The 71,129-nt window shown below is 48.0% G+C and overlaps 1 protein-coding gene across 4 annotated transcripts; it reads right to left on the bottom strand.

The window, feature by feature from the left end:
- Positions 1-14,194: 14,194 nt before the first annotated feature.
- Positions 14,195-68,643, bottom strand: EBF4 (EBF family member 4). Of its 4 annotated transcripts, none has more exons than XR_013961405.1 (18): positions 68,242-68,643; positions 67,612-67,733; positions 57,131-57,287; positions 56,846-56,909; positions 56,640-56,695; positions 54,984-55,057; positions 53,849-53,917; positions 26,155-26,236; positions 25,218-25,335; positions 24,985-25,118; positions 24,766-24,892; positions 23,238-23,326; positions 23,043-23,108; positions 22,767-22,944; positions 22,502-22,690; positions 18,087-18,168; positions 16,650-16,725; positions 14,195-16,421 (listed from the first exon to the last, which is right to left on the bottom strand). XR_013961405.1 is itself a non-coding variant. In XM_080684071.1 (18 exons), exons 1-17 carry the CDS (start codon positions 68,554-68,556, stop codon positions 16,655-16,657), a joined length of 2,109 nt encoding a protein of 702 aa, XP_080540197.1. In that variant the 5' UTR covers positions 68,557-68,643; the 3' UTR covers positions 14,195-16,421; positions 16,650-16,654. The 4 variants fall into 4 exon arrangements, 3 of the variants coding, with proteins under 3 accessions (XP_080540197.1, XP_080540196.1, XP_080540198.1); XM_080684071.1 differs by having other exon boundaries at positions 18,087-18,284; XM_080684070.1 differs by having other exon boundaries at positions 18,087-18,284; positions 23,043-23,326.
- Between the last annotated feature and the right edge of the window lie 2,486 nt (positions 68,644-71,129).

Raw genomic sequence — 71,129 nt, 5'->3', positions numbered from 1 at the left:
TGAGCATCTGAATTTCCTTCACCAGCCATTTTTGGAAAGTGGTGGTACAAATGGTGGGATTTGATTAGTTTCAGACTGAAGGGAAAGTTGTGTGTCAGCCTGTTTTTGGCCAGGAAAACAGCCCACTCTAGGTATTTGAAGCAGAGGAAAATGTAGTGCTGGAAACTGGATATCAAGGTGTTGGAAGAATTGGATGGGGTAAAAAGGGGGGGGAAAGGGAATGTTCCCTAGAATTCAGGAAGCTGAGGACACACATGTTCTGGCGCCTAGAAGCCTGTGTTTTGCTGATGTTGGTGCTCTGGCTCACAATGACCTGGGGCCACCTCTGATCACTGAGGTCACCTGCCATGGCTACAGCTACAAGCAGAATAAGTTCTTCCTTCCACTTTCTAATCTCCAACCTCGGAAGTCCACTGGCAACTATAACTGTAACCTAGCTTACAAGGAGGCCCACAAAATGTATTTTCCAGGCTCCCTGCACCTCTGCGATTTCGAGGCGAGCAAATACTAACAGGTAACATGGTGTGAAGACAGCCATGTAGTCTTTTGTGATGTAAGCTCTGCCTAGTGCTGGGCTGTTGTACTGTTTCTGTTTCTTGAGGTCTCTCTGTCTCTGCCTCTCATATTTTCAATCTGAGATCACCACAGGGATATAGTGCCACATCTCCCTGCTCCCTGTTCCTCCCACCACCCCACCCCCACCTCCAACTCCTCTTATACAGCACCAACTAAAAAAAAATTTTTGTTTTTATTCATCGGAGTTTAATATACATAATGAAAATACACATAAGTGCACAGCTTTTTGGCAGAGTGGATTAAAAGACATGGCCTGACTATATATTGCAATAAACTCACTTCAAATATAAACATCTAAAGGCATCTGAAAGGAAGAGAATGAAAAAAGATGTATCGTGCAAACAATCAAAGGAAAGCAGGAGTGATTATCTTAATATCAGATAAAGTTGACTTCAGGACAAAGACAATTATCAGAGACAGAAAGGGACATCGTTATATAATAACTGAACACACCCAGGATTGTCCCTTGGGTAGCCTAGAAGCAGCTAGTTCAGCACAACTGAAATGGCATGTGAACTCCCCCAGCTGATGTTCAAGCTTCGGATTTTCCCCCATTTCTAGCAAGACATGTCCCTGGCCAGAAAGCTCCCTCTGTTGCATAGCTGCCAAGAGGTTCCCAGATCTCTCCTACTTCCTCATAAATATGTTCAGTTAATGGGAATGGGGCCCTCCTCCTGGAGCTCTTTTAACAGTGAGATCAGCCCTGTCTGGCTTAGCAACCCACCTTTTGGATAAAGGGAATTTGGGGCAATATATGCATTCTCCCAACGCTTTGCCTGAAAGTTCCCTCAGATACACTCCGAACAATTGTGTCCGTACCATGTGTCATTAGAGGCATTTGCCTTTGCTGTCCACTTCACATATAGATAAGATGAAGAACACTGCAGCATAATCTAGTAAAACTGAAGGCACAGATGTCCCTGTGTACATGTGCAAAAAGGTACATCTATATAAATGCTTATAGCAGCCTTATTTGTAGTAGACCCAAATTGGAATCAGCCCAAATGTCCATCAAGAGTAGGATGTAGCCCTAGCCGGTTTTGCTCAGTGGATGGAGCATCGGCCTGCGGACTCAAGGGTCCCAGGTTCGATTCCGGTCAAGGGCATGTACCTTGGTTGCAGGTACATACCCGGTGGGAAGTGTGCAGGAGGCAGCTGATCGATGTTTCTCTCTCATCGATGTTTCTAGCTCTCTATCTCTCTCCCTTCCTCTCTGTGAAAAATCAATAAAATATATATTTAAAAAAAAAAAAAGAAAAGAAAGAGTAGGATGTAGCCCAGACGGCGTGGCTCAATGGTTGAGCGTTGACATATGAGCCAGGAGGGTCACGGTTTGATTCCTGGTCAGGGTACATGCCTGGGTTGCAGGCTCACTCTCCAGTGTGGGGCATGCAGGAGACAACTACTCAATGATTCTCTCTCATCATTGATGTTTCTATCTCTCTCTCCCTCTCCCTTCCTCTCTATAATCAATAAAAAAATTCTTTAAAAAGAGTAGAACGTAGAATAAAACATGGTACATTTATGTAATGGAATTGTATAGAGGAATGAAAGTAATCACTATACACACACAACATGGATGACTCGCAGAAACACTTTTGAGTGAAATAAGCAAAACACAACAGGAAAACTGATTTATATTGTTTATGGATGTATGAGTGATAAAATGATAAAGAAAATCAAGAACATAATTATGATAAAATTCAGGATAGTGATTGATTCTGGGGGAGCCATAGGACGACAATCAGGGAGGAGGACATGGGGGTTTCTGGAGTACTAGCAATGTACTTTTCCACCCAAGGATATGTTTTTCCATTGCTTTTTAGAGAGAGTAGAAGGAAGAGAGAGAGAGATAGAGAGAGATCAATTGATTGCCTCCCACACTCACCCCGGGGCTGGGGATAGAACCCATGACCCTTTGGTGTAGCAGTAGCCAACCTTTCAGACCTCGCGAACCACGAGTGGTCCGAGGACCACCGGTTGGCGACTGCTGCTTTGGTGCATAGGCCAGTGTTCTAACCACTGAGACACCCGGCAGGGCTGAAATCCAGTTGGGTTTTTTGTTGTTGTTAATCCTCACCCAAGGATATTTTCCCATTGATTTTTAGGGAGAGTGGAAGAGAGAGGGAAAGACAGAGAGAAACATTGATGTGAGAGAAACACATCAATTGGTTGCCTCCTGCAAGAGCCCTGACCAGGGCCCAGGCCCAGGAGGACCCTGCAACCAAGATATGTTCCCTTGACCGGAATCCAACCTAGGACTCTTTGGTCCACAGGCCGAGGCTCTATTCACTGAGCCAAACCGGCTAGGGCTAAAATCCAGTTTTTTGATGTCCATTTCAGGGAGTCACATGTATATATTCATAGGCGCAGACATATGAATTCCCTTGTGCTGTCCCTTTGTATTCAGATTCCCCTCCCATTCCAACTTTAGGCAAACACGAATCACTTGTCTGTTCCTATATTTTTGCACTAATTCAATGAACTCTTAGCAAGATAAACTCCAAGAAATCTATATCTAGACATGGAATTAAATTGTCAAAAGCCAAAGACAGAGAGAACCCCGACAGCAAGGGAGTGAAGTGACACGTCATGTACAAGGGACAAAACAGAGTGTTTTTTGTCCATTAGAAAAATTGGGTAGTTTGCTTTCTTAGTTTTGAGTTTTGAGAGTTGGATACATGTCCTTTGTCTGATATGTGATTTGCAAATATTTTCTCCCAATCGGTGACTTGTCTTTTTATTCTCTTAAATAGTGTTCTTTGCAGAGCAGAAGTTTTAAATTTTGATAAAGTTCAATTTGTTATTTTTTATTTTGTAGATATTTTTGTGTCCTATTTGAGAAATCTTTGATTAACCATAAATCATGAAGATTTTTCCTATGTTCTCCTCTGAGAATTTTACATATTACATTTAGATTTATAATCCCTTTTGAGTTAGTGTTTATATATGTGAGATGTAAGTCAAGGTTTCTTGTTTTTGCATACGAAGGTCCAGTTTTCCCAACACCTTTTGTTGAAAAACTGTTCTTTCTCCATTGGAATGCCATTCATGTGGGTTTATTTCTGGAATTTATAGTCTGTTGCATTGGTATGTATCTATCCTTTCACCATACCATACTGTCTTATGACTGTAGTTTTATGACACATCATAAAGTTGGCTAGTATTCGTGCAAAAGAATGAAATTGGACCCTTATACAAAAATTAGCTCAAAAACAGGTCAGGTCGGCCAGTGTGGCTCAGTTGGTTGAACGTTATCCCATGCACCAAAAGGTCACTAGTTTGATTCCCAGTCAGGGCACATCCCTGGGTTGCAGGCTTGATCCCCAGTAGAGGGCCTGCAGGAGGCAGCCGATCCATGGTTCTCTGTCATTGATGTTTCTCTCTCTTCCTCCTCTTCTTTTCTCTCTCTAAAAAAAAACACAACAACAAACAAAAACAAAATCAATGAAAACATATTTTTTAAAAAGTCAAAACTTAAGGGGATCCCTGTTTTCTTCTAGGAATTTTATAGTTTTTGATAACTTCTTGGATATAACCCCAAAAGCACAGGTAACAAAAAAAAATAGATACATTAGACTTCATCAAAATTAAAAACTTTTGTGCATCACAGAATACTATAAGAGAGTGAAAATACTATAGGAGAGTGAAAAGAGAATACACAGAATGGGAGAAAATATTTATAAAAATTTAAGTATTCAAAATATATAAAAACACCTACAACTCAACAACAACAAAACAAACCAATTCAAAAATGGGCAAAGGACTTGAACACATTTCTTCAAAGAAGATATACAAATGGCCAGTACACAGGAAGATAGATGCTCAACATCATTAGTCATTAGCAAAACGCACATCAAAACCACAACGAGATAACATTTCACATCCGTTAGGATGGCTATTATCAATAAAATGGAAAATAAGTGTTGGCAATAACGTGGAGAAATTGGAACCCTTGCATGTTGCTAGTGAGAATGTATTGTTACAGGTGCTGTTGAAAAGATTTTAGTGATTCCTCAAAAAGTTAGATATAGAATTAACAAATGACCCAGCAATTTCACACCTAGATATATACACTAAAAATTGTAAGCAGGAATTCAAACAGATACTTGTATGCCAATGTTCATAGAACTATTATTCACAATAGCCAAATTTATATTTAATGCAATACTGGAAGTCCTAGCAAGTTCAATAAGGCAAGAAAAACAAATAAAAGGCTTAATATTGTAAAGGAATAAATAAAACTGTCCCTATTCACAGATGACATAATCATCTATGCAGAAAAATCCTACAGAATCCATTTTTTAAAAAGTGTCTAGATCTAATAAGCAAGTTTAGCAAGGTCACTAAGGGTCTCAGCTTTGGGGGGACCAAGTGCTTTGATATGTTTGTCCTAATTATTATTGTTAAGAAATACATAATACTTGAGGAAGGGACTTCTCTTTCTAATTTGTACAGAGATACTGTATGTACTAGCATATGCTTGGGATGAAAGCTATTTGATGTCCATGGAAAGAAAGACAAAGATGGTTTCAGCCAGTGAGAGATAAATCTCAAGATAAATGTCCCCAATTTTGTGAAAGCAGTGTGGAGGAAATAAAGGCCACAGGCTCACAATTTATTTATTTTTTAAAAAAATATATTTTATTGATTTTTTACAGAGAGGAAGGGAGAGGGAAAGAGAGTTAGAAACATCAATGAGAGAAACACCGGATCAGCTGCCTCCTACAAACCCCACTGGGGATGTGCCCGCAACCAAGGTACATGCCCTTGATCAGAATCAAACCTGGGACCCCTCAGTCTGCAGGCCAATGCTCTATCCACTGAGCCAAACCGGTTAGGGCCACAGGCTCACAAATTAATGTCAAATTGTCACTTACTAAAATCTGTGTGCAGAAAGAATGAGGGGAGCACACCCTGTATAGTGACCCAACTCCACTGGCTTCTTAGAACTTTGAGGTTAGTCTTTTTCCTTGTAGGACATGTGATCCTGTCCAAAACATCCACAGAGACATTTGGTCCACTCTAAAACACCCTTGAAAGTTGGTCCTTTGGTGGGACCAGGGATGGAGGGGATGCATGTGGGGGTGGTTCCTTTTTGCTGATGGGCAGAGGTGGGAGGTCTGGCTCCAAGTGTGATCTCCACTGATTTCATGGGTTGGGTATAGCCTTTCACCTCTGGGCCGTGGTGTAAGTCCTGACTCTCTGTTAGGTTTGCTGTGATACAGTTGCAGCAGGGAGGGCAAGAGTCACTTGGTTACTGATGAGTGTGGTGGAAATCCAACTTCCTTACATGGTTTCCACTGAGGAGCCAGTGTGAACACATGGGTGGGGTGGGGAAATCTCATTACCAGCTGGCGGGGATGAAAGTCTCAGCTTTCTATTGGTCTTCTCGAACATCACTCTGGAGGGGGTGTTGGGGTACCACTGCAGCCTGGAAGGGTAAAAGTTGAGGCTCCTCACTGGGCCTTTGTTGGTGTGGGTGTAGTACATGAACATTTTATAAGAATTTTGTATTCAGGCTCCCCTCCCATCCCAACTTTAGGCAAACACGAATCTCTTGTCTGTTCCTATTCTTTTGCACAAATTAGTTAGTGCGGAGGTTTGGCCAGAGTAGGAACATTTTGTCTCAGAGTTTCTGTCTCACTGAGTTGCTCCTTTCTTGGTCCCTTGGCTGGAAAGAGCACGTTTGGGTGGCGGTGCTTTTTGTTGTTGCTTGCATGACACGTGCATTTCTGAATTTCTGGCCTCTACAGTTCCAAATCTAGGATATATGAGTCAAAAAGAAAACCCAAAGAACTCACTATTGAGTCTTTCCTCAGTACTGAGGTCCCCAGATAATCCTTCTCCTTTTTCCATCTTTGAGAGTCTTTTTTACGTTTGTTTTATATGTAATGTTCAGGGTTTTAAGATATACTCAGCGAAGGGATAGAGATACACATCTACCCCATTCTTTCAGAAGTGGAAGTCTCTACTGCTCTTCTGTTGGGTTGTTTTTTTGTTTTTGGTGCATAAAGTGCTTTCTGCCTATTCTTTATTTTGTCCTAGTGCTCCCTCCCGTGAGCTTCCTGCTGAGTGCTCCCTTCCCAGAGCTGACCCTCCCACACCCACTGCTATCTTTACTCTCTGGACACTATGTCACCTCCCCTTGAACTTCCCTCCTCCTGTCTTTTCTCATTTCTGTGCTCTTCCCTCTAGACAGTCAGTAGTGTTCACATAGCCCAGAGTAGAATTAGGATGGCTGCCCCAGAAATTCAGAGGGAGAAACAGAGCAGGCTCAGTATTTTTTGTTTTGCTTTGGAAATTGGCTCTTGAGTATCAAAAGGAAAAGCCAGAGGAAAGCAGGAGCTGATGCCAAGATAATATCTTGGAAAGAGACTAGAGGGACAGCAAGACTGCCACCCTTCCCCCACCTAGGGAACTGGCTGAGGGTCACCTGATCTGGGAGGTAGAAAAGAAGGGAAATGGGGACCAACTTGTGTAGTGGGGTTGAAGAGGAGGAAAAGGACAAGCAAAAGAGGCTGTGTCAGCGTTCAGAGGCATCTGTGGCAATGGCTGCAGAGCCCCAGGTCAGCAGAGCCAATGTAGACACCACTACCCTTCTACCAGTGACCACTATTGAGTCAAATGTCCCACTGGCTGTATGTATCCACCTCTGCTGCAGAGTTCCGCTGAACCTCATCTCATCTCCCTGGGTGGCTTCCTGCCCTTGGTATGTCAATGGCCCAAGACACTCCCCAAAATGGCAGTGAAATATACAGAAGGAGAGTCCTTGCCACCCAAGAGGTTGTGATGTCATTAAAAAAGGCCTAGCCCCTGCTCTTGGAGGTACTAGGTAGATGGGTATACTGGAGGCCCATGGTGTCCCACCCAGATTATCCTTACCAGCCAGTGCACCCATCCCCTAACTGTGGAGAGTGTTGACTGCTAACAGCTCACAACTGCCCTCTTCCCCCAAGGACTACTGTTGGCCGAATGGGAGCTGCTTGACCCAGAGGTTACATGCTCCACCCCACTGTGGCAGTCTGCAGCCAAGGACTGGAACAGGGGTGGTATAGCCATTTCCTTGCCACAAAGAAGGTCCAACTGTGGTGCCCTTCATATTCCAGACCCTGGTGTGGTCGTGGGTAGAAAATCATGCTAGATTCCTGCTGAGAGCACATTTTTGTTTTGTTTTGTCTTGTTAATCCTCACTTGAGGATATTTTCTCCATTGATTTCTAGAGAGAGTGGAAGGGAGGGAGACACAGAGACACATGATTGGTTGCCTCCCACACATGCCCTGACCAGGGCCGGGGATTGAGCCTGCAACCGAGGTACGTGTTCTTGATGGGAATCGAACCTGGAACCCTGCAGTCCATGGGCCGACGCTCCAACCATTGAGCCAAACCAGCTAGGGCTGAGAGCACATTCTTGCTTTGCTCTTTCTCCTGCCTTATCCTGCCTCTCTCACCCCTTTTCTTCCAGAGAGCACACAAATTCCCATTTCCGGTTCTGCATTCAGGGAATCCCAGCTAATGGAGTGGGATTATGGCAAGTGCTGAAGAAATGGGGGAGCTAATGGCAATGGAGCCCCCTCATACTGCACTGTTGAGGAAAGAAGAAACCTTGCTGGGGCTCTTTCTTCTGCTCTGGCAGCCCCTGACTCCCAACCCCACACGTGCATGTGTACACACACCTCCCGCAACCCCTCTCCCTGGCTTTCTGCTACTGAACTGCACCCGCGGTCCCCCCACCCCCCCGGCCCAAGGAAGGGGTTTGGAGGAATTCTTTGAGCTTTGAGGCTTGATTAGGGGGTTTTGATTTTCAGGTGCGATCAAGAGGTGATGTTTCTGCCTCGCTCAACAGGAGCAGAGAGATGTCCAGTGGTCTCTTGGCACCCGCTCCTGGCCTGGCTTGACCCTGGGGGCCCCGTGGGACCCGTGCTGTGGAAACCGCAGCGGGGACACCATTGACAGGTCTGCCAGGTTTGGGCCTCAGCAGCCGCTCCACCACATTCCACCCGGCAGCCACAGTTTGTCTTGGCAAGGTGGCCCTCTGGGCCCAGCTCCAAGAAGGGCCCAGGGGCAGCCCAGACAAACCAGCTTTCACCACAGAAGCCAAAGCTGGCTGGGCTTGACTTGGTGCCAGCCCAAAAGTGGTTGGACCCTCCCCCACTCCCCTAAAAGTGGACTCATGCTCTGGGAGGGTGGCGAGGGGGAGGACGAATGGAGGGGAGCCAGACCCCCAGGTGGGTGAAACCCAAGAAAGGAAGCAGAAGCAGGGACCCAGGCCAGAGGGCTTTCCTGATGACACTCCATCCCGAGACAGGCCATCAGGAACTGGACCCACAGGGTCGCTGCCCAGCTCTGGAGTGGCCCTTGGCCACAGTGCCAGATACACAGCCCTTTCAACCCTGCCATGGGGAGACATCCCCCCCTCTCCTCTCCCAACAGCTCAGCAGCTTCCCCAACTCAGCCATGGAGCCCTGGCAGCCTAGCCTGAGGGGCCCACTCACAGCCAGGGGCACATCAGGAGCAGCTTTCATTCCCAGGCAGGTGATAGGGAAGGAAGGGCTTTAGAGAACCAAGATGCCAGGATGCTGGGCCCCAAGGAGCAGCAGACCTGTTACTTTACAGCATTTTTCCTTCCCCCTTTAAACACTTGGCTCCTTTTCTCTCAAGGAATAAAATAAAAATGTACTTGTTTCTATTACTGCCCTGCTGGAAAGCCTCTTCTACATCTTTAGAGCCATGAAGTCTCTTCTGTTCTGTCGCCAGTGGAAGGGGAGAGAGGGTCTGTGTACTCAGAATCCTCCCACTTACTCTCATTGGCAGTCCCTGCAGCTCTAAACCCAGAAGCTCCAAGGCTGAGGCAAGGGGAGAGGTTTGCATACCTTCTCCTTTGGAGAGTGGAAGCAGGGGCTCCTGGACAGACTACCCAGGAGTGCTATTCTAGAACTCCAATGGGGGACCCAGAGCTAAGAGTCCAGCTGGGAAGAGGCAGGTTATGGAGGCAGAATGACTTAGTGAGAGATTAACGTGTGCTTGTTCTTATGTTTTCCCTCCTCTACTTCAAGAAGTTATCTGAAGATGGCATGGCAGGGTGAAGTTCTGAGATGGTCTGTAGATCTCTACATTTTGTTTCCCAAAAGCCTAGCTTCTTGAGGAGAAGTGGGAAAGAAAAGAGCCAATGGGTGCCTTCTGGGAGAGTAGTGCAAAGACAGAGAAAGAGGGGTTTAGGGAGTGGGGTAAAAAATAGACTGGAGTTTACCATTAAAACATGTAATTAGACAGTTGATACAATGGCTTAACATTAGACATATGAGTGTAATTTAGCACATTAGCAAAATATTGGAGAAAGTCACACAATTATCTCAATACATGCAGAAGAGAAGTTCATAAAATTTGCATCTATTCATAATTTAAAAAATTTTTAAATAAAATTAAGAATAGCCCTTGCTGGTTTTGCTCAGTGGATAGAGCTTCGGCCTGCGGACTGAAGTGTTCCAGGTTTAATTCCAGTCAAGGGCACATGCACGGGTTGCGGGTTGTGGGTTGCGGGCTCGATCCCCAGTAGGGGGCGTGCAGGAGGCAGCCGATCAATGATTCTCTTATCATTGATGTTTCTCTCTCTCTCTCCCTCTCCCTTCCTCTCTGAAATCAATAAAAAAAATGTTTTTAAAAATTAAGAATAAAAGGCTATCTATAAAGCCAAAGTTGATTCTTAATGGTGAAATGTTAAAAGTTTGCCTCCCATCATTAGGAATAAACAAAGATGTTCACGAGCACTACTTTTATTCCACATATAGTGAATGTTTCAGTGTATTTAGGCAAGAAAATGAAGTAACAGAAATAGACTAGAAATGAAGAAATAAAACTGTCCTTTGCAGGTGATATAATTATCTATTTAAGAAAATTCAAGATAATCTGTGGGTAGTATTACTATAAGGTTTCTGGATACAAGGTTATTGTACAAAAATCAATTGTAACTCTATATGCCCAGAACAAACAAAAATTGAGATTAAAAAAATGATATATTTGTAATAGCATAAAAATTCAAATACTGAGGAATAAATGAAAGATGTGTAAGACTTCCATACAGAGGCTTATAAAATCCTATTAAGAAAACTTTTAGCCCTGACTGGTTTGGCTCGGTGGATAGAGCGTCAGCCTGGGGACTGAAGGGTCCCAGGTTCGATTCCAGTCAAGGGCATGTACCTTGGTTGCGGGCACATCCCCAGTAGGGGGTGTGCAGGAGGCAGCTGATTGATATTTCTCTCTCATCGATATTTCTAACTCTCTATCCCTCTCCCTTCCTCTCTGTAAAAAATCAATAAAACATATTTAAAAAAAAAAAAAGAAAACTTTTAAAAATTCTAAATATCCATAGATTGAAATACTGAATATATCAAAGGTGTCAATTCTCCATTAGTTGATTGACAAATTTAATGCAATCTCAAAGAAAATTCAGCAAGTTTTTAAAAAATAGGAGTTAATAAACTGATTATAAAATTTATATGTAAATACTAAGGACCAAGTATAGCCAAATAATCATGAAGAACGAAGTTGGATGACTTGCTGCATTGGATATCAGAACTTACTAATTTGCCCAGCTGGTGTAGCTCAGTGTTTGGGGGTTGACCCATGAACCTGGTTCAATTCCAGTTCAGGGCACATACCCAGGTTTGTAGGCTCAGTCCCCAGTAGGGGGCATGCAGAAGGCAGCTGATGGATGTTTCTCTTTCATCGATGTTTCCATCTCTCTATCTCTCTCCCTTCCTCTCTCTCTAAAAAATCATTAAAAACATATTTTTAAAAACTTACTAATTTAACATCTATAGTAAAAAAACATAATATGCTAGTTAGACCGGAGGTCCTTCCAGACAACCTTCCAGACGAAGCTGGGGCTGCAGCCACGGGATCAAGGAAGCCACCGCAGATGTGAGGGAGGGATCCAGGCAGCCACTGTGGCTGCAAAGGCCTACTCTTTCACAAATTTTGTGCACTGAGCCTCTAGTCTATAATAATCTTATATAATAAAAGCCTAATATGCAAATTGACCGAACGGTGGAATGACCGGTGGAATGACCAGTTGCTATGATGCACACTGCCCACCAGGGGCAGATGCTCAACGCAGGAGCTGCCTCCGGCCCGCAGGCCCCAGGCCAACCAAGGCGGGTGCCAGCAGGGGGCCCCCAATTGCCCTGCTGGTTGCCCCGCAGAAGGAGATGAGAAGCGGCGGCGGGTGTTGGGGCTGGCTGGCGAGCGGGCTGGCGTCACCCCCCGATCACCCCGCCGGTCACCTCCTGCAGAGAGAGGCGACTGGTAGTGGTGGCAGGGCGATCGGGAGGGCAGGGCTGGCTGGTGAGTGGGCGGTGCCATTCTTCGATCACCCTGCCGGTCACCTCCAAAATGGGTGCCAGCAGGGGCCCCCCAACTGCCCCACCAGTCACCACACAGATTGGCCCTGATCACTGGCCATGCCTAGGGACCCTACCCATGCATGAATTTGTGCACCTGGCCTCTAGTAAAAGCATAATATGCTAATTAGACCAGACGTCCTTCCTTCCAGACAAAGCTGCAGTGGGCAGGGGCCGCGGTGGCAGCAGGCGGCGGCCAAGGCCCTTGCACAAATTTCATGCATCGGACCTCTAGTAATTCTAATAGTGTGGTATTGGTATAAAGATAGACAAAAAGATCAATGGGTCAGAATAGGGAATCCAGAACATTTACGGATACTTGTTTTATGATAAAGTTGCCACTGCAGTGCAGTGAGGAAAAGATGGTCATTTCAATAAATAGTGTTGAGCCAACTGGTTATCCATACAAAAAATATGAAACTGATTTTTGTCTTATTGTATACACAATCGTAAAAATATCTTCTTGATTTTGGGATACATAAAGATTTTTTTAAAAGGACAAACAGCACTAACCATAAAGAAAACATTGATAAGTTAGATGACATTCAATTAACAAGTTCTAGTCATCAAAAATCCCATGACAGTGAAGAGAGGAGAGTTTGAAAGAAGTGATAGGAGGACCTGCATCCACAGAAGTGGTCAATGCCCTACACCTATCAGGACCCTCACGGTGGGGTTCTTGTGAACAACAGACTTCAAGCTGGTGACTTCAAGGAGGTGGCTCACTCCCTTCTATCATCCAATGACTGTTACTGGCACTGAGGTGGTAGTAGAGGAAGATTCAGGGTGTATGTGCAAAGGTGTGGATGGGGAGAAGGTAGGGGGCCACCCTAGGCTCAGGTGTTAGAAACCTCAGAGTATCACTAATTATGAAAAGTAAGTCTCATCTAGGGGAGAAAGACACTGTGATCTGTAAACTTTTTCCTATTTGGAGAAGTTATCTTAAGGAAGAGGAAAGAAATTTTGGGGTCCATTTGAACCACCTTAAACATGTTCAATGATTGCTTCATTCTGTGTGGTGGTGAAATAGTTTGTAGACTATCTTCAAGGGCATGAAACTTTGTTTTAGTCTTCACATTGAGATCCAAAATTTCCCTAGAATTGATTTTGGTGTATGATGTGAGGTAGAGGTCAAATTTAATTTTTTTCATTTGAATATCCAATTGATCCAATGCCATTGATTAAAAAACAATCCTTTCCCCACTGCATGGCAGTTTCCATTTTTCTGGGAGACTTTTGTTTTTGGAAGAGGCTAAGGGGCCCACCAATATGGGTGGCATGGGGAGAAGGATGTTTTGCAGAATGGTCAGCAGGTAGGTCTGGTCTCAGCTGCTACCTGGCTTCCCTTGAATCATTGAGTCCAGTTCCCAGTGGATCCTGTCTGAGCAAAATGCAGCTTCAGAGGCTGTCTGATCCCCAGGTAGGATGCAGAACACAGCAACCTAGTTTTGCTGGGAAATATATGGAAAGAAAGCAGAGGATTTCTGGGAGATGTTGTCTCTCTGAAGATTGAGTAACCAACTGTCTTATCTTTATCCTGATTGGGAAAAAAGCCTGTGGGTGGGCTGATGTTGAGAAGGGTCTCTTTGTCACCCGGCATCTATAGAAACAACCTGGGCAGTTTCTGTCACGTGGTCTCAGGAGAATTGGGACTTGCAGATAAAAGAACATTCACGCCCATTCTGAACTTATCTCAAGTACAAAAACCAACTTCCTTTTCCACAGGTTGACTGCCAGGGACTATCTCCATAGTAGACACTTTTGTGTCCCACCCACATCTCCTCATCTTTATCTCTTCAGTGCCGACCTGTCTGACTCCATCTGCCAGCACCTGCATTTTTTTGCGTGAGGATTTTCTTTAGCTTTCAGGACCTGTTTTACCACCCCTAGGCTGACTGGAAGTGCCAGGAAGTTAATGTTCCCCTTCCCCCCAGAAGTCCTCAACCACTGACTGATGGAAGTTGGTGTATAAATACTCCAGCTCCCTTGCTCCTCAGGTGGAAAAACTCTGAGGTGTGTTCTACATTGTCTACCCCAGTTCTCCAGCAGGAAGATTGTCTCAGATTCTGCTTCTAGGGGAACTCAAACTAAGACATGTGAAAAAGAAAATTATATTAGTCACCTTGGGCTACCATAACAAAATGCCATAGACAAGGTGGCCGAAACAATAGAAATTTATTTTCTCATTGTTCTGGAAACTACAAGTACCAGCGATCAAGGTGCCAGCTGATTTGGTTCCTGGCGAGAACTCTCTTCCTCGCTTGTAGACAGTCACCTTCTCACCGTGTCCTCACATAGTGAAGAGAGAGCTCTGGGATCTCTTCTTACAAGCACACCAATTCTATCAGATTAGGGCACGACTCTCATGACCTTATTTAACCTTAATCACCTCCTTAAAGGCCCTATCTCTAAATATAGTCATATAGGGGGAAAGGGTTAGGGCTTGAATGTATGAATTTGGGGAGGACACAATTCAGTCCATCAAATTGATAGCAAACATAATTGATTAGCTCTGCCTACTCTGGACCAGGGAGTGGGCAGTGCTGACTCAAATGGTGGCTTGAGCACAGTTGAGATTTTTGAAGACAGATATCACATCTCATTCCTATAAACCATGGCATCTGACCCATCTCAGGAACCAGAATATGACCATTGTCCAGCTACCATCTGCATCCAGTCCAGTGGACTGCAGTGGAGAGCCCCAGGCAGTAGGAACTGCTCAGAATCTGAATGGAGCAGGGTGTGGGATGGCAGGCTTCAGGGCTCTGCAACACAGACTGGAAACAGGAACTGAGGGGGGAGACCAGACAAGCACTAAAAATAGGGGAGGATGACCAGAAGGCTACCTGTTATGGTCCCAGATGTTGGCCAGGTACACTAGAGAAGGAAGTGGCAGGACCAGCCCATCTGCCTTGGCAAGTGTCTTTGCCCAGAGGGCTGCAAGGCATGGGCACACGGAAGAATAGGATTTCCACAGGTGAGAGCCAAAGAGTGCCGCCAGGCTGGACACTGGGATCCCTGGACAATGGGTCAAAAAAGTGGCTCCCAGGGACCGAGGTCTAGGGCACATGTCTCAGGGGGACAACAGGGATTCACCCTGGAGAGGGGGTAAATGAGTTCAGGAATCTTTACTATCCTTCCTCTAAAACTCTGAGACAGGAGAGCCAGAAAGTGGCTAGGCCTGGGGTCAGACCTCGCTCAGATAGCAACTTTGGGAGCCAAAAGCTACCCCACCCAGCCCAAGTGAAGCCCTGCAGCCTCTAGTCAGGAAGGATCTTACTTCTGGCCTGTGTACACCTAGGTAATGTTTAATTTGCTCTGTTCTGGTTCCTAGCAACCCCTACCCTGAGGGATGACAATCCCTACTTTGGTCCTGGCCAGACAGCTAGGGGACGGAGTCCTCAGTGGCCAGAATGTGCTCTCAGCCAAGGATCTCAGGGCTGAGCCCATGTCCTGGGTCCTCAAGCCTGTACACCCTCTCCCCACACCTGAAAGCAGACCTGGGTAGGGAATAGTTGCTCAATTGAACTCTGGGGCTGTTGAAAAGCCCAACGTGCAAGAAGGCTGCCAGGGGCATGTTTTGGACGGGCTTCATGAGAAGCCTAGAAAAGCAGACCCACGCCAAGGAAGCAGGCAGGAGAGGCGGGTGGCCACCTGCATCTGTGTTTATTGTTCTGTTTTCTCCAACCCCAACAGAGCAGAGTGTGAGTCCAGGGCAGCTGGGCCCGTTCCATGGTTCTATGGGACCAGCAGAGTCATGTGTGTGTGGGGGGGGGTCAGAGTCCATGGGACATCTATTGGGAAGAAGACCCATAATTCAGGGGGCCTAGCACCCCCTCTTCTGCACTGCCATGCCTGAAGCCCCCACTGGGAATCACGATGTGGCAAGCGTGAGAGTGCAGGCTGCGATGGGAGTGGGGCAGCCATGGGGTCAAGCGGCCATTGGAAGCTCCATGGGAGCCTGGGCAGGCCTTCTGAGACTGCTGGACATCTCCCTTGCCCTAAAGAGAAGTGGGTTGCTGGGCCAGCGAGATGGGCCAGACACAAATGGGATCTTCCCAGGTCACTTCTCCCTGAGCTATCCTCTTTCCCACAGTCCACTTCCTGTGCTCCTGTCACCTGATGCCTCAGGTCTGCACAAAGTCCATCTCTTCCACAGGAACCGGTCCAGAGTGTGAAGTCCTACATCCCGCACCTCCCTGGGATGCTCTCCGGCTAAAAGCATCAGCACAGTGCTGGGGCTTAGACCAGCCCCAAGAAAGGGAGGTGAAAGAAGCCTGTGGAGGGCCTTGAGCATGGGGAGGAAGTCCTCTCCCCATTCAGGCCCATGTGTTGAGGTCTGTCCACAGCCCTGGCCCTGCATCTGTCTGTGCTGCCATCCAGGGCATGGGTGTGAATCCTGGTGGGACCTCCAGTCCGGGCCAGCAGGGGCCAGACCTGCAGACCTGGTTGGGAGATGGAGAGAAGGTCTTGAATGAAGGCTGGCTGCAGGGGACAGGAAGCCACTTCTTGACACTTGTTCAGTTTGGGCCACTGCATGGGCTACGTGGCCCTGACAGTTGTCTAGATGGGCCCTGGAGAGGAAGACCTAGACCCCAACTCCCCATACTTGCTAAGGTCTTTTGGAGGGAGAGCCCATCTAAAGGCTGGGAAAGGACCAGCCAGAGACTTACCGTAATTAGGAGTATGCCAGGCCCTGAAGCCCCCGGGCTGGAGAATGGAACTTCTCAGAATCCTCAAAAGGCTGGTCTGTAGTAACCAAGGGGAGGGGCTATAAGCCAAGTGTAGCCTGGGGATCTAATCTGCCTGCCCTCTCTGGGCTGGGGACAGTATACAGGGCATATAACATGTCCTGAGTACAGCGCTATCAAGAGCCTTGGAGGTAGTCAGCCAACCCTAGCTCTGGTCTGGAACCAGCATTGCAGAGAGTTAGGTGAGGCGTGCCAGAGGGCCTGGCTCAAGGTGAGGAAGCAGATGGCCAGGTACCAGGACAGAAAAAAAAAGAGGTCAGCCTCCTGGAGCACTGATATCCAATGCAGCGGCAGCAGCAGCATGGCTTCCTCCCCTATCTCCATGACATTCATCACACCCATCACCCTTGCCCCTGCCTAACCCCCTCCCATGGTTGGTATCGGTGGCCCTCTGTCCTCCCCGCCCCTCACATTTTAAACTCTCTTGGGTTAAAAAAACAAAGCAAAAAAAGGATTGCCCTTTCAAATCATCCTAGAGCATTATCTAACAAGCCCATCCTAACAGTCATCTTCTAGGGCCATGGTTGGCAAACTGCGGCTCGCGAGCCACATGTGGCTCTTTGGCTCCTTGAGTGTGGCTCTTCCACAAAATACCACGGCCTGGGCGAGTCTATTTTGAAGAAGTGGCGTTAGAAGAAGTTTAAGTTTAAAAAATTTGGCTCTCAAAAGAAATTTCAATCGTTACACTGTTGATATTTGGCTCTGTTGACTAATGAGTTTGCCGACCACTGTTCTAGGGGATGTGACTTCTTTTGACTTGCTATACACTATTGGTTAGGGCTCAGACTGTTAAATTGGATGTTGAGTTGGAGGAGTGATAAATGAAGTGGCAAATGACAACCATTTCACAATTGGGATGTGGAGGGATGATGTGGTCTCAATTTCTTATCTGTAAAATGGGGGAGAGGAAACTGGGCTAAACTTTGTCCAAGGCCAGTCCCCTTCCATCAGCAAGTGACCCAGTCCCTCACAGTGGTGAGTGCTACCCTCCAGTGGACGCACAGGTAAAAAGCATGCAGTCCACGTGGGGTTCCTCCAGCTGAGTATTAGATCTCTGCCCTGGGTTCAACTGGATGGGGGTGGGGCCTTGGGATGTTTTTCAGACCTTCTCCAACTGGAATTTGAGTCTCCTTTCCCTTGGTCAAGTGGCCAGTGAATAACATCCAAAGTGGTGACCATCCCAAGCTATGAGGACAGGAAGTGGGGTCCCCTTGGACTCCTACAAAGCTCCTTGCTCTGTACCCTACAGGGAGAACTGGTCAACTGGCATGAGGCTTTGGTGAGATGTGGATGGCATGGGCCCCTCAAGCCCAGCTGCTCCACCAGGCCACAATGGGGCAGAATGAACCACTCACTCACCTGGAAGCCCCTCTCCGTGGGCTCGGGGGCAGGCCTGGGTTGGGGAGCTTGGTGGGCGCAGCACGGGGGCAAAGGCGCTCCTCTGTTTGACAGCGGAGATCATGTTGACAGGTGAGAAGGAGAAGACGCTGGTGGTGGGGGCAGCCGCCGGGAGGGACATGGAGGAGGCAGCAGCCAGCGGGGGGCTAGAGGGCATGACTCCGGGGCGGGGCGGGGAGGAGCAGGTGCAGCAGGGAAGGCAGTGGGAGACACAACAGGGAGACAGCACCATAGTGAGTAGCATGGGCTGCTAACCCCAGGCCCAGACCTCACTGGGGGCTGTGAGGGTTCTGGGGGACCCGTTCAGGGCAGGGTCTGGAGGCAGGCTGGGAGCCTCTGAGGTCCTGGGCCAACACTCATCTTTTTGGGGGCTCTGGAGACCCTTTCTCAGGGCTGGAAGTGACAGAGTCAGACTAGGTAAAAACAAAAGCAAAACCAGAATATCCAACAAAATCAAATACTGGGAGGTGGCCCCAAAGATGAGAGATGAGCAAGAGATAGAACAGCCTAGGATTCCTGCTGAAAACCACTGGAAGTCTGAGAAACAAAAATATTTATGGGCCCTAGAGTACCAAAGTTCTCAGAGTCAAAGGTGGGGGTTCGTGGCGGAGCTGGGGCAAGTGGTCAGGGATAAAGTTTGGGGGTAGATGAAGGCTCCTATTACAAGGCCTCTCTGTCCAGGACCAGAGCTCACACAACAAGCACTTGAACTTCCTCCACAAATATGCTCCCCTTATCAATCACCTCTCACCCTGGGTATTTTGTTCTCTCCCAGTTTAATGTAGGTCCTTGTCATCTCCAGCTCAGGTCCTATATCACCCTCTTCCAGCTGGTCAATTTTAAAGAAAAGCATAGGGCCCAACTGGCATGGCTCAGTGGTTGAGCATCGACCTATGAAACAAGAGGTCATGGTTCAATTCCTGGTCAGGGCACGTATCTGGATTGTAGGCTCCATATCCAGTAGGGGGCATGTAGGAGGCAGCCAAGAAATGATTCTCATCATTGATAATGCTGTCTCTTTCTCTCTTCCTCTATGAAATCAATAAAATAAATAAATGAATATCTATCTATCTATATATATATCTATATCTATCTATCTATCTATCTATCTATCTATCTATCTATCTATATCTATATCTATCTATCTATCTATCTATCTATCTATCTATCTATCTATAGTGGATGAAAGGGGCTACATGCTGACCTGACAAGCAGCTCAGGGGAGGCCTGCATGACAGTCTTGCAAACTCAGAGACCTAAAGTAACCACAAAGGATGGTCTGAAATTAAACTTTAACTAAACGCAGTTATGGTGGGCAGTTACATCCTAGGCCAGTATCTTCACTGACAAGGTCAACCTTTATCTTAACTGAGCCTATCTATCTTTTTGCATCTATGATAACATACCCTTGAAATGTCTGGGTAACTTGTAACTTCCCTTTTTCTGGAGCCTCTGGGGCATAACCAAATGCCAAATGTGGTGGGCACCAGGACAGATACCACAAATTCCTTCATTATCATGTTAATTGTTCCTGCACCCACCTAAGTATGTGTCCATCATTTTACTTTTTATCCAATCCCATTGCTTTATCCCACCTCCTTAATCTATCACCAATGGATTTCATGTAACCCACCTATGTCCCTCCTTTGATTGCAATGTATAAATACAAATGTAACCCGCCATTCTCTCAATTCGTTGAGGTTCTGCTTCCTGGCATATGTCGACAGTTTGGCTCAGATAAACTCACAGAAATTCTTTACAGGTTTCAATGTTTTTTTTTTTTTACGTTAAATATATATATATATATATATATATATATATATATATCCTCACCCGAGGATATTTTTCCTTTGATTTTTAGAGAGAGTGGGAGAGGTAAAGACAGAGAGAAATATCAATGTGAGAGAAACACATCAATTAGTTGCCTCCTGCACATGCCCCGACCAGGGCCCAGGACAGGGAGAAGCCTGCAACCAAGGTACGTGCCCTTGACTGGAATCGAACCCGGGACCCTTTGGTCCACAGGCCAATGCTCTATACACTGAGCCAAACCAGCTAGGGCTAAAATATATATTTTTAAAAATAAAATAAAGTGTAGGGATCACATCCTCAGATTTTCTTGTCCAACCCCCTAGTCACCCAGAGCTGTGGCTTGCAGCCCTGCATAGAGGCTTTGTCCCTCCTCCCTGCAGCCTCCTCTCCTGGGGGCTTCTGCCCAGTGTATCTCTGAATCCCTCTTTCTATATCCTCATCTGAACCCAGTTCCCTGCCTTTCCTAAAGACCAATCCGGCTGTGATTTCAGTGTTGTCTGAGCAGCTGCAGAGGCTTTCTGGAAGAAACCAACAGCCTGAGAAGGCTAGCTGCCTTTGGCATCAAAGCATCCCTCCCCCTCCCATTGGTTCATTGCTGCCCTTGTCCCAAATGTCCTCAGGCCATGGATGGTCTTCTCCTTTAAGACAATGCTCACTGCTAGCTGATGAGGCCATGAGCTCCACGGAGGGCTTGAGACAAATGTACTCTATCTCTCAAGGCCAGGGGCTCAAAGCCACATTTTGTAGTTTGAGTAGGATGGGGGTTGTGGGTCAGTCCAGGGCTGCTGGTGGCCAAAGTAAAGACCAAGGGGCAGTCCACACAGATAGCCCAGACCCTCTGGCTGGGACAGTTCTGGATGTCATTCCAGGCACATCCTGGCATTCAATGAAAACGACAGTTCCTGAAGCTATACCACAATGTCTTCTGCACACGAGGAGTGGAGGGGGACCTGGGTAAGCACTACAATATTACGAGACAAGACTGGCACTTGGGCGAGTCCAGGGTGTCCCCAGCTGATGCTGGAAGTGGAATATAAGCAGCTCTAGAATTCTCGATCCTCTGGCTGAATGGGGAGATCCCAGGTGGCCTGGCTTCTGCCCACTGTGTCAGGGAGTGCCTCCACTGCTGATGGCACAGTGTTATAGTGGAGGAGGGAGGTTGGTGCTCCAGACTCCAGCAGCTCCAAATCCGAGGGGCACCCAGAGAGAGGTTTGAGAGTGCTCTCCCAAAACTGAAGGGAAGAGCAATGGAGCCTGGCCTGAGCAAATGGCCAGGAGAGACAGAGGCTACAGGAAGGATACCAGAGGGTCATCGCCTGTGTGGATGCTGGAATATGGGGCTTAGGGTTCCAGAAGTTGAGCCTGGGAAGGGAGTAGAGTGCCAGACTCAAACCCATAGCTAGAAAGAGCAGTAGCCAGGGTGCAGCCACTGGTAAGGAAGGCTAGGCAGGTGGCCAGAGACTTTGATCCTCAGCAATAGCAAACATAAGATGGGGGACAGGTGAGGAAACCACAGGAAAAGCCATGACCAGCTTCTCACGCAGCCTTCCTCACTCCTCTGGCTCAGCAGTGTCCCCCAGGACTTGAGGCACAATCTCTCTTACAACTGATAGGGAGGTGCTTTGCAGCACACAGTAGGACCTTTATAAATGTCAGCTTTATAAATGTCAGCTTAATAGCTAAGCTATAAGAAGCTGAAAACAGGCTGCTCTGGAACTTGGTGTTGGAGAGAGGGACTTGAGGGCAGTGCAAATGGTAAAAGCCTAAATGTCCTGCTGCCCATCCACCTACCTTTGAAATGCCCCACCCTAAGAAGCCAGACAGAGAATGATTAGTGCCCAGTGACACATTCAGATCTGAGAACAACCCTAGGCAGTGGTGACAATGATCCCATTTTACAGCAAAGAAACTGACGTTCAAAGTAAATAACTTGCTGAATGTCAGACAGCTCTTGATTTGGACACTCAAACTTTGAATCCAGCTGTCTGACCACACAGAATTTGCTCGCTCTGCATGACCCCATTGCAGGGAGCCATGGCTCCCCTGACTCTCAGACCCACGCTCCAGGAGAGTGTGGGGCCAGGTGGAAGCCCCCTTTTCTTGATCCCTGAGTTCCCTCAGGCTTCCGGCAGGGGGCGCCATCCTCCTCCCGAAGTTCTAGTTTAAGACGAAAAGGTGGCGGTCCGCCAGGTTCAGAGGGACGCTCCCTAGTTAAACGCCAGTTTCAGGAGGACGGAAAGGCTAAAAGCGATAAAGTCAGCAAAGAGAGCTAACAGTGCAAGAACTGTCCCGGGCCCAGGGCCCGGGGTGTGTGTGTGTGTGTGTGTGTGTGTGTGTGTGTGTGTGTGTGAGAGAGAGAGAGAGAGAGAGAGAGAGAGAGAGAGAGAGAGAGAGAGTAGTCGCACGCTGAGGGCTGGCCTGGCTCCCAATGGCAAGGCCAGTGGTCGATGCTCAAGGGACAGGTGCCGGAAGCTTTTCCCCCCAAGGGCTGGGAGGCGCAGGGCTGAGCCCCACGCTGTTCCAGAGAGTCCCGGTCCCTCCCTCCGCGGGCAGGGGACACTCACTGGTGAAGGGTGAGGTGGCCGTGGAGCCATTGAGGAAGCTCGGGGAGCCGGGCACGCCGAGGCCAGCCACTCCCGGCGCCCCGTAGCCGCCGAGGCCAGCTCCGAGGCCGCTGCCGTAGCTGCTCTGCTGCGAGCTGGGGCTGGGCGCGAACCCGCGGGGGGACGCGCTGCTGCAGCTGCGCGCATAGCCTGCGAGAGAGCGGCGGTCAGGGGTACAGCGCCGCCGGGAAGGGGGCGTCAGCGCGCTGGGGACTGCGGGACGCACCCGGCTCCGGGCCCGGCGTGGCTTCCCCGACGGCGATGGCCAGCGGGCTGCTGAAGGCGTTGATGCCCACGACGGCGGGGTGGGGGTGGCTGGGGGCCAGGGGTCCGAGGGGCGCGGGCGCTCGGGGGGCGCTGTACAGAGCCTCGGCCACGTCCGCCGCGCGCTTCAGGAGGAGCTCCTGCGGAGACAAGAGCAGGGCACGGCCGGGCAGCCGCGGGCGCCGGGGCGGAGACAGCCCGCGCTGGGCGGCGCTGGGAGGTGGCGGAGGCGCCGTACCTGGTTACTGCTGGGCACTCCGTACAGGGCCTCCGCCAAGTCGGCCGCCCGCTTCAACAGCACTTCCTGGGGGCAGGGGAGAAAACAGCGGGACCAAGGAGCAGTCCCGGGGGCAACGGAGGGGCCGGGAGCCGCCGACTCCCCCCTTCGCCATAGGACACCCTCATCCCCGCCCCGCCGCGCCCCTCGGAGTACCTTGGGCAGCCTCTCGGGATCTCCGGGGTGTCTGGGAATGACTTTCTGTAGCCTCTGGAACCCGTAGTCAATGGTGGGTTCATTCAGGGCTGGGGAGAGCGACAGCGATTGGAGGACGCCCCCTCCCAGAGCCAGGCGCAGGGCCCAGCCGGCGGCAACCAGTCCAGAAGCCTCGCACCAGACCCCGCCACCCAGCCCAGCCCCAATCTCTCACAAAGTCCCGGGTCGGTGATCTTAGACGTTTTTTGAGTTCCTTTCTTATTACAAAAATGGACACTGTATATATATGTTAGCTTCTGCAGGACTGGAGGGAAAGTTTTTTTTATCATCTGCATTTGGTCTTATCAGGAGTAAATTATTTGCCATAAAAAGACACCTCCCCCCAACAATCTCCATTTATCACAGCTCAGGTGCACTCTCTGCAGCACCTCACCCCAACCTAACTCACCAGCGGAAGCCTTACCTACCTTCACCTTCCACGTCAGATTTAGAGAATTTCCTTTCTCGTTTACCTAGCCCAGTGGTCGGCAAACTGCGGCTCGTGAGCCGTGGTTTGCCGCTCTGTTGACTAATGAGTTTGCCGACCACTGCTCTAGTAGACTCTCGATTCCAATAATTACAGGCTGTTGTTCCTTGTGATTAAGCCCTAAACTTTACCCCAAAGTGTAGAACACTCACTCCAGGTGCTTGCACTTGCATTCCTTCTCCCTTCTCCCTGGATGACTTTCCTTCCACATCTATCTCCTACCTCCTCCCCCACACACACCACTCTGCAGGAGGAATCCCCTTGCTGACAACCCCTCCACGGTGTATCTCCACAGCGGAACACGTGTTCACTGCTCAGCTCCCCAGCCAGGCTGGAACTCCCTGACAGTAAGTAGGGTCACTACCCAGTGGTGGGAGCCCCACGAAGGGCTCCGTGAATATCTGTTGGATGGGGTAGGGTTGAGGGCGGGGGGGTGGTGGAGAAGTGCGTGGCTTGGGCTTAGGTGGGAATTTCTGGCCAGTGGCCAAATAGAGCCGGGATGGAGGATTCTGCCCCTCATCTTCAGTGAGTGGCTTTCACTCAGGTCGCGTGTGTGTGTGCGTGTGTGCGTGCGTGTGTGTGTGTGTGTGTGTGTGTACACGCATGCAGAGTGAGGCTTGGAGGAGGAACCAAGAGACCCAGGGAGGATGCAGAGAGCAGCGAGCCTACTGGGGCACCTTTGAAATAAACATTCCCGCTCTAGACCCTGAGGAGTGGGATGCTCTGGACACCCTGGCGAGAAGGCCCGAGGCGGAGAGAATGCCGAGTAGCGCTGGGACTCCGCGCCTGGGAGGGGACTGAGGAGCCAGAGGCCAGGGAGAGAGAAACGCAAGGAAAGAAAGTAGCGCAAGGTGGGAGGCGTGGATAGGGAGGAAAGCAGCCGCGAGGGGGCGCGGCCACAGGTAGATTTGACTAACCGGGAGGAGGGGGCTCCAGAGCGGTACCAAGGACCGGGGTCCTTCCCGGGACCCTAGGCCTCCCCTCTCCCGCCTGACTCCTTACCTGTGTAGACAAAGCGGCCGGGGGCTCCCTTGCAAAATTGCTTGGACTTGTAGGACAGGGTCACCTCCACCACCCCGGGAATGTGCCGTGGGGGCGTCTGCACCCGAATGGCGTGGGGCGTGATGAGCTGCGAGGGGAAAGAGGAGGTCTGCGAGTGAAGACCTCGGGAGAGAAAGGCCCAGCCCCGAGCCTGGAGGGAGTCTGACGCGGGTGGCCCACCTCACTCCACACGAGCACGTTCCCGAACACGACCTGCAATCCATCGAAGAAGTTGTCGCCGATGACAATGACGGTGGCGCCGCCTGTGGTCCAGCCCTCCCCCGGGCTGATGGCCTTTATGCAGGGGGTGGCAGCTGGGAGGCGGGAGAGGAGCCAGGTCAGGGGCTGGCCCCAGGTGGGGCGGGAGACTGGCTGGGCCTGCGGGCAGCGGGGGCTGAACCGGGAGTCCTGACCTTCGGAGGGGTCCAGGCGGCGCGCCCTGCGGCCGTGCTTGGAGTTGTTGTGCACAAACATGTTGTCAGACACGGCCAGCACGTGTCCGTCCACGCTCACGGTCGTGGACACCACCACCTGCGGGGAGAGCAGCCGAAGCCAGCCTGGCTGGAGCCCTGGGGAGTGGGGAAGCTCCCAGGAGGAAACTTGTGAGGCACCAGCAACTTGAGGCTGGCGGCTGGATGCTGGAATTCAGGGTCACTGACATGGAGAATAGCTTCAGCTCCTCAGGGTTGGTGGAAGGGGAGCCAGCTGGGTCAGGTGACATTCCCAGAAGCCCAATCTCTGACTGCCCAGGGAAACTGACCCCTGGAGCTGGAACAGTCAAGGGTCTGGGGGTTCTGGAAACAGATGAAGATCCAGCTGCTCCCTGACCGTCTCCTTGGGTGGAGTGGCTACGGTTTTTGCAGACACACAGTAGCCCAGGCTCTGTTCCTGGGGCTCCAAGGCAGGAATGGGTCGTAGGCAAGTGAAGTGAGAGTTTTGACTAGGGGGTCAGCATCAGCTTGAGAACCCATCAGTAGGAGCCCCCACCCTTGGGAAGAAATTGGGGCTGCCTTCTTCCCCCCTCCTTCCCTAGGACGGGTGTGCAGGTTGGGGATGTGCTAAGGGCAGCTGCTCGCTGCTTCACGCTATGCAAATTAGCTGGGTCGTTAATCATGTAAAAATGTCACAATTAGCATCTCCTTAAGTGGGGCTCTAATGAAGCCTCCCTTGGCAGCCAGCATAAGTTGAGATGGAGCCACCCCACCCCCAGCAGGCATCAGAAGCACAGGGCTGGGCTGGGTTGGGCAGGGATCTGCCCTGGAGGCCTTTCCCAGGGTGGCAGGGGTACCCCTAACTCCCACTATCAGGAAAGGGCAGGTTTGCAGGGGTGAACCCTCTCCCCAGACCCACCTGGAAGCGACGCATGTCTCGGGGATTCCCTGCGTTCTTTAGGCAGTTCTGGTTGCATTTGAGGAAGAACTTGAGGAAGAACCTGAAACAATATGGGGGTGGGCTCAAGGGTCTGGGGGTTCTGGAAACAGATGAAGATCCAGCTGCTCCCTGCTATGCCCCCTCCCAGCAGAGTGACTGCATTCTGTCTGCTCACATGCAGACACACACCCAATATTCCTATCACAAGCGACACACACACAGGATGCCTGATATCCACGCAGTAGACCCATCCCAACAACTATTTCATACACAGAATACTTCACAGTGTAGGAATCACACAGTGCCTATTTGTCCCACAAAGTGTATTCTTAAGTAATATGTCCATTATGTATACCATATATACCTATTACTCATGATTATACCCACCACACAATGTATACATATGCAGCAGGTACTCACACTTATCTGTAAACTTATCCCACTTCATGTATATGTCATAGTATATGCCCATCACACATACAGTGCGTCCATATCACATAGCATGTCCCTCCCCAAAGTGTATCCATCATCCACACAGTGTATACTTGTCATAAAAGTATATCCATTCTTGCACTGTAGATGCCTTATATACTGTTACTCACAAAACATAGCCATCACAAAGTGTATACTCACCACACTCAGGGTATATCCTTCATATAAGCCTATTCAATACGTACTCCACACACAGTCTGTACTTATCACATACATATGGTACACTAATCACATGCAGAGTCTTTCCATTATGCACAGTGTGTGACCATCCTACATAGTATATGCACAGAAAGAATATGACAGTATATGCATTAATATACCATTTTATGTTATATATGATCACCCTAATTACAGCCATTGCAGGTACTGTATAGTCATCGCATATAGTAAGCGGATCTCCCCAACAAATCCCCCTCACACACAGATCTTGCTCACACATAGACCCCTCTAGAACTCTGAGGTGCAGACATGTCATGTGACACCAAATAGTGCACACCCATCATGTATACACTCCATCCACCTCTACAAGATACCCTGCAGGAGAGACAGCCTTTATGTCCCCATAAGGTCGTCACCACTGTGTAGATGCCATATATAATCCAATAGGTCCTCCCCAAGGTGCAGGCAACTCAAATGCTCCCAAATAGTACATCTGCACAGTGTAGATACTCCATTTATATCATATTATATGCAAAGACTCCCTATACCCCTATAAGACACCCCATGGTACACTTCTTTGCCCACAGTAGTCACCATGCATGCCCATGTTTGTGACAGAGTGTTGACACCCTAATCACACACAGTGTAGACCAGTTTATTTAAATTCCATGTTAATATACTCAGTCCTTGCCCTGACCAGTTTGGCTCAGTGGATAGAGCATCGGTCTGTGTACTGAAGGGTCCCAGGTTCGATTCTGGTCAAGGGCATGTACCTCGGTTGCGGGCACATCCCCAGTAGGGGGTGTGCAGGAGGCAGCTGATCAATGTTTCTCTCTCATTGATGTTTCTAGCTCTCTATCCCTCTCCCTTCCTCTCTGTAAAAAATCAATAAAATATATTAAAAAATATATATACTCAGTCCTTTATAAGGTGCTAAACTGAGGAGGGCAAAATAGCGTGATAGGACATAGCCCCTGTCCTGAAGGGGATTAATGCTAACCCTGGAATGTCACTGATGATTCAACTTCAAAGAGAAAACCACTTCCCTTACATGTTCACATGTGCCCATTGCATGCAAATGCACTCCCAAACCTACAGAATCCAGAGGAAGGGTCCCTGGATGGGGCTGGAGAGCTAGGCTCTGGCCCAGGCAGACTCATTGTGTGGTCTGGAGTAAATCCTGCATCTGTGGCATCCACTTTCAGCCATAAACCAGGAGAGTAGTAACTGATGGCTGCTGAGGCTCCTTCCAGTTCTGCCTCTGGGACATCCTTTATTTCCTACTTCCCCAGTGCCTCAGGCTGCTGTTTTCTGCAGGGTCCTGGCTCCCCCTGGGGGAACCCCCCTCTTGGCCTCTTCCACAGCCCTTGCTCACAGGTCTTCCCACCCTTTCCCTTTCCAGTACAGGTTGCTTTTGTCCTTTGGGTCCACACCAATTCCCACTTCCTGTCTGGCCTTTGGGGACCACGCCTCCCTGAGAGCCCCAGGGCCCTTCTGCACCTCCACTTGTGCAGACCTGCCCCAGGACATCTCAGTTTTGAGCCTGGTTGGCATTATTTGCAGAGTGGTGTTGAACAAAAGCAGCCACACAAGGCCTGAGCCCTCCATGGGGGTGATGAGAGTCGGTTCCCTTTTCCCTTCCCTCTGAGCCTGCAGTTCAGAACTGCACACAGTTGCCCTGGCCGGTTTAGCTCAGCAGATAGTGTCGGCCTTCAAACTAAGGGTCCCGGGTTTGATTCCAGTCAAGGGCACATAGCTGGTTGCAAGTTCCTTCCCGGCCCAGGCCATGGTCAGGGTTCATACAGGAGGCAACCGATCAATGTGCTTCTATCACATTGATATTTCTCTCTGTCTTTCCCTCTCTCTTCCACTCTCTCTCAAAGCAATGAAAAATATCCTCAGGTGAGGAAAAAAAAAAAAAAAAAAAAAAGAACTGCACACAGTTGCTGCCATCAATGATGGAACTGCTGAAATCTCATCCACTGCCAGCTGGTAGTCTATGGACTGCTCCCACCCAGTCGGAGGCCCAGCCAATGCACCCATTCTCCAGAGAGCCTGTTGCTGCAGCAGTGCATGCCCGCCCCCTGCCAGCCTCAGAGCTGTTAAGAAAAGTTATCCACAATTTGCAATTAAGGCAAAAAGATGCCTGTGAGCCCTTTCAAACACTTTCTGGAACAGTGGTTTTCAAGTGTGGCACCCACACCACCAGTAGCCGCATCACCTGGGAACTTGCTAGAAATGCAGACTCTTGGGACTCACCTCAGACACACTGACCCAGAACCTCTTGGGGGTGGGGCCTAGCCATCTGTGTGTTCATAAGCCCTCAGGCGATTCTTTTTTCTTTTTAATATATTTTTATTGATTTCAGAAAGGAAGGGAGAAGGAGAGAGAGAGATAGAAACATCAATGATGAGAGAGAATCATTGATCAGCTCCCTCCTGCACGCCCCCCACTGGGGACCAAGCCCACAACCTGGGCATATGCCCTGATCAGGAATTGAACCGTGACCTCCTGGTTCATAGGTTGATGCTCAACCACTGAGCAACACCAGCCGGGTAGCCTTCAGGTGATTTTGATGCTCCCTAAAGTTTGAGAAGCACTGCTCCAGAACTGCACTACCCCACACAGCAGCCACAAGCTCTGTGTGGCATTGAGCACTTCAAATGCAGTTTGTCTGAGCTGAGATGTGCTGTAAGTATAAAATACCTATCATATTTCAGTCACTTAGAAAAAATGTAAAATACCTCATTATAATATATATATATGTATGTATATATATGTATATATGTATATATATATGTGTGTATATATATCACTTTTTTAAAAATACTCATTGGAGGATATTTTTTCCATTGATTTTTTTTGTTTTGTTAGAGAGAGTAGAGGGAAGGGAGGTGAGGGGAGGGGAAGAGAGAGAGAGAAACATCAATGTGACAGAGACACATTGATTGGTTGCCTCACACACACACCTCAACTAGGGTTGGGGATCAAACCTGCAACCAGGGTACGTGTCCTTGACCAGGAATCAAACCTGAGACCCTTCAGACCATGAGCTAACACTCTAGCCACTGAGCCAAACCAGCCAGAGCTCATTAGTAAATTATTTGGTATTGATTACATGTTGCAATGATAATAATTTTGGATATACTAAATAAAATATATTTTCATAATTAATATTACCACTTCTTTTTAAAAATGTGGCTACTAGAAAATGTAAAAATTATATATGTGGCTTGCATTATATTTATATTGACTATGTTGCTATAGAGTATTATGTTAACAAAGCCATTTAAGAGTTAGCTGATTATCCAGGGGAAAGTAACTTTGACTCATATTTGCTACTGATGGGGCCCAGATGTCATAAAGTTAGGTGCTAATCTACAGAAAACTGAGAAGATGCAAATGATTTTTGTTGGGAGAAGTAAATATTTCTGTTTGGGAGAGAAATGAACCCTAAAGGTTACAATTTTATTTATTGCCCTATGGACATTAACTAGCTTCATATCTAACTTGGCAATCTCATTCCAGTATTTTTCACATATCCCATTTCTTCTCCAGGTCTCCCTCCTTCCCTATCCCCCTTTCCATAACTCTATACTCTCCTGGAAGGAGAAGAGCTGGCAGGGTCTGGGTAAGTGAGGACAGAGCCATCGTGTTCCTGAGCCAGGGACATCCTACAGGAAGGGATGTGAATTGTGTTGAGGGGTTGTGAAGCTCTGATGACCCCTCAAGTCTGTATGATTCCAGGGATGGGGAAGAATGAGGAGATGGGAGAAGAGGGGGTGTTTCTGAAAAGCCCCACTACACCCATGGGGCTGGAAGTCTGGGGAAGCTACCTTAACCTGGCTGGGCAGAGTCAAGCCCACAGCTGTGGTTGAACTGAGTACCCCTAGGGAGGGTGAGCATTTTACTATGCCCCTGGGGCAGACAGAACCTGTGCCCAGTGCTTTCCCCATTGTGGCCAGGAGGCTCTTTAGGGGCATGATCCCACAGAAAGGATGGTAAGAGAAAGGTCAAGTCCCAGGAGCTGCCATTGGAATTACTAGAAGAAAACACCATAATTACAAGCATGAGTTACAAATAAATTATAAAACTGCAAAAATAAATTTAAAAAACATCCATCCAGGCCGGTGTGTCTCAGGAGTTGAGGGTCGACCTATGAACCAGGAAGTCATGGTTCGATTCCTGGTCAGGGCACATGCCCAGGTTTCGGGCTCGATCCCCAGTAGGGGGAATGCAGGAGGCAGCCGACCAATGATGTTTCTATCTCTCACACCCTCTCCCTTCCTTTCTGAAATAATAAAAAGAAAAAAGGTCATCCAGGTCTAATTTACAAGTATAGTACTTAGCAAGAGCCTAGAAACCTTGCTGAGTTATCACTTGCATTATCTTGTTTAATCCTCTCATAGTCCTGAGGTCTGCAATCATTCCTACTTTACAGATGAGAAAACAGAGGATAAGCTACAAAGTCACAGTGAATGCCAAAGTTGGGGTATCAATTTGGGACTCCATGCACTACTGACATTGATAAGAATCATGGAAAAATCCCTCTAAGTGGGGTTCTCAGAGTCCAACCTAGCCCCAGCCAGGAGGCTTCTGTGCAGCGAGCCATCCTTCAAAGAGGCAGGCCATGCAGGGACCAGGTTAGCCCTTGAATGGGGATTTCCTCAAGGTTACACATTCATCAGGGTTGCAAAGGAGAATCAGGTGTCCTTACTCCTAGTTTTGGGCCTTCTCAATCAGAGAAGATTTTTGCAACTAAAGAACAGTTGCCTAATATGAGCCAAACGTTGATCGGTGTTGCAGTTCACTGAAGGGTACAGATGGTTTCATTATTCTATTCTGTGTATATGTTCAACATCCTCCATAATGGAAAGTTTGATAAAATGCCAGATGAAGAGCTGTGGACAGTGGTCATCCAACTAATAAAGCAATTGAGATGGTAGTTATTCATCATGACTCTGGACACAGTCCACTCACACACCTACCTTACCAATTCCTGAACTTAGTTTAGCCTTCTTAATCATATCTATAAATGCTTTTTTATTCATCCCTGTAAAAACAACTCAAGATGAAATTAAAATGAGCCTTCCTTGTCAATGAAATATTCCATATCAAAGCAGATGCTGGATTGACTCAAGTGCAAACATTTGACTTAAACATAACTTCTCAGGTGTGACACCATTGCCTAAAGAAACCTCCCTTAGCACCGTACTTTACTTAAAAGAGGCAAGAGGTAAGGGAAATGTGGAGGTGATTGATGTGAGCCCACTGTTAAACTCTGGGTTCTTGGGGCTGGAATGCAGAGTGGACGGAGCTGCTTTTTGGAAGGCAGTGTCCAGGTATCATATGACAACTTGGTGCCTGTCTGGATTCCCTCACCCCAGCTTCTGTGACTGTTGGCTGTTGAGGAACCCACTACCTGTGAATTATCCTCAGCCAGAAGCAAGGTCCCCACCAGCAGCCCACAGCCAAAACAGACTGACATTACAAGGATGATAAACTCTTAGTGCTATTCATACTCCCAAACTCCCCAAAGGGTCAGGCTGACACTGGACTCCAGCTGAGACCATCTTCTTGCTAAATCCCTTTTCCTGCCGGGTCCTGCTTCCCTCACTTCTTGTCTCTTCAGAGTGCTCTCCCAATACATCACTTTCTTTTTTGAATTTTTAAAAAATTGTTTGTCAAGCCTCACTAGAGGATATTTTTTCCATTGATATTTAGATAGAGTAGAAGTGAGGGAGAGGGGGAGAGAGAGAGAGAAGAAATGTCGATGTGAGAGAGACTAGGGCCAGGTATAGAACCTGCAACCCAGGTACCTGCCCTTGCCTGGGAATCGAACCTGTGACCCTTTGGTGCAGGTGCTCTAACCACTTAGCACACTGGCCAGGGCTCCAATACATCATTTTCACAGGAATCCCCATCTCCAGCCCTGCTTCCAGGAATATCATCCTAAGCAACCAGGTTGCAGAGCTTTCTACCAGTGTTTGTTTGTTTTTTTCCCCTCCTCATATCCCTGTGAGATATTTAGAGCTGAAATTATGTTCCCACTTCCAAAGAGAAAGCTGCTAGTAACTGGGCCCAAGGGTCCTTGCAAGTACAGGACTGTCAGGAGCAAGGAAATGAATGTCTAGATTACAAGTGCAATCCAATAGAACCTCTCCCAAAATGATATCCACTGGCCACATGTGGCTATTGGATAAACGAAAATTTCAATTTTATTTTAATTAATTTAAATGTAAATAGTCACATGTAGCTCCTGGCTACCACATCAGACAGTGCAACTCTAGAAGGAGGAAGCAATGTGAATGGATACATGGGTTGGGACAGGGTTTCCAAAGCATGTGTCCTGCGAAGGCCTTGGGGGGAAAAATGCAGATTGGGAGCAAGGGGTGAAATAAAAGTCGTTATTTATTCCAAGACCAAAGATGGCACTGCATCCAGGGATGGGGAAAAGCAGAGTGGGGGGCTGAGAGCAGGGGTGGGGAATCCTCCACTAATTTTCACCTCAAAGGGTTTGCCTTTGAGCTCAGGAGCCTCAGGAAAAACAGAACATCTGGGGCAGGGTCTGTGCTCCCCACTGTTTTTCTTGTCTGCTCTCCTGCCCCCAGCTCAAAGACAGAAGAGGATACAGATGGCTGGGCCATTCATTCCCTCATTCATTCAACACACCCATTCATAAAGATGTATTAAACACCTTCTAGGTGTCAGGTAGTGTAATCTAGAGATGAACATGATCTTAAGAAAAGTACAATACTTCAGGAAAGAGAGAAACTTAAAGGACAGCTAGTAGGATAGAGTGGTAGACATGACAGGATAACCTGCCAAGTGTAATCTGTAGCAGCCACTCTGCCTGGGGAAGTGGAAGGGGTCCTTGAGGTCACATGTGACCTTGGGCATTTGGGGTCTTGGAGGACCAGAGACATTTTCCCTGGAAGAGAAGTAGGAGGAAGGGGCCCCACATGCAAAGGGAATAACAGCCCTGCCAAGGGGCAGGTGGGATGCATGGCACTTTCCCAGTGGTGCCTGATGAGACTGAGGAGGGCAGCTGTGGACCAGGGCCTGGGGGGCAGGGGATATTGGCACCAAATCATGCGGTATTTGGACCCTGGGGGTGACAGGAAGTCAGCTGAAGATGCTTTATTGGCTGTGTCATTTGGAAAAGTCATTTTGCATCCAGGGAGAAGCAGGCACCAAAGGGCCTAGGCTAGAGAAGGGATGGTGGATGAGGTTGGTACGAGGGGTAGTTCAGGCCCAGGTGGTAGTGACCCTTCCTGGTCTTGGCCTGGGGCAGCAGCCAAGGCCCAGTGTCCCTAGGGCCACAACCACCTGCCAGGCCTGGACCTGGCCTCCCCACCAAGATCCTCACTGGGGCAGAGGTGGCTGCAGTGCAGATGGGCTGGGGGACTATAAATAGTCAGGGTGCATACATTAGCATGCCAATGCACCCGAACCCCATCCTCTATGCTAATGGCCCACCATGTGCCTGAACACCTTCTGTTCCCCTGCATGCATTTGCATGCACAATTAGCATAATCTTGTATAATTAATGAACAGCGTCAATTTTAGCTCCTAAGTAATTTGATTAACATGTTGATAGGGCACTTACTAGGCTCTCCAAACCTCAGGGCCGGGCATGGGGCCTGAGGAGAGGGGAAGAGGAGGGGGAGAGACTGCTAAGCGGCCCCCAGCTGCCCATGAGAGTGGTGGTGACTCCACTTTCTCTTAATGGGGCCTGAGGGGAGGGAGGAGAGGCTGCTAATGGGAGGCCTCTGGGCACCCCATGTGGAGTGGCAGGGACCTGAGCATGAAGCACACTGTGTCCATGTGGACACAGATATACATATGCCCCTGGCATGTACCCCAGCCCAAGCAGTCTTCTGTGAATGCAGGATGGAGAGAACAGAAGAGGAGGGATGGAGAAAACGTAGGATGACTGGTGGGCTGGGGATGGATGGGCAGAGGGAAGCCACAGAAGAAGATGTGTACTTGTGGGTAATTGGGGACATAAGGTCTTGAGACTGAAGGGAAGAACTTGTATATTCCCTGGCCTTGGGTGAGTGAGCCAGGCTTCAAAGCCAGGGATCTTGGCACCTTTTCTTTATGAATCATGAGCGAGGCAGAGGTGCAGGGCTGGTACCTTCTATAATGCCCCAAGTGACAGAGAGAGAACATATAGAAGACTGAGTGTTGCTCCCTTCCTTTTCAGAAACAGATCCATTCCCAGCCCAGACATCCCAGGGCTTCAGACAGAGGCCCAACTCCTCTCTCCTGCTCACCTCTGTGAGTCAGAGTCAGGAAGTTCATACCTGCCTCTAACTGACTTTCTTGTTGCTGTCTGGGCTCAGGTGTGCTACCTTCTAAGATGGTCAATCAAGGTGAGGGCAGGTGGGGTAAAAAATGATACTGTGGCAGGCCCTGTACAGGACATTGTGTAAACACCTCTCACTTAACTTTATAACATTTCTACCAGCTGAGGTTAAGAGTCAGCCCCATTTTTTTTATTTTATTTTTTTATTTCAGAGAGGAAGGGAGAGAGAGGGAGAGATAGATAGAAACATCAATGATGAGAGAATCATTGATTGGCTGCCTCCGCACACCCCCCACCGGGGATCGAGCCCGCAACCCAGGCATGGGCCCTTGACCGGAATCGAACCCAGGACCCTTCAGTCCACAGGCCGACACTCTATCCACTCAGCCAAACCAGCTAGGGCAAGTCAGCCCCATTTTACAAATGAGGACACTGAAGCTGAGAAAGGTGAGACCTTGCTCTGAGTCACATGGCCACACATTCCAGGTTGACTTCAGTCCCCCAACCCTGAATAGCCCTTAGCTTTATGGTGAGAATTTATCATTCAAATTGCAGACAGTTCATTTATTAGCTATCTCCCACTCCACCTGTTATGGTCCCCCGGCCTCGTCATGCCCATACTCACACTCTCGACCAACATCCTCTGGAGGCATCGTCCACAGCACCCTCCAGCCTCAGCATGGGGGCCACTCTGATCTCAAGCTTAGTTTCAGCTGCCCAGATACCTTACCGTAAATCCCTGGATTAGAGATGGCTTGGGGACCCTTGCTTTGTGATTGGCATCCTAGCCCACATGAACCCTAGGGCACATGGAGGAACCTCTGATGAACCCTCTTTACTTCCTCCCTCAAATGCTCCCAGCTCTGAAAGGGGATCAGGGGAAGAAGTGCAGTTCATTCTCTGGCAAGAGGGAAAATTTCAGTCCTGCTTCAGCACTGAACCAGCAGGAAAGTTCTGGAACCTCAAGGGGGAATTGACAGAATGGACCCTAAACAGAAGGCTGTACCTGCAGCATTCGTGTGGGAGAAAAGAGACCCTACTGGAAAGGGTGGAAGGAAACATGCTATCATGGGCTTGTTTTGTGGCTGCAGAGGACAACGGGAAATGTTCCACGGACTACTGGATTAGGAAGAGGGGCATATTCTTTCACAGCTTCTACAAGTCCTTCTCATCTAAATGAATTTGTCATCTTGTACTAGTACTTGATCTAGGGATTGAGGTCTAAGTTTGCCACCAATAGGATCGATGAAAGCTTACATCGGCCAGGTGGCTCAGACATGACCTGTTCAATAGTTATTGAGCAACACCCACTGCGCATTAGGTACAACTACATGGCGAGTGTTCATAGTCCACAGCTCCTGTCCACCCCCAGGAGCCAGAGGAGGAGAGCTGTGGGCCTCTCATGGGATGAAATCTTCCTCACCTACTCCTGCACCAGGGTCATTCTGGCCAATAAAGCAACTATTTAATCTTAGAGCTGTGATGTCTAATAAGATAGCCATTTTAATGTGGCTATATAAATGGGGGGGGGGGGGTGACATCTATAATACTTCCAATAATAAAGATAAATTTTAAAAATGTTTTTTCATTGGTCAAAATTAAGTAAGTTTGAATATTCAGTTCCTCAGTCACAGTAGTTACATTTCAAGTGCCAAATAGGTATATGTAGCTATTGGGTACCATATTGGTCAGTGTAGAATATTTCCATCATCACAGAAAGTTCAACTGGATAGTGTTGTCTTAGAGCCTTACGTTGTTTTTTATTTCCTCTTACCATTATGTAAAGGCTTACATAATTATGTGTTTTTAATTTATTGATTTGAGAGAGATAGAGATAGAGATAGAGAGAGGGAGGAAGGGGGTGAAGAGAGAGAGAAACATTGATTTGTTGTTCCACTTATTTATAGATTCATTGGTTGTCTCTTATATGTGCCCTGACTGGGGAATCTAACCCACAAACTTGGTGTATTGGGATGATGCTCTAACTAACTGAGCTACCCAGCCAGGTCTTACACAATTATGTTTTATAGCAACAGCTCTGTAATCTTAGTAAGAACAGAGAGCTATGCAGTGTTTTAACTTGTCCTATCCCATTCCCTTCTCCCCAGCTCTGTGGTAGCTTTGAAAACTAGCAGCCTTGAAACCTTGGTAGTTATGACAACCAAGTCTAGTAGCCACTGGAAAGGACAAATTGGGTTTGGAACTTCTTAACAGTCTGTATTTCCAGACAATTGTTACTATTTGACCTACTTGGCAGCTCCCTAGCAGCCCCATTCTCAGTACTTGTTATTTGACCTGATTCAGATCTTTCTTAGTGGGGAAAACCCTATCCTCAGGGTGTTTGTTGAAAACAATCTGTGGCAACTGTTCAACATTGCTGTTGCTGGAGGCACTGGTACTAGCTGGGGCAAACAGGAGTCTGGAAAAAGTGAGAATGAAATGTTCATAGGATGCTCTGAAAAGTTCTTATGTATTCCTGGAAATTTGGAAGGTCATGTGTATACTCGGGGAAGAGCAGGTGTCCAGAAAAGATCTCAGAAAGCCCTCCCTAGTCTCCCATCTCTAGCTGACCCTGAAACCTTGCACAAGCAAGAAGTGAAGGTAAAGGCAGAGCTGCCCTAATACACACACACACAACCTTTTGGCAAAAGGTTGAAGACTTATTGGTCCAAGGCAATTAAGGAAGTGCCTGTCCAATTATGAGCAGACCACTAAGCTAAATGAACAGAAGAAACTTTAGTGGTCATGACAAGGAATACAGACTTTATAGAATTGGTCCAGTAAAGTCACTAAACAAACAGCAACAGCAACAAACATTAGAAGAGGGGATTTGATTTGCAGAAGTACCACATTATATTATTAAACTATTCATTTTCAACAAATAATTATGAAACATGCAAAGTAACAAGAAAACTATGACTCATAGATGAGAAATAAAGCAGTTAGTAGGAACTGTCCTTGAGGAAGCCCACATGTTAGACTTACTAAACAAGTACTTTAAACAGCTATTATAAATATTTTAAGAACTAAAGAAAACCATGTCTAAAGAATAAAATAAAGTATGATAATAATTTCTCACCAAATAGAGAACATCAATAAAGAGTCACAAATTATAAAAAAGAACCAAATTTAGCCTAGTCGGCATGGCTCAGTGGTTGAGCGTCGACCTATGAACCAGAAGATTGCGGTTCGATTCCTGGTCAGGGCACATGCCTGGGTTTCGGACTCAATCCCCAGTGTGGGGCGTGCAGGAGGCAGCCGATCCATGATTCTCTCTCATCACTGATGTTTCTATCTCTCTCTCCCTCTCCCTTCCTCTCTGAATCAATAAAAAATGTATTAAAAAAAAGAACCAAATTTAAATTCTGGAGTTGAAAAGAACAACTTAAAAATAATTTTTCTAGAGGAACTCAACATATCTGAGTTGACAGAAGAAAAAAAATCAGTGAACTTGAAGATAAGTCAATTGAGAGTACCCAGCTCTGGAGCAGAAAGAAAAAAGAATGACCAAAAATGAATAGATCCTAAGATGTTGTGGGACACCATTAAGAATACCAACATACACATAGTCAGAGCCCCAGCAGAAAAGAAGGAAAGGAAATGGGCAGAAAGAAAGTTTGAAGAAATAACGGCCCAAAACTTCCCAAATGTGATGAAAAACCTTATTCTGCACATCTAAGAAGCTTAATGAACTCCAAGTAACGTGAACTAAGAGATGCACACATAGAAACATACTCAAACTGTTAAAAGACAAAGACAAAGAAAGAATTTGGAAAGCAACAAGAGAGAGAAGCAGCTCATCACGGACAAGGGATCCTCAATAAGATGAACAGCTGACTTCTCATTAAGAACCATAAAGGTCAGAAGACAGTAAATTGACATATTCAAAGTGCTGAAAGAAAACAATTGTCAACCAAAAATTATAGTAAAACTACCCTTTAAACATGAAGTATAAATTAAAATTAAATAAACATGAAGGATGATTTAAGATGATAAACAAAAACTGAGGGAATTAACGACTAACAGATCTTTCTTACTAGAAACCAGAGGCCCAGTGCATGAAAATTCATGCACTGGAGGGGGGGGAGGGGTCCCTCAGACTGGCCTGCCCCCTCTCACAGTCCGGGAGCCCTAAGGGGCAGGAGGTGACCTGGCAATCAGGGGAAGGTAACGCCCCATCACACCTCTGCTGCTGCCATTGCCGGCAGCGCAAGCCTCAGCCGGCCCTGGTTACCTGAGCTTCGGGTGGCCCTCGGCAGTTGGGCAGCCAACATCTAAGGCTTGCCTGTGCTTCGGTTGTCGGCTGGGCAGCTGCCATCCAAAGCTTACCTGCACCTTGGGCCAGCCCTGGGCAGCTGACATCTGAGGCTTGCCTGTGCCTTGGGCATTGGCTGGGCAGCCGCCATCTGAGGCTTGCCTGTGCCTCGGGCCAGCCCTGCATGGCTGGGGGGCTGAGGGGACTGGGGGACTCCGGAGGCAGGCGCGAGGCAAGGCCGCATGCCTGCCACCCTAGCGGGGCTGGGCACCGCCATCTTGTGGCTGTAGGTGCTTCCATCTTTGAGGGTGTGACAGTCAATTAGCATATTCCCTCCTTATTGGCTGTGGGCACCACCATCTTTAAGGGCAGGACAGCAATTAGCATATTCCCTCTTTATTGGCTGTAGGTGCCGCCATATTTGCATATTCCTTCTTTATTAGATAGGATACTAAAAGGAATCCTTCAATCTGAAATGAAAGGACACAAGACAGTAATTTGAATCCACATGAAGAAATAAAGAGTACTTATAAAAGTAACCATACAGGTAAACATAAAAGACATTACATATGTATTTTTGTTTGTAATTATTTTGTTTTTCTACCTAATTTAAAAGACAACTGCATGTGTGTGTGTGTAGGGGGGGCAGGGAGTGAGTATATGGCAACTCTCTGTACATTCTGCTCACTTTTGTTATAAACCCAAAACAGCTCTAAAAAATAAAATATATCAAAGAAAACTGCACAAAGCAGTATTTATAAAACTGTGTTGATGGGCTTTTGATGTGTAAACATACACTGTGATTGACAAGGATATAAAAAAGGAGAGGAGCCCTGGGGGGTTTGGCTCAGTGGATAGAGCATCTCCTTGTGCAATGAAGGGTCCTGGGTTTGATTCCCAATCAAGGGCACATACTTCTGTTGCAGGTTTCATCCCGGCCCTGGTCAGGACATCTTCAGGAGGCAACCAATCGATGTGTCTCTCTCACATTGATGTTTCTGTCTCTGTGTCTCTCCCACTCCCTTCCACTCTCTCACATTGATGTTTCTGTCTCTGTGTCTCTCCCACTCCCTTCCACTCTCTCTAAAAATCAATGGAAAAATATCCTCAAGTGAGGATTAATAAAAAAGGAGAGGAAAGGGAGTGAATCTATATTACAGCACTATTTCTGTATATTATTTTAGCTAATTTTATCATCTAAATTAGATTGCTTTAAATTAAAATATTAATTTATATTCCCAGGGAAACTACTAAGAAAATTACTCAAAATTAGATAAAAACAACAACAACAAAAGGTATACTGGTAACTATCCATTTAAAACAAAAAAGACAGTAATGGAGTGATAGAGAAAAAACAACAAAAATAAGACAGAAAACACAGCAAAATCGCAGACATGAATCCTACTTTATCAGTAATTATATTAAATATAAATGGATTAAACACTCCAATTAAAAGGCAAAGAATGGCCAAATGGATTAAAAAAACATTATCTTTGGAGTGGTGGACACACAATACAATATACAGATGATGTAACAGAATTGCACAACTGAAACCTATATAATTTTATTAACCAACTAGGAGCCCAGCGTGCTATTCGAAATAGCGTGGTGCTGCCCACTCTCGAGTCGCCGGTTCGGCCCTGCCTCCCTCTCGGGCCCTTGAAGCAGCCCCAGCTGCTGCTGATCAGGCCCTCCCCCAGCGCAGGTGCGTGGAGGCCCCTGCCGCCCCACCCCCGACGCTGCGTGCGCAACCTCCTGTCTGGTCCACCCGTTACAGTGTCCCAGTTAATTAGCATATTTCTCTATTATATATATAAATGTCAACCCAATAAATTCAATTAAAAAATGAATGTAGAAAATGCAAATTTAAAGTTTTACAGTCTGTTGAGTTGCATAGGTTGCTGAAGAGGTTAGAGCCCACACATCTTATTTATATACTAGAGTCCTGGTGCATGAAAATTCATGCACTGGAGGGGGGTCCCTCAGCCTGGCCTGCCCCCTCTCACAGTCTGGGAGCCCTCAGGGGGGGGAGGCGACCCAGCAATCAGGGGAAAGCGACGCCCCCATCACACCTCTGCTGCTGCCACTACTGGCAGCACAAGCCTCAGCAGGCCCTGGTTACCTGAGCCTCAGGCGGCCCTGGGTGGCTGGGGGGCTGAGGGAACTGGGGGACTCCGGAGGCAGGCGCGCAGAGCAGCCGGACCTGCCTGGGGGCGGGCCTGGCCGTGCCACACGCCTGCCGCCCCAGCGGGGCTGAGGGGACTGGGCGCCGCCATCTTGTGGCTGTGGGTGTCGCCATCTTTGAGGGCATGGCAGTCAATTAGCATATTCCCTCTTAATTAGATAGGATAAGATTTCCCTTGGATTTAGAACTTCTCCACTATTACTTCGTTATCACCCCAGGAATACCTTGTATTCGACATGCATGGTAATTTATAATGTTGCATTATAATTATTTTTCTGTATGTCCATCTCCCTTAATAGACTGTGGGCTTACTGAAGTCAGAGTCTGTGTCTTGTTATTGTTTTATATTCCTCATAGCCTAGCAAATGCTTGGCATTTAGTGGGAACTCAATAAATTTCGATTATGAATAAAAAGTACATGGTGCTATTTAAAATAAATATAAAACCTGTTTTCTGGATTGTGCCCTTTCAGCAAGAATACTGGTGTTCTTAAAGAAATAGTGGGCTTGTTGATGCCTGGACAATGTTTGCTTTTAAATACCATTATTCTGGATGTGTATTTTTAGACAGTTTTCCATGCAAAAACAGAGAGAAATTTGGACTCATCAATAATAGTTATTTACTTTCAACACATTAAATGCTGAAGACTAATTTATGTAATTATAATGAATAAATCTAGTGTAAATATAAATATTAAAATTTAAATGAAATAGTAATTGTTTGTATTTCATCTAGTATTTTAAATATATTGAATATCCCACAATTGTGAATCAGAAGCATTTTGGAGCGTGCCGTTGTCAACCTCATGTTACTTCAATTACTTCATGTTGTTTGAATGCATATATTTGTTGCAACACATTATTATTAAATGAACTATTTTTGTAAACAACCCCCCTAAAATCAAAATCAAAAACATAATCTAACTGTATGCTGTCTATGTGATACATAATTTAGATTAAAAGATAGGAACAGGTTGATAATAAAAGGTTTGGAAAAGATATATCAATCAAACTCTAACCAATTGAGAGCTGGACCAGTTTTATTAATATCACACAAAATGGCCCTAGCCGGTTTGGCTGTGGATAGAGCGTCAGCCTGCAGACTGAAGGGTCCCAGGTTCGATTCCGGTCAAGGGCACATGCCTGGGTTGCAGGCTCGATCCCCAGTAGGGGTGTACAGGAGCCAGGGATTGAACCTGCAATCTAGGAAAAATGTGGAGTTGTAGTTTCAGTTTTGCAAGAAGAAAAATTTTTGGAGATCTGTTGTATAACAATGTGAATATACTTAACACTACTGAATTGTATATTTAAAAATGGTAAAGATGGTAAATTTTATGTTATGTGTTTCTTTTTTTAATTGATTTCAGAGAGGGAGGAAGAGGGAGATAGAAACATCAATGATGAGATAGAATCATTGATCGACTGCCTCCTGCACACCACACACTGGGGATCAAGCCTGCAACCCAGGCATGTGCCCTGACTGGGAATCAAACTGTGACCTTCTGGTTCATTGATAGATGCTCAACCACTGAGCCACGCCGGCAGGGCTGTTATATCTTTCTTTACCACAGTTTTAAAATGACACAGGGAAATAATTTTGAGGTGACTTAGACAATCTAATCATTAAGTTAATATGAAAAAAAATAATCAAGGAGAGTTGAAAAATTATAAAATATAAGAGTAATGGTGAAGGAGTGCTAGATCTACCAGTTACTAAAACATGTTATAAATCTTCAGAAAGCAGCATCATGTTTCCACATAAATAAATAGATGAAATAGTGAAATAGAATGGAAAGTCCAGGAATATACACAATTACATTTAGAATATAGCATGGGTGATATTTATAATTGGTGGGGAAAGATGAATTATTCAATCCACCTCTATTATTTTTTTTCTGGTAGCTGCCACTTGCCCTAAGAGAAATTATTGAATAATCCATTCACTAAAAAACTCTAAAGACAAAGAGAAGCTCTTATATAGAGCCAGAGAAGAGTGTACTCACAAAAGAATGACAACTATGTCATACTTTTCAACAGCAACAACGGAAATATTTTCAAAGCTCTAAGTAAGAAAATAACTATCAATCTAGAATTGTGTTCCCAGGAAAACTATTTTTCAAGAAAGAATGATATCAAGACATTTCCAGTAAAACAAAAGTGAGAATGGTTTACCATCAGCAGACCTTTACTAAAGGAGGGATTTCTAACAGATGTACTTCCAAAAATGACCCCACAAAATGTTGTTTGAGATACAAGAAGGAAAAGATAAGCAAAAATTTGGTAAATACAAAAAAATCCTATATAATAAAAGCGTAGTATACAAATTGTCCCCTTGACTGGGAGTTGTCTGGGAGTTCGACCGGGGAGCAGAGGCAGGCGGCTGGGGTAAGGGAGGGAGACCCCGGCCAGCAGCCAGCAGCCGCTAGGGACCCTGCCAGTGCATGAATTTCATGCACTGGGCCTCTGGTGTTTATATATAATAATAATCCTATATAATAAAGAGCTAATATGCAAATGGTCATCACACCCTTGTGCCCTTGCGCCCTCACTCCAGGGCTGGGGGACCTGAGGCCGGGCCCCCAACCCTGGTGCCGGGGGACCTGAGGCCACGCCCCTTGCCCCGGCACTGGGACCGGGGGACCTGAGGCTGTGTCCCTCTCCCTGCGGGGCTTGACGGGGGTGGGGCCGTCTGGGGACTTGACTCTGGGTCCCTCGGTGTGCCCCAGACTCTGACAGGAGGGAGATTTTCATATACATTTTACTAATTTTCTTTCATCTCTGATACTTCTATTATGGAGAAAGGACAAATAGCAATATTAAAATATTTCCTCTAATTAATTCCCTTTTAATGTGCATGAATTTCATGTACCGGGTCATTAGTAATAATAATAATAATAATAATAATAATAATAATAATAATGATGATGATGTGTAGAATTTAAAAATAATCAAAATTCATGGGGTAATTGAATGTCCTAAGATCGATGGTGTACTGGCAAATGTTTAACAACCATTTCCAGAGAGGGGAAAACCCAGATTTATAGTGTTTGTTGATTTCATAGTTATATGTTCCCCCCATGGCTGATTTCAAGCTATCAATGTGAAGTCTCTGAATATGGAGTTGAGCAGAGTTACTAATAATTAGCTCTTGTGAGTAAGTATGAGCCAGCTCCGGCACACCACTGTCAAAGATTCTAATATTAGTTAGGAAAGAAATTATGACTTTATTAAGAATATATAGTAAATTTTAAGAGTAATGATTAAATAAATAGAAATGAAATGAATAAATTTCCAAACCAGTAAAGGGGAAAATAAAATAAGAAATACAGCCCTAGCTGGTTTGGCTCAGTGGATAGAGCGTTGGCCTGTGGACTAAAGGGTCCCGGGTTCAATTCCTGTCAAGGGCACATGCCTGGGTTGCGGGCTTGACCCCCAGTAGGGGGCGTGCAGGAGGCAGCCAATCAATGATTCTCTCTCATCATTGATGTTTCTATCTCTCTCTTCCTCTCCCTTCCTTTGTGAAATCAATAAAAATATACTTTAAAAAAAAAGAAATACATACACCACATCAAACAAAGTAGCTAAACCATTTTAAATAGCAAGAAAGGAAAAAAAATAGAAGTGGAACAAATAAAAAGCACAAAGATCATAGAGAATATTATTCAGAAAAGATAATAGAAAAATAGTTGAAATAAATCATAATCTAAATAAGGTAAATGGACTAAACTTGCCAGGTGAAAAACAAACTAGATTTTTAAAAAATCCAGCAATATGCTGTTAAAAGAGAAATATCTGGAACATAAGGACACATAATGGGTGAAAATCGTAGGATGTAAAAAGGAATATGAGGCAAATATAACCAAAAGTAAGTTGATAGAGCCCATAAATAATATCTATAAAATAGACATTAAAGCAAAAATATTATTAGAAATAAAGATCAATAAATGCTGATAAGCCCTGGCCAGTGTGGCTTAGTTGTTAAGAGTGTCAGCCTATGCACTCGAGGGTAGCTGGTTTGATTCCAGGTCAAGGGCACATACCAGTGTTGCAGGTCCAATCCCCGCCCCCTGTCAGGATTCCTGTGGGAGGTAACCAATCGATATGTCTCTGTCACATCGGTGTTTTTTTCTCTCTCCCCTCTCTCTCTCTATTCCCCTCCTCCCTCCCTTTCACTCTCTCTAAAATTAATGGAAAAAATATCCTCACTCCTCAGATGAGGATTTTAAAAATGCTGATAAAAAGGATTAACTCAGAAGGAAGCTACAAGATTCTGGTCTAGGGCTCCTACCTTGGTTATAGGCTCCTCCTGGGCTGGACCCGGGTCGGGGCTCATGCAGGAGGTGGCCAATCAATGTGTTTCTTTCACATCGATATTTCTGTCTGTCTTTCCCTATCTCTTCCACTCTCTCTCCAAAAAATAAATAAAAATAAAAAATCAATGGAAAAATATCCTCAGGTGAGGAATAAAAAACAATATATATATATATATATATATATGCCTTTTATATATATATAAAAGCCTAATATGCAAATTGTCCCCTTGGGAGTTCAACCAGGAGACCGGGAGTTCGATCGCTCGCTATGATGTGTGCTGACCACCAGGGGACGGCGCAGAATGAAGGAAGGCCCCGATCCGCCCTGATTGCAGGCCAGGCCTAGTGACCCTACTCGTGCATAGATTTTATGCACCAGGCCTCTAATAATAAAATAAAATAAAAAACATATTTTAAAAACACACAAAGGAAATGGTAACTACATAGGCAAATATATAAATTTTTTTCATATTATTTAACTCTCTTTAAAAATACTTGGCTGTTTAAATAACATGGATATTTTAAAAAAAAACACTCAAAAGAGAAATGAGAGAGTATTTTTAACTGAATAAAAATGAAAACATGTCATAATTTGTGTATACCCCTACAGCAGTGCTTAGGGAGAAATGTACAGCACTGAAAGCCTGTTTTAGACAACAAGAAAGGCCTTAGCTTCCACTCTAAGAAACCAGGAAAAGGGAGGAAATTAAGCCCAAAGTAAGCAGAAGATAAATATAAACATAGAAAACAGAAAATCAATAGAGAAAACCAATGAAATAAAAAGCTGGTTCTTTTATAAGATCAATAAAATGGATAAACCTGTAGCTATATTGCTCAGGAAAAAAAGAGAAGATACAATTTGCCAATACCAGAAATGAGAGTAGTGACATTGCTACAGATTTTAGATATATTAAATGGATAGGAAATATTATTAACAATTTTATGCCAACAAATTCAGCAACTTGTAAGAAATGGACAAATTCCTTGTAAGATACAAATTCACAAAGCCCAATTTAGAAGAGCTTAAGGAAGAAGTAATACCAACTCTACCCAAACTCTTTAAAAAACTGAAGAGGAAGAAATACCTCCCAACTCATTCTATAAGGCCAGCATATCATATTTGATATCAAAACCAGACAAAGAAATTGCAAAAAAACTAGAGACAAATATCCATTATGAATATCAATGCAAAAATTCTAAATAAAATGTTATTAAATCAAATCCAACATTATATTAAAAGGTTAATATGCTATGACCAAGTGAAGTTTATATGGGAAATATAGGGTTGATTTTAACATTGGAAAACCAATTGATGTAATTCATTATAAGCTAAAAAAAGAGGTCATCTCAAAAGATGCAGAAAAAGCACTTGACAAATCTAACATGCATTCCTGATAAAAACTCTAAGTAACTAAATAGAGTAGGGAATTTCCTCAACCTGATAAAAGGCATCTATGAAAAACATATAGCAACATACATGCAAACATACATACATGCATGCATACCCACACACATACATAATGGTGACACACTGAGTACTTCCACCTAAGATCAGGAACAAGACAGATGTTCATTCTCAGTGCTATTATTCAACATTGTACTGGAAGGCCTGACTAGTACAATCCAGCAAGAAAAATGAATAAAAGACATCGCATTCCAGTGCCAGGTTTATATCCTAAACAAACTCTTGTACCTACTCAAATTAGGAGAAACAAACAAGACTGTGCATAGCAGCTTTGCTTATCATAGCAAAAATAAAATACAACGAACTACAGCTAAATATAGCAACAGAAAATTTTAGAAATATAAGCTGAATTTAAAAACATATTAGAAGACTACTATATATAAAATAACATAATTTTATAAAGTTAAACATAAGCCAACTAAACAATATGCTTAATATTATACAATTTGTGATCATTTTTTTAAAAGAGCAAGGTCATGATAAACACAAACCTCAATTTATTTATTACCTTTAGGAAGGGGCAGGCAGTGGTATGAGATGGGGAAGGAAGATGGTGGTGGCATCAATGCTATTTTTAATGTTCTAAGTTTAAGTTTGTCGGTAGGTTCACAAATGTACATTGATTATCATGCTTCCTAATTTTTATTTTGTTATATGTTCTTTCCTATATATTATCTAGGTATAATAACTTACAATTTTTTTCAAATGGATCAAGTATTTAATGTAAACAATGAAACCATAAAAGTACTAGAAGAAAGTACAGGATAAATTTTTAAAAATGATCTTGGCATGATAAAGGTCTTTCTAAATAGGATGAAAATCCAAAGTATTTAAAAGATTGAGGGACTGGGTAAATTTCACCATAAAAAGTTAGAGGACAACAACCAACTAGAAAAAATTTGTGCAACTCATGACACAGGGCTAATTTCCTTAACATATATTCCTACAAATCAGTAACAAAAGCCAATCTGTTATAGAAAATAAACAAAGGATATGCACTAACAGTTCACAGAAAAGGAACTACAAATAGACTTTAAATACATGAAAGTGTGCTCAACCTCAGAGTGAGAGCAATGGAATTCACTGGGATATCACAGTTGACTTCTATGATGAAGAAAGGTGGGGAAAAATTATGGCAATCACTGCTTGTTGCAGTCATTTCTCAACCCTGAGATCAACTGCCTTTATTCCTTGAAGATTTTATTCCTGGATCGCTATATATGCTCTTGAACATTGGTCCTGTCATAATTCTTGGTGATTTCAATATCAATATGGATATATAATGCTTCCAACACATTCTCTTCTCCACTCCTTGAGCATCTCTCCTGCAACAGCCTTGTCTCCAGCCTCCCTAGGTCACACAATACCAATGAAGGCAATCCCCAAATAATCCTACCTATAGGCAGCCCACTCTCTAACCTCCTGCTAGTACCGCAACTCCAATAATTCTTTGGCTCCATCGGAACCCATGTTCCATTTATCTTGCTTTCTCTTCACTCTCCCACAGTCCTCTCCTTAACCAGCTTAAATTTCTTGTTCCATTTGGTAAACACCCCTTGCATACATGTTCACTCTCTTGCCCTCTCATGTTTCATTGTACCTGCATGTGTGCAGCTCTGCATGGCTGGAGAAAGTTCTCACTTAAAATTTATGACCACAAACCTCAGGCGGGTCCTTAGTGCTTCTTGGCAATCACACAACATTTCCATGGCCCATTCACTCCCCTGGACAACTATTTTATGCCCTAATGTCTCCCTTTCCATCCTCATCCTCAACTGTTGACCTTGCTTCTTATTTTTCTGAGAAAACAAAGCAATCAGAAGAGAATGTCTGCAAGCTCCCACATTGTATATACCCGTTTACCCATATCTGAGCCTCGGTTTTCCATCTTCACTGCTGTTTCCATGGATAACTTTGTGCTTTCAGCTAAAACCAGTCCTGTGCACAGGGTCCCATGCCCTTTGCCAGCTAAAGGACGTGGTTTTAGCAAGTCTCTCTTCTAACTCTTGCATCATCATTTCCCCCTTTCCTACTGAGTTCTTCTCATCAGCATATGAACAAGCTATATATTTTTTCTTGGCCTTATATTGTGCTCCAGCCAGCACCACATTTCTTTGACCCCTTTACAGCAAAACTCAAAAGAATTCCTCTAGTCATTGTCTCTAATTTCTCTTCTCCCATTCATTTTTTTTAAAGTGATTCTTTTATTTTTTTATTTTTATTGCTTTCAGAGAGGAAGGAAGAGAGAGAGATAGAAACATCAATGATGAGATAGAACCATTGATCAGCTGCCTCCTGTACACCCCCTACTGGGGATAGAGCCCACAACCCAGGCATGTGCTCTTGGAATCGAACTTGGGACCCTTCAGACACACTATCCACTGAGCCAAATTGGCTGGGGCCTCCCATTCTTTTTTAAACCTACCCTGTCAGACTTCTGCTTCTCCACTCCATGGAAATCGCTGTTATTGATGTCACCAATGTTCCCCATGTTGCTAAATCCAGTGGTCAATCCTTGGTCCTTTTTATCTTATCCACAAGCAGCATGGGATGCAGCTGACCACTGTGTCCTTTTTGGAATATTTCCTTATCCAGGGTACTGTACTCCCCTGATTCCCTCTGCCTACACTGGCCGCTCCTTCTCATTCATTGCTACTTCCATATCTCTATGATCTACAAACACTAGATACCCCAGCATTAAGTTCTTGAACCTGTTCTAGTTTCTGTTAATACTCATTCCCTCCATGATTTCATTCATTCAAATTTCTATCTGCAGCCTGGATCTTTCCCTTGAGAACCATACTCATGTGTTGTTGTTATTTTGTTTTAATATATTTTCATTGATTTCAGAGAGGAAAAGAGAGAAAGAGATAAAAACATCAATGATGAGAGAGAATCATTGATCAGCTGCCTCCTGCATGCCCCACGCTGGGCCCAAAACCTGGGCATGTGCCCTGACCAGGAATCGAACTGTGAACTGGTTCATAGGTCGACGCTCAACCACTGAGCCAAGCCGGGCCGGGCCATACTCATATTTTTAGCTGCTTTTCAACATTCCCATCTTAAACAGAACACATCCAAAACCAAACTCCCGATTTTCCTACTCGCAAACCTGCTCCCCCTGAAATCTCCTCCTTCTCAGTAAACAAAAGTTCTTTCTAAGTTGTACACATCAGAAACCTTGGAGACATCACTGACTTCTCTCTGTAACTTTGTCTCTCCTTCCATAACACACCTTGTGAAATACATCCCGAATCTAACCACTTCTTACAACCTCTTCTTACAACATCCTTGGTCTTAGCCTCCATCATCTCTCACCGGGAAAACTGAAATGGCTTCCTAAAGCATCTCCCTGCTTCCTCCGTCGCCTCCTACAGGTCATCTTCAACAGAGGAGCTACAGTGACCTTGCTGAAATATAAATCAGGTCATATCATTCTTCTCAAAATCCCCCAATGGCATCCACATCATTCAGAATGAATGCCAAAGTCCTTTCAAGGGCCTATATGCATGGCCCACACGCAGCCTACAAGGCCTTGCGTAATCTTGCCTTCCTCCTGCCCCACCATTAACCCTCTGACATCACCTTCTCCAGTCACCTGGGCCATCTTGCTGTTCCTTAAACACACCAGGTACCCTCCTGCCAGGAACATTTCCCCTCCTGATTCATACGTGGCTCATTCCCTTACTTCCTTTAGGTCTTGGCTCAAATGTCATCTTTTCAGTGAAGCCTTCCTTCCATCATCTAAAACTGCAGCACTCCCTTCCTGGGCACGCTCTGACCTCTCCCGATGGCCCTCTTTTTCTCATTAGCTGTTATCGCCACCTAACATGCTATCTGTTTTATCCACTCAGCTCATGTCCATCTCACCTAATAGATCGTAAGCCCATGAACACAAAGCTTTTTGTCTATTTTCATCACTGCTTAATCCACAGCATATAGAAGACACCATGGCACAGAGTAGATGTTAAAAAATTATTTGTTGCCCAGCTGGTGTGGCTCGGTGATTGAGCGTCAACCTATGAACTAGGACAGTGGTCGGCAAACTCATTAGTCAACAGAGCAGCAAACCGTGGCTCGCGAGCCGCATGTGGCTCTTCAGCCGCGGTTTGCCGACCACTGAACTAGGAAGTCAGGGTTTGATTCCCGGTCAGGGCACATACCTGGGTTGCAGGCTCAGTCCCCAGTAGGGGGCGTGCAGGAGGGTAGCCGATCAATGATTCTCTCTCATCATTGATGTTTCTATCTATCTCTCTTCCTCTCCCTTCCTCTCTGAAATCAATAAAAATCTATTTTAAAAAATTATTTGTTGAATGAATAAACAACATACATAATTGGCAAGAGTGTGGAGAATAGGCATTCTCAAAATTGTTGGTATGAATGCCAATCGGTATAATCTCTACAGAGGGTAAACAGGCAATAACTATCAAAATTATAAATGCACCTATCTTTTGACCCAGTAATTCTACTTCTTGTAATATCGTTCATAAAATTCATACATGTGCAAAATTACACAAATTAATTCACTGCAGCATATTTTATCCCTGAAAAAGAATAAAAACAGCCAAAATGTAGAGCTATAGAGACCATTTAAAGAAATTTCAGTTTATCCATACAATGGAATATTTTATAGTAGCACAAAAAAGAATAAAGAAACTTCTCGTGTCCTGATATAAGCTTCCAGATAGATATATACCACCATGTGCCCACTTTTTAGAAAGGTGCTGAAAGTACATTTAATATGCCACCCTTTATAAAAATAAAGGGAAAGGTGCAAAATAACGTATATCTGTGTTTTCTTGTGTATGCACAGACTATTTCAGGAAGAATACACAAGACACTGCTAACAGTGATTGCTTATTTGGAGGGCGATGGATGGATCAGAGGCAGAGGTAGGAGATTTTGCTGTAAATCCTTTTCAATTTAAAAATCTGTACTTTGTGAATGTTTTATCTATTACAAGAACAAGGCAGAGTTTATGTTCCAGTATGGAATGACTTTTTTATTTTTTATTTTTTATTTTTTTAAAATATATTTTATTGATTTTTTACAGAGAGGAAGGGAGAGGGATAGAGAGATAGAAACAATGATGAGAGAGAAACATCCATCAGCTGCCTCCTGCACACCTCCTACTGGGGATGTGCCCGCAACCAAGGTACATGCCCTTGACCGGAATCGAACCTGGGACCTTTCAGTCCGCAGACCAACGCTCTATCCACCGAGCCAAACCAGTCAGGGCTGGAATGACTTTTTTAAAAAAAATACATTTTTATTGAGTTCAGACAGGAATGGAGAGAGAGAGAGAGATAGAAACATCAATGATGAGAGAGAATCATTGATCAGCTGTCTCCTGCCAGCCCCCTACTGGGGATCAAGCCTTCAACCCAGGCACGTGCCCTGACTGGGAATCGAACCCAGGACCTTCAGTCCCCAGGCCAACACTCTATCCACTGAGCTAAACTGGTTAGGGCTGGAATGACTTTTAATATATAAAAGGTGGGGCCAAAGTAGCTTTATAGTTGTTCATATGGAAAATAATATAATAATTAGTAAATAATGCAAGAATAAACTCTGCATCTCATGTACTCACAACTGTAAACCTAATTTTGCCCCACCCTGTATATATATGTTAGTTCTTTTTAAAAAGGTAAAATACAAAAGAGTGTGTGTAGCATGGTATACATAGCAGTGGGGCAGACTTACTTTTCATCATTTACTCTTTTGTAATACCTTTCGAATTTTTTTACCTTATATATGTATTTCTTATTCAAAAAATTAATTTTTAAAAATCATGGTGGGAAAATAATTTTTTTAAAAATATATTTTTATTGATTTCAGAGGGGAAGGAAGAGGGAGAGAGAGAAACATCAGTGATGAGAATCATGGATCGGCTGCCTCCTGCAAGTCCCCCACGGGGGATCGAGCCAACAACCCGGGCATGTGCCCTTGACCGGAATCGAACCTGGGACCTTTCAGTTCGCAGGCCAATGCTCTATCCACTGAGCCAAACCGGCTAGGGTAAGAATAAATTTTTATATGCATCACCTTGGCAATCCTTGAAACCTGTCAAGTATTTCTCCAGTTTTCAAACTAAGGAAAGGGACATTCAGAGAAGTCAAGTCAAACAGTGCAGAGGTGGCACGTGGACTGGAACCCAGCTTTCCCTGCCCTGCCCACTCCAGTCCCTTCATTTTCCCAGCCTCTCTATGCTGCAAGTTCACATCCTACTCCCCTCCCCTATCCCTTCCCCTTCCCAGGCTCCCTCAGGGAATACAGCTCCTAAGCCTAGCCCCAGAAAGTTTGCCACAAAGGCTTCCTTCAGGGGCCATGGCTGGCGGCTCCCTGGTGTCTGACAGTTTTTTTCTGCTGAGAGCCACCAACATGGGGGTGAAAGAGTGGGTGGGCAGCTCCATCCTTCCCTGGAGCCACCACCACTCTGTGACTGAGCCCAGACTGCTCAGGCCTTGCAGCTCCCAGGCCTCCCCTAGCTGTACCTGTCAATAATGACGGGGTCTGAGGGTGTCTCATTCCGGTTGCCACAGCTCTTCCGGTCACAGCACCGGCTGATGGAAAGATGAAGGAGGGAAGGAGAAAGGGAGTGAAGGAGAGGGAGATAACAGTGTGTGTGTGTGTGTGTGTGTGTGTGTGTGTGTGTGTGTGTATGGAATCCTAGGGCCAGAGGGGCTCACTCCCAGGGACCTGGGGGAGAAAGGCAGTGAGGGTCCTGCCACAGGTACCTGGAGAGCCCAGCCCAGGGGATAAGGTTATCCCTAAGGTATGCTGCTGCTGGAGGATGCAGGAAAGGGCAGGCGGCTGGCCACCCACAGGGCCTCTCACTCTCTCTTTTTATTCACACAGAGACAGCTCAGATGGTAAGCATGCAGCTCAGGAATCGTCACATGGTGAACCTGCCCATCTACCCAGCCCCCTGACCAACACCACGTAGTGCCCAGTGCCCCAGAAGCCTCCTGAGCCCCCTCCTTGTCACGTCACTACTCTTCCCAGAGGCAGCCATCATCCCAACCAGATTTTTTTTAATCTTTTTTTTCTAATTAAAATTTTTTATCCAACCAGATTTTTGAACATTGTATTCTCTTTTCCATGTATGAGGAACTGGACTCTGTCTGACTGGCATCTCCTGGGGAGACCTTGCCTAGAAATGCCACGCCTTGTGGTGATGGGGAAGGGGAGCCAACAGCTGTGTGCCCCCCACTCCCCCATGCCTTCACCTAGGAAGTGCCCCAGGGTCAAGTAGGAGGCAGCAAAGTTTCCTCTCTCCTGCTCTGGAGGGAATCCAGGAGGCCCAGGCCCTGCCCCCACATCCCCAGAGAGCCCTCCCCGGAGCTTTATTAGTTAAGCTTCCCAGCAGTGGCTGGAGGCTTCTCTTACAAAAACACTTGGAGAAGCCACATAAACAGGCCAGGTTAATGGGGCCTCAAGGACCCTCTCCTCAGCCAGCACTGTGCCCAGGGGCCTCCCTCTTTCCTCATCGCCTCCCCTTCCCCCCCAGGCTTTCCCAGGGAGCAGCAAGGAGGGCGGTGGTGGCAGTGGCAGTGGGCAGGGCCTGGTGGGGGTCCTTGACAAAATCTCGGCCAAGGGTCAAGGTGCAAGTGAGCCAGCCCTTCTCACCTGCACATGATCTCGTGGGTGAGCAGCACGCGGCACATCTCCGGGTTTTTGTCCTGCCCCTCATAGATGATGGCCTGGGGGAGGGAGGAAGGGCACAGGCTCAAGTGGCTATAGGCTCCTCTTATGACCCAGTGCAGGGGGGAGATGGGCCCTGCCCCCTGGGAACACCATACCCTCTAAGTCACTCTGCGGGGGGCCTAGGAGTGAGAGCAGGAACCGGGAGCCTGGCTCCCCAAACCAGGATTACCACCAGGACAGACAACAGTGGCACGAACTCTAAAGATTCTGTTTGTCCACAGGCAGCTCTTTCCAGGTCCAGCTCTGCTTGGGACCAAGGACCAAGGTGAGGTGGGGATGGGGGTAGATACTCATCCCCACGCTTCCCATGGCCTTTGTGGACCTCCGCTTCTGCTCACAAACATTGTCCTCTACGCTATCCCAGCTGGTTAATCAGACTCCCCCTCTCCCATCCTTATCACCACCCCAGCCCAGGCCAGGGTCTCCCCCTTGGACTAGTGGGTCAGTTTCCTCACTCACACCCCCTTCCCTGCCCACTTCCACCCTCTGCCCTGAAGCAAGGAGTAAGCTTCCTAAACTGCAAATCTAGTTTCCCACTTTATAACCCCTGAGCCTCCCAGCCATCTCCCACTTGTGGGGTCCTTCTTTCTCTGGACTCCCTGCAACCACTTCCACTTATCCCCCACACAATCCCTCTTTGTCACTACCTGCCTGGTCTGCCTCCCCCATGACGGCAACCACAGAGTTTCTAGAAAGAAACCATTTCTCCCTCTGTCCTGGGATTGGATAGAAACTGCTGGAAAGCCCAAGTACCCACTGGCATCCAGGGCCACTGATAGGCCCATTTCAGCTCGGCTCCCTGTTTAGGTACACTCCCAACTTCTCTGCAAGAGACTTGCAGCTCTGCCTCAGCAAGAGCCCATCAGGGCTCATTCGGGTATCAGTCTTCCTGAGCCCCTGCGGACCTTGGCCCCTGAGCCTCCTTCCTGTGACCTTCCACGTCAGCAGGTGCTGAGGGTCTGCAGTAGAAGCTCTGGGCCCCACCTCATCCCCTTTCCTGGACCAATGCACTCCCCCTCCCCCAGTTGCAGTTAGTGCTGGCTGCTATGTGTTTTCTCTTGAGACTGGTTCTCACACATAGGCACTGCCTTTGCCTGAAAATGTCTGGAAGGTTACAAGCTCCCCTTGGGAGTGTTCCCTAGCCAATTACTGACTCATACAGGGTACAGAATCCTGGCTTCCTTGCCTCCGGGGGACAACTCTGTTGTCATTCCTTCTCCAGGGCTCCCTGTGGATCAGGCTGAGGTTGGACTGCAGCTGAGACCCCATCCATGCTGAGCATCCCCTGCCCTACTCTGCTTCCCTCCCTCTCTTCTCCTGAGAGCCCCTGACTGCCTCCCCAATAAACCTTGTACAGCTGAATCCCTGTCTAGGCTGGGCTTCCAGGGAACATGACCTAGGATGAGGTCTTTGTACAAATATTGCCTTTTTCTAGGCTAGAGGGCAAGGACCACACAGGCTGGGGTAAGAACTGAGGGAGCCAGACCACTGGGGAGGTGGAGGCAGGGATGAGGACGCTCACTCACACCACCAGAGATGGGGGTCCTAGAAGGCCAGAGCACCCCTGGGCTGGCTCACCTGCTTAGACATGGAGTCAATGAGACGCACATAGAGGTCCTGCTCTGTCCGAAGTCCTGAGGGTGGAAAGGTGGAGAGGGCTTGCTGTATGGGGAGCATCTGTGGCCTCTGATGACTGGAGCACACTCCACACTCTCCCCACCTGGAGGCAGGGGCCTCCTCAGCCCTGCAACGGGGTATTTTGTGTCTCGTGGGGCTTCACTCACCATTGTTATACACCAGCCGGAGGCGGTAATGGATCCCGTTGTTCGTCTTTTCAGCCCCAGGTTCCTACAGGGCCAAGATGGGGAGGATGCTCCCAGGGATTCCCCCACCCAGCCTTCCTCTTTACACCCACCCACTTTCCCTCCCTTCCATCCATTCACACCACCTTCCTTCTCTACTTCTCCACGGTCTATCCATTCATCTGCCCCTGTGGGAGGGAATCCCTGAAGCCCTTCTGTCCCCTCCCCCACCATGCTCTGTCCCAGCTGAGCCCACGAGCCTCTCACTCGGTCCTTTTCCACGAAGTCGATGAAGGCCGTGCGCTCCACCTCCACAGGCTGCCCCTGCCGGTCATACATGGCCAGCACGAAGTGGAAGAAGTTGGATTTCCTGAGGTTGGAGGGAGGCTGCTTCTCAAAATGTGCTCGTGCCAGGCCCACGCCACTGTGGGAAGAGAGGAGCAGGAAACCACCGGAAGTGCTCTCAGCGAGAAGGACCCCATCGCCTCTGGCCAGGTGGTGGGGCTGGCCAGGATTTGGCTCTGCTCTGGGCAAGGAGTAAATTGGATGGGCCTGTTTGCCAGGATCACTGCACCCCAGGCAGGAGCCTCTCAGCCCCGCCGTCACTCAGCCTGCTCTCCTGGGAACAGGCAGTGGCAGCGAAGTTGTCCCAGCCAGGCTCCCTCCCAGGCTTCTCCTTGGGCCCCACATTTTGAAAGGCTGATCTCCAAAACAAAATGCATGAACAACCCATGTTACTGACCAGGGGCTCCTGTGATTGCCCTTTAGGGCACCAAGGGGCAGTTAGCAGGTTCTGGAAGAAATACCCCACCGTAACCCAGGCCATGGCTGTGTACAGGAGCTTGCAGCATTGCCTGGGAGATGATGATATCCATCGGACCCTCAGAGACATCAAACTGGCTCAGGGCCATTCGTCTGCCCAGCCTGCATCTCGGCTTTGGCTGGAAGGCAGGGGGCGCCTCTCCAGGTGTGGAGGGACCAGCCTCCATGCTGTGGGAAAGACAGCCCCTGGCTCCCTGGGCAGGAGGATCTTTCGGTCTGGCCTTGTCAAGGGCTTTCTCCTGGGTCACCAGGAACTATTTTCAGAAGCATGGCCAGGTGAGGGCAAGAGGAGGAGAAGGACCCTTTTCACCAAATATTTCCTGAACTCCAATGATGTACCAAGCACTGAACACATGGCACTGAGGGGGGTGGGAGTTAAATGCCTGGAAGGGGAGGGAAGACAGAGAGCTGTAACCCAAGACAAAGTGTTGTGTGCCCTGCAAAAGATGTTACTATATTAAAAACTATAGAAGCAAAGGAAGAAAAAAATGACTTCTTTCTGTGAGAGATGAGGGAAAGATTTATGGAGATGGTGGCCTTTATTTATCTGGTCCTTGAGGAATGGATAAGAGTTCAACAGGTCTTCTCCTCATGGACCTTCGGGTCTTCTCCACAAAAGAGCAGACCAAACAGCATAAGAAATGGCAGTAGGTGTGAGTATTAGTGTCACCGGACTACAGATTTCAAAAAGTGAAGTGAGGAGACAAAAGGCTATATTGAAAGTGCTAGACTATGCAGGGACACAAAAAACAAGAGTTTAGACTTCCTTTTCTGGGTCAAGGTATTCCAAAGTATATTTCTTAGATCTCTTGTAGCTCCAGATCCTTCCTTTACAAAAGGCTGCTATGGCCACACTTGCTGGGAAATGGGGCTCTATAGCATACATTTGTGTATGGGGAGGCCTGGGACACCCCCCAGGAATGGACCCCACTTGGCCTGGCTCAAGCTGATGCTCCTGGTGTGTGGTAGCCAGCCTCAAAGATGGTTTCCCAGGATCCTCACCTCCTGGTATTCATGCCCTGCGTAGTCCCCTCACATACTGTATCAGGACTGGTCTGTGTGGCTGATACATATGCACTAGTGATAGCATATGAGTTCCAATGTTGGGTCATAAGAGACACTGTGGCTTCTGCCTTGTTCTAGCTGGCTGGCATGTTGCGAGGACAGTCAAGCAGCCCTATGGAGGGTCCATGTGGAGAAGACCCAAGGCCTCCTGTCGACAGCCAGCACTAACTTGAGTGACACCTTGGAAGGAGATCCACCAGCCCCCATCAAGCCTTCGGATGATGGCAGCCCAGGCTGTCACCTTGACTGCAGCTTCATAAGAAACCCTGAGCCATGGCTTATCTATAATAACAAAAGTGTAATATGCTAATTAGATCGGATGACCTTCCTGACATGAAGCCGAAGCAGGGGCTGTGAGGGAAGTCGGGGTCCCAGGTGCCAGAGGGAAGCAGTGCCAGCAGCCAGGGGAAGGAAGGCCTTCTCTTGCACGAATTTCATGCATTGAGCCACTGTGTGGTAATAGATGTTAACTAGACTTACTGTGGTGATCATTTTGAAATAAATACATACAAATATTGAATCATTATGTTGTACACCTGAAACTAATATAATTTTGTGTCAAATTATATCTTAATTTAAAAAATAATTTACTTGCTTATACAAAAAAGAAACCCTGAGCCAGAACCACCCACCTATGCTGTTCCCTGATGCCTGACTCTCAGAAACTGTGTGAGATAATAAATTTGTTGTCTTATGTTGCTGAGTTTTGGAGCAATTTTTTTTTTTTAATGTGGCAGTAGATAACTGAGACACCATGCTTACTCAACTATGGAGCACTTTTGTTGAGGGATGTGGTTTGGGAAACATGACTAAAGGCCACCCGAAGAGTCTGAAGCCAGGCAGGGCTGAGAAGATGCTGCCGGCGGGTGGGCAGTGTGGTGGGAAAGTGGGAGGCTGCAGCAGGGGTAGAGGAGGATGGGGTGGTGGGACTGCCTTGAGAGCCATTTAGACCAGAGTCCCACCACGGACATGCCAACACCTGCCATATTCATCACGACTTAAGATTTTTCTTTATATAATTTAAGGGGACTCTTTCCCGCTCCCCACGTGGGAGTCTGTACTTTTCTTCAATAAATTTCCACCTTTGCTATAAAAAAAAAAAAAAAACACACAACAAAATAAACGTATTCAGCTTCCTGTGAAGCCATAATATCTGAGATGTCACGGGCTTGAGAGTTGAGAGGCTTGTTGTGTTTTTCTCCCAGAGTACAGTAAATACATAAACAATAAAATGGAAATTGTTTCTCCTCTTGAAAGCCTGCTTGGGAGCCCCAGTGGACCATGTGACATGTTGGTTCCAGAGGCAGAAGTGATGGGTCTGGTTTGTCCAGATCAAGATGAGGAGGAGGGGGTCTACCAACAGCTTTTCCACACCAAAGGTTTTTCTACACAAATTACTTTCTCTAAGGACATCCTTCTCCCTTAATCCCTCATCCTTCCTCTTCCCTCTCCCCGCTACCCCCTCAGGCTACAGTCCTTTGAAGTCCTGGCCTTGACCCTCCAAATTCCCTCAAGAGGGCTTTGATCACAGCAGGTCCCTGATTACTGTTGATGAATATGTTAATGAGGCAGCAACCCTGACTCCTCCCTCCAGTCTCCAGGATCACTTTGGGGGGAGAAAAGCTCCCAGGGACAGGTTCCAGGACCACCTGGGATGAGAGGAGGCCAGAAGGGGTGGGCTTGCGGAACCATCCCAGATCACTCTGCCCTTTATTCTGTCATCACTCTGCCCTTTATTCTGTCATCTAGCCCAGGAAAGACACTGGAAAGCTTTCAGACAGCAGGGAGTGAAGATGCAGAGAAAAGCAAAAAAGGTCTTAAGAGAGGAAGGGTGGATGCAGGGCAATAACACAATCCCCTAGACCACTCAACACACCCTTTCTACACAGACACCCTTGTACTTCCCAGGCCAAGAGTAAACCAACGATGCTGGTCTCTCCCATCCATCCCTCGTGGCAGATATCAGGCAGTCCTGGGTCCTGCCTACCTGCTGGCTCCTGCCAGCCTCCTAAGAACCAGACCTGGGAAGCCTGGCCTAAGCCCCAAGCCAAGCTCCCTTCACAGGGTCCACCCTCCCCACAGGAGGAGATTCTTGGAGAGGGAGGTTAGGTACTCTTGCTTGGGGTCTGTGACACTGGTGCTGCCAGCTGGGGAGTATGGAGGGGCTTTCCTGTCTCATAGGCCTATGCCCCACCCCACAGGGATTAGGCTCAGTCCCACTTCCCCTGAGTCAGCCCAGCATTATCCTCTCTTCCCCACCTTGGTTAGTGGGTCTGAGGCACAATCCTCCTGGGCTCACCCACCCATGCAAAACAATGGGGCCCAGGTGGCTAGTGTAGAGCTGTGAGACAGGATCACTGTCCTGAACACAACAGTGAGACAGCCGCAGCCCCTGCAGGCCAGGAGACTGCAGATTGGGCAAGCCCCCTGCTGGGCACACCCAGACCTGCTCCTGCTCTGTGAATGTCTCCAGTTTACCCAGTTCAAACCCAGATATGTGAGGAGATCAAGGTGAGATAGAAAAGGTTTTGCTTAAAGACATTCTAGTATTCCTGTGAACTGAGAGACAGAGAATGACAAAGGACCAGCACATTAGTGAGAGGATCAGAGGCTGGTCCGGACTAGGCCTTTCTTCTCCTGGTCCCCCCAGGCACCTCCACTCCCACCCCCAGTGGTGCAGTAGGTGACCGACCAACATCCCTGAATGGAATTGTATGCCCCAAAGGAGAGGGTTGAGAGAGGGAAGGAGAGGATTTTGCTTTTCTCCCCTTGGGAATAGCTGAAGCTCTTGTAATGAGAAAACAAACCACAATTAAAGAACAGAAAGAAACTCAGAAGAGAGCCAGGGATGCGGAGAGGTCTGAGAGCCCTGCTGCGCGTGGCCTGGGCGTAGACGTGTGGGATACAGGTGGGAGGTGGGACCACTCACTACTCTCTCACTAGCTTAGAAGCAGACAGATGTAGATGAAGGCCAACTTCTGTGGTCTCCAAAGTGGGGTTGCCTAAGTTCAGAGTGTGGGGAGAAACGGCAAGAATGTTTATCCATATGACTCCTTTACCTAAAAGAAGGGAGACTGGAGTAGAGCCTCTGGAGTCTGGAGAGGCAAGTGTTTTATTTGGGTTTCCCCAGAAGCAGAACCCTCAAATGCAAAGCTTATGTGGGAGATGAGTCGGGAAACACTGATGGAGGTGGGGAGTGAGAGAGAAAAGGAAAGGCGGTTTATAAAGGGTGCATTAGTGAAAAGTTGCTGCTGTGGGCAACCGCACCGGGAGCTCTGGAAACAGTCGAGAGCACGTGCTTTGGAGTTATTGCGCAGAAGGCTGGAGGGAACTGGGGTATTTATCCACCGACTCCAGCCAGCCATTGGCTGAGGGCTTCTGGAATTCTTCGCAGGTACTTCTGGCCTGATGTGCAAGTGGGCAGAACAGGCCCTGGGAGCCTAAATAAGTGTTAGGAATCAGATACTGCCAGGGGAAGCAGACCCTTTACGAGGCTCTGAGGGGACATGGGTGGGGTGCCAACTACCAGGGTGTAATGGAAGCCATAGAAGCGGACAGGCACAAGAACTACCTCACCTGGCACCTTTGTGGTTGGGGCCTCTAATTCAGAAACAGCTCATTCACTTAGCATCATCAGAGCACAAAGCCTGCCACACAAGTGGCCTTTTCAGATAAATGTAGTTGAGTGGTGAAAACAGCCACATTAACTACTTTTTGTAACACTCTAAAACGAATTATACATCTCACTTTCTTAAAAATACTGTTTTCAACAAAATGTTCAAATGGCTTTTAGTGCTTTCCTACCAACTCTGGAGGGAGCCGAAGTGGTGGGCCATTTGCCTCTGTACTAAAGAACCAGGATATGGGAGGAGAAAGTAGTCACTTCCATATTTCCACCAGGCCCACTCACCCCCTTCCCATCTTCTGTTCTGGAATAGGCCCAAAGTTAAAGGCAACTGTGACAAAAAAAAAAAAAAAAAAAAAAAAGCTGTGGTTTGCACAGCTAGTTTTTGGTGGGAGGACACTTGCCTTGTAGCAAACATGGTGTGTGCATGGGCTTCCTGAGCACTGTGCTAGGAGTCCAAGTTCAAGGACAACCTGACCTTCACAGTCTGGGCCATTCAGGTGGCCTGTGCTCCAGAGTACAGAGGGGTGACATGGGGACATACTAGGGGCTGCCAAGTTGTCTGGCTGTTATTGCTAGGGCCACCCAGTGGTCCCAGGGCCACCCAGCGGTGCCTGGAGGTGCTCCTTTGTGAGGCTGAGCAGGATGCCCCAGAGTCCTTCTCACAGAAGCTGCTGGACTTTGCCATGACTGGGTAGTACAGACAACACCTCCCTCACCTTCTCTGCTCTGTTCTCAGGCCACTAGTGGTTCCTCACATCCTTGACTACATGGTTATTATAAACACTAGCAATTTAAAACAAGTATCTCAAACCACAGAGGACAAGTGGCTGAAGCTGGAGCTTTGGCTTCCCCCCAGAGGCACCCTCAGGCTTCTTCCTGCTCCTGCTCAGCACCAAATCCTCCCTCTTACCCTCCTTGACAGCCCAAGGTTCTGACAGTGCCTTGGCTTAGGCCTGATCCCTCTTGGAGTCTGGGATGCTGGGGAAGTGGGGACAAGCCCTGAGGTCATCAGAAATGAGGAGAGGCTGTTTTATGACCACCCTCCCCCGAAAGTGGAAGGAGCAAAAAATGTATGTCTACTACATCTGAACCCTTGTCTCAGATTTCCCTAAAGTCTCTGCTAAATCCTGCTCGTCCTTTCCCTACCGTGGCATGGTTCCCTAAGTGCCCCCTTGCTTTCCTCTGCATCCTCACTTCCTCCAAGCATCCCACTGGCCCCCATTCTCCCTGCAGGCATCCCCAGGGCCCCTGGGACTGCTGGTAACCATCAAACTGGGCCTGGCATTCCTGGTCCTAGCCAAGATCTACTGGCCTAGTCCTGCCCAACCCGACATGCCCAGAGCCTACCTGTGCCACAGACCAGGGAAGATAAAAGCAGAAGCTCACTGGTGTGCACCCACCTCGACCACAGGAGGACCTAGTGGCTAGAGAGGCAGCTGTTCAGAAGCCATGTCCACAGATGCCTGCCGGAAGGAGAGGAGGCTTGGGGGCTGCTTCATATCCCCTGCCCCCACTGCCCCAGCAGCTGCTCTGATCACCTGCCCCAGGAAATTGTCTTAGCCACCAAGGTCCCTAAACAAGAAGGAAAAAGACTGGCCACCCTGCTTCTCTCTGCCCACTCCCTCACCACCCACCCACAGGCCTGTCTGCCAGGTCCCAGACTGAGGAGCGGCTATTAATTATTAAAGCAAACAAAAGCATTTCCTAGCAGGGAGGCTAGCCTGCAGCTGCTTACAGGAAAGGCAGCCCCAGCTGGCTTGCCTCTCAGGACCCTGCAAGTGCGATGGAACCAGCTGGAGGGGAGGCTGGCCTGGGTCCTCCATGGGTCCCAGGCTGGGAATCACATTGAAAGACAGGGTAGCTGCCTCTGTGCTGAGCACTCTAACAAGAGGATGTAGGTCTGAAGGGGAAGCTGGGATATGGGTCTCAGAGCTAAAGTCCTATTGGCCCAGAGAGGGGGCGGTCATGGCAATGGCCAGGGTCCTGTGCAGAGCTCTCCACTTGGAAGACCCTGCCAGTCTCTGCACCAGGCTTCCCTGCGCTCCACTGTTGTCTCCAGTGTGAGGGTATGCAGGCCCTCTTTCCCCCATCCCTCTTTTTTTAAAAAATATATTTTATTTTTTACAGAGAGGAAGGGAGAGGAATAGAGTTAGAAACATTGATGAGAGAGAAACATCAATCAGCTGCCTCCTGCACACCCCCTACTGGGGATGTGCCCGCAACCAAGGTACATGCCCTTGACCGGAATTGAACCTCGGACCCTTCAGTCCACAGGCCGATGCTCTATCCACTGAGCCAAACTGGTTAGGGCCCATCCCTCTTTTGCTGAGAAATTCCTTCCTATTGCAGAACCTCCCTACTGTCCTTAGGCTCTGGGGCTTCTCCTTCTCTAGCTTCTGTAAACCTTGGCTTTGCAGAGCTGGAGAGCAGCAGCTGCCCCAGTCCTGGTTCATGGGGTCAGGTAGATCCTGGAGACCACCAGAGTGGAGAGGAGAGCCCAACAGAAAGGGGTTTGGGAATTACACGCACTCCTGTCTCCTTCAGCAGATGCTCATTGCCCCCCTACTGACTGCTCGAGCCTGTCCTTGTGCTGTGGACACAAGACGAACAAGCCACCCTCCTTGCTCTGAAGGAACAGGCTAGCAGGCTAGGAAGCTCAGGAGAGTCAGGGCACAGCTGACTCTGGCCTTAGGCAGCACTAAAAACCATTCCCTTGGGTTGGGTGGGAGGGCACTGAGAGAGAAGGTACTGGGTAAGACTATTCGGTGGGCATGTGGGTGCTAGGAACAGGGGAACTGTTTCAAGAGACATTGCTGAGTGACAAGTATCATACAAAGGCTGCAAGGAAATTTGGGATCAGACTGTGATGGGCCTTGAATGCTGAATATCTGGGAGGAAGAGGGAGTCACTGAAGTTTTTAACTGAAGAGGGACACGAGCAGAGAAAAGTTCTTTGGAAATATTGCTTTGGTCCCCAGTGCATGGCAGATGGTTTGGGGGAGGGGTGAGAGGCTGAGGTTGGACAATAGGAAACCAGGGTAGGTTAACCATCAGCCAGAGAGGAAAGTGGTGGAGGGCATGTCATCATTAAAAGATGTCTGTAGGCACTGAGATTAGGAGTAGGACACAAGAGGGAACTTCCAGAAGCCTTGACAACCAGGTGGCTATGGGGCAAAGGAGAGCATCAAAGACAGCTAAGCAGCTTTGGGGGGAGTGCTCCTGAGCAAGTTTCTCAGAGATGAGAGGGAGAGGAACCAGGCAGAGGTTGAAGAGGGAGGTAGGGAAAGGAAAAGAAGTTTTGTTGTTGCTGTTTTAGGATGAGCACAAGACCAGCTGGGGATTGAGATTCAAACAGGAGAGAGGCTGGGCTGCTTGGGGAAGAAGGAGGAGAAAGGATTAGCCTGCTCTCTGGAAGGAGGTGACCCAGAGTCACTCAAATGTGGAGGAGGGGGCCTCTCAGGCTGTGTCCTAAGACAAGTCTCTGGGATTGGAGATATGCAGCCCAGGCCTGAAGAAATGCCCCATTTCAAATTGGGGAAGCCTTCTGAGCCCAGCAGTGTGGCCCTGGGGACTCAAATTTGACCCCCAAGCACCAGTCAAGACCCCAATGTGAAGACAACACTTCTGGTGGCCTAATCCCCTGGCAGAGCCCCACCTCACACTTCCTGCCCCCACAGAAGCTACAAGGGCACTTGCCTCCTTCACATCTGCTCCCCCCTCATCCAACCTGCTGCCTGGGGCTGGGACACAGGGGCAGGTCAGAGAGAAAGAGGAACCTGAAACCCCAGCGGCCCCACTGGAGCTCCGTATCCACAGTTATAAGGAGCTTTCACCACATAGCCAGTGGTGGAGAGATACATGGTTATTAGTAAGGGCGATGTTACTAGTAAGAAATGGATTATGTCAAATTAAATAAAAAAAAAAAACAGAACCAACCGAAAAACAACAGGATACAAAATTGTATGCATAGCACAGGGGGAAAAACCATGGCAATGAGAAGAAAGATGGGAAGAAAGTGTTGACAGTGGTTGTATTAGAGAGGTGGGGTTTTGTTTCCTATTTTCCAATTTTCTGAAATATAATTATATCGTGAGTGAATTAATGCAGAGGCAAGACCTTTCTCTTCTTGAAGTGATGAACTCCAGAGGGAACTCCCTCTCCCCCCGCGCCCCGCTCCCTCCTGACAGTCATAAAAGGACGAGCAGAACCACTGGTTCAGTTTGAGCACGAAACAAGGTGTGTTAGGGGTAAGGCTGGGGCTGGACTCCGAGTGGTGTCCCCTGGACAGGACAGGAGATGTGAATATATGGCCTAGGCACCAGGCAATCCCCTATGAGAATCCCTTCAGGCTGCTGTACAAGCAGCTGCTCCGGACTCTGGGAAGCCCAGCTTTCACATGCCCCAGCTGTCTGCAGAGGCCGCACCTCTCTATGCTACCCCCCCCGCCCCGCCCTCCCATGCTCACAACTAGAGATACAAAAAGCTGGGGGCCCTAGTGTTGTGGAGGCAGGTCAACACATCTTTAAACTTCCTTTCCAAATCCAGGAGTCCATCCCCCACCCAGCCTCCCTGCCCAGACTCCTGCAAAGGAGTCAGAGGAGATGGGTGTGGGTGCGGGCTTCCCAGGGACACCCAGCCTCCCGCAGGACCCACCAGAAAAACACCTTGAGAAGAGGCGGGACCTGAGCGGCCCTGCCCCATTCCCAGCCCCAATCACTCTAGCTAGCAAAGCGGGATGCCCGCCTCATCTTTTCCCATTCTTCAGCCCCCAGCCGCTTCTCCAGCCCAGCACACCCATCCGCCAACTGAGGGGCGTGGGAAAGCAGAAAGGGGGCAGGGTTTGAACCCCGGAATTGGACCTGGAGAGGCACTGGGACTGCCCAGGAAGCAGGGGTTGGCCGTTCCTACACGGCGGGTGGCTGTGGGGCTTGGCTCAGAACGGCGGGCAGGCGGGATACCTTTTCCTTAGAGCCATGGGTGGCCGGGCTCACCTGCAATAGTCAGAAGTCAGAGCCGGGACAGCCTGGAGTGGAGGCAGAAGCCCCGCCCCGGCCTGCCCGCCCCACATCCTCAGAAGAGAGCACTGACGCTCCGGCAGGGTGGGCGGGAGAGCTTGCTGGGACTGTCCAGAGTTAGGGCTCCCTCCAGCCCGCGCCTTAGCATCTCTGCTAGCTGAGCGAAGGCGGCGCGGAGCCGTCCAACCCCAGAGCACTGGGTCGTTTCCGAGCGCTTACCTCTGCGCCGCGGTGCTGGCGTCCAGGATGCCTGCTCCCTGCATCCAGGAGCGCACCGAACCCAGGCCTGCAGGCAGTAGCGGCTCTTCCTTCAGGTTCAGCCCGCCGCGGGGCAGAGCGTCCTGCGCAGGGAACATAAGGGCGCGCAGTGGGTGGGCGCCCCCAGCAAGGGGGATCCGCTCCCCCTGAGGCTGCGGGCGTCTCAGCTCCCAGGGACCCGACGGCACCGACGCCTCTAAGAGGGCAGCGCAGCGCGGAGTCCCGGCGGCTCAGTGCGCACTAGCCTCTGGGGCGCTCCCTCGGAGAAAGCGGGTCCGCGAGCGCCAGCGCTGTCCCCACCCCTCCCGGGGCGCGGGGCGGGGAGATGGAGGGATTCCCCCGCGGCCTGAGCGCTGGCGGGCGGACTGTGAGCGGGGTGGGGAGGGCGGGAGCGCAGCCGGCACCCGGTCCGCGCGGAGGCGCCCCAGAGGCGCGCTCTGGCGGCTGCCCAGGGCCGCGGTCGTCGGAGGGGGGGCCCGAGCGCCCTAGGAGCTGCCTCCGGCGAGGAGGGGGCGCGGGGCTGCCCGCCCTTTTCCCCTCGCCGCCCCCACCTCCCGCCCGCCCGCGGCGCCGGCGCGGGGCGCTGATTACCATCCGGGAGGCGGAGGCTGCAGGCACGGAGCTCGGCGGCGGCGGTGGAGGCGACAGCGGCGGCAGGGGAGGCAGGAGCAGCAGCAACCGCGCGTCCCGGGGAAAGGCTGGGGCAGCGCCGGGCCAGCAGACGCCGCCGCCGCCAGCGCCCCGCTTGCCCCGGCGCCCCGGCCCTGCCGCAGCCCCGGGCGGCAGCACCTGGAGCAGCAGCAGCAGCAGCCCGGCCGACTCCCCCCGGGGCCCGGTTCCCGCGCCGCCCCGCCGCGGCCGCGGCCGCCCGCCGCTCCCCAGGGCCTGGCCGCGGGCCCGGGCCATCCCGCCGCCGCCGCCGCTCCCGGGGGAGCGGGAGCCGAAGGGAGGGAGCGCGCGCGGGAGGAGGGATGGCGGGAGCAGGCGGGCCCAGGGGACTAGGGGCCGGGGGAGGCGGGGGCGGGGCGGCGCGGCTGGCCGAGGGGCGGCCAGGGACGTGACATCATCGGGGGAGGAGCGGCCGGGCCCGGGCCGCCGCGGCGGGGCGGACCCTGGCGAGTCAGTCGCCGGGGCTGGGGGCTGCGGCCTGGCCAAGGCAGCGGGAAGGACCGAAGGGACAGTGAGCAGACGGGGCTTTGCGGCGGGGGAGCCTGCCACGCTGCGCTCAGAAACCACCGCCACCTCAGGGTCGCCCCAGGACGGCCCTCCGGCTTCTCACCCTCCTCTGCCTCCCCTAAGTACCCGTCGCTCTTCACGCCGTCGCCCTGGTCCTGTACTTGCTGCTCATTTTGACGCCTCCAAGCTTTTACTGTTGATGGTCTTTGCTCCAGGCTGTCCTCCGGGCATTTCTCTGATGAACCTGACATCGGCTTAACCTCAGCCCAGGACTCAAATCTCTGTCTCTTAGACTGGATCCAGGGGCGCTGAACCGAGTCCCTGCACCCCCACCCCCAATCCCTGTCATCCCTAGTTCTTGTTGCCTAAACTTAAAGCATTTTTCCCCCCCAACTTGTGCCTTTCCAAAACCTCTTGCTTTTTTATTGCAAGTTGGAGACGTAGGGCTTGGAGTTAGGACTCAGAGTCAGCTCACTTTGTCTTTCTCTTCAGCCAGACAATCTTCCCTCTCAGATTTCATTCTCTTTTATTAGTTCCTGGCACAGACATCATCTTACCCTTGACCCCGGGGTAGAGCCATTTCTGCCCCTCTCTCCAATTCTGTCCTGGTGTGTCTTGCCAGGCTTTGCACTAGCCCAGAATGAGTCCAGCACTTCCCTGCAGAACAGCATGGGGGTGGCCTGCCCTGCCTGCTGTGTCACTCTCAGACTCCCCCCAGAATATCACTTTCCTGCCCCAACTGACTCCCACCCTCTTTTTGAGGGGCCTCCAAGTGTGTAGTTAGTGGTCCGCCCCACATGGACCCTGATGAAGGACCCCAGGGACACTGCTGGGCCTCCTACCACCCCAGAGGTTCCCCCACTCCTGTCCACCTCTGTCCTTTTTACCATCCTTCCCTTTCCCTGTCCCCTCTCCATCACCTGCAGGGCCAGTCACTACCTCCCAGACTAATCAAGGTCTCAGCTTTTACCACAGGTGAGATTTTCAAAGGAAGGTCTCTCCTTAAGATGAATTCTTAGCCAATCTCTCCCCCTCCTTACCTGGCTCTCTAAATCCTTGCTCCTCCCATTGTGGTCCCTGGACCAGCAGCATTCGCATCACATGGGAGCTAGTTAGAAATGTAGAATCTTGGGCCCTGCCCAGGCCTGCTGAATCAGAACCTGCCTTTTAACAAGATCCCGGGAGATTTGTAGACACATTACATTTGAGCAGCATTGCTCTAGAGCAGTGGTCGGCAAACTGCGGCTCGCGAGCCACATGTGGCTCTTTGGCCCCTTGAGTGTGGCTCTTCCACAAAATACCAAGGCCTGGGTGAGTCTATTTTGAAGAAGTGGCGTTAGAAGTTTAAGTTTAAAAAATTTGGCTCTCAAAAGAAATTTCAATCGTTGTACTGTTGATATTTGGCTCTGTTGACTAATGAGTTTGCCGATCACTGTTCTAGAGAAACCACCCAAAGCTGTTGCATACATGCTCCACCTTCAAACCTGCCTCTGGCCCTAACCGGTTTGGCTCAGTGGATAGAGCGTCAGCCTGCAGACTGAAAGGTCCCAGGTTCCCCAGTGGGAGGTGTGCAGGAGGCAGCTGATCGATATTCCTCTCTCATCGATGTTTCTAACTCTCTATCCCTCTCCCTTCCTCTCTGTAAAAAAATCAATAAAATATATTAAAAAAAAACAAACACAAAAAACCTGACTCTGGCTTTTACATTTTTAGCAGACATCCTACCTCTTACTTAACAGAGAGGAAGTAGGAATCTTAACAGGATCCTGCTGTTTCTCAGCTGAGCATATTTTTCACCTTTCTCAGTTTTTTCATCCATTCTCTTCTCTCCTTGTACCTTGGAGAAGCAAGCACCAGGGACCTCTTTACTCAGTCTCATCTTTTGCCTCTCCTGATGTTGCTCCATATGATCTGCTTGGGTTTTGATCCTCCTTCTTTCCTCTGCTCAGAACTCCCCACTCTTAAAAGAATCTTCCCCTTGTCCCGCCTCTTCCTCCAACTTGTGCCCCTCCTGTTTCTGAGAAAGTCCACAGGCGCACAACGCCTTCCTTGCCAGTCTGGCCCGCACTGCTGCTGTTTGCTCTTCTCTGGCCTCAGGCCTCTGACCCCCCTGCAGTGTTGGGCTCTCCACTCCCCCCCCACACTCCTCCACTCCCCGCCCGCCCGTCTCTCCTCTTACCCCTCTGAGTGCTTCAGCCCCTCTGTGCCTTGCTCCCTTCTCTCTTTCTCAGAGAGTGCATGCTCTTCCACAGTCTCAGAGGCCATCTGTGGGGAAAAGGTCTAGTATGGGCCTCCATCTTGCT

This window comes from Plecotus auritus (assembly GCF_963455305.1).
Source record: "Plecotus auritus genome assembly, chromosome: 8".
Lineage (NCBI taxonomy): Eukaryota > Metazoa > Chordata > Mammalia > Chiroptera > Vespertilionidae > Plecotus > Plecotus auritus.
This window is presented reverse-complemented; position numbering and strand designations above follow the sequence as displayed.

Bases quoted from the DNA above. Each gene is read 5' to 3' on its own strand.
- EBF4 (XM_080684070.1), bottom strand. From the start codon at position 68,556: ATGGCCCGGGCCCGCGGCCAGGCCCTGGGGAGCGGCGGGCGGCCGCGG. The intron at 67,734-68,241 runs GTAATCAGCGCC...TTCCCTGCGCAG, and splicing joins CAGCCTCCGCCTCCCGGATG to GACGCTCTGCCCCGCGGCGG. The intron at 57,288-67,611 runs GTAAGCGCTCGG...CTCTTCCCACAG, and splicing joins GCCAGCACCGCGGCGCAGAG to TGGCGTGGGCCTGGCACGAG.